The sequence below is a fragment of the Pseudophryne corroboree genome, chromosome 11, assembly GCF_028390025.1.
Source record: "Pseudophryne corroboree isolate aPseCor3 chromosome 11, aPseCor3.hap2, whole genome shotgun sequence".
Lineage (NCBI taxonomy): Eukaryota > Metazoa > Chordata > Amphibia > Anura > Myobatrachidae > Pseudophryne > Pseudophryne corroboree.
Window position 1 is genome coordinate 121,411,521 of NC_086454.1, and position 72,089 is coordinate 121,483,609.

The following is a 72,089-nucleotide window of genomic DNA, read 5'->3' on the forward strand; positions in this document are numbered from 1 at the left end:
GACACAGAGGTAGGTACAGCAGTGGCCTTCCGTACAGCTATATATAGTATACTGGTGGTCACTGTGTCAGCAAACTGCAAAACTAAAATGCACCACAGGTATAGAATGTAGATGGATAGTATACTTAATGACGACACAGAGGTAGGTACAGCAGTGGCCTACTGTACCGTAATGCTATATATTATATACTGGTGGTCACTGGTCAGCAAAACTCTGCACTGTACTCCTCCTATATAATATTATACTGGTGGTCCCCAGTCCCCACAATAAAGCAGCACACTGAGCACAGATATGGAGTGTTTTTCAGGCAGACAACGTATACTGGTGGTCACTGTCAGCAAAACTCTGCTCTGTACTCCTGCTATATAATACAGCTGCTCCCCAGTCCCCACAATTAAGCAGTGTGAGCACAGATATATGCAGCACACTGTGAGCACAGATATGGAGCGTTTTTTTCAGGCAGAGAACGGATAACTGGTGGTCACTGATCAGCAAAACTCTGCACTGTACTCCTCCTATATACAGCTACTCCCCAGCCCTCCCCACAATTAAGCAATAGTGCACAGCACAATCAAGTTCAACAATAACGGAGAGGACGCCAGCCATGCCCTCTCCCTAACATTTCCAATGCACGAGTGAAAATGATGGCGACGCGCGGCTGCTTATATAGAATCCGAATCTCGCGAGAATCCGACAGCGGGATGATGACGATCGGGCGCGCTCGGGTTACCCGAGCCATACGGGAGAATCCGAGTATGGCTCGGACCCGTGTAAAAAGGGTGAAGTTCGGGGGGGTTCGGTTTCCGAGAAACCGAACCCGCTCATCACTAATAGAAAGGGCACTATTTTGTGGTGTAATGTGAATAAAGAGCAAGATGGTGTGGTGTAATATGAATAAGGGGCATTACAGTGAGCAGTAACGTATATAAGGTAAATTGGTACTACTGTGTGATGTAACGTGAATAAGGGACACTATCGCATGATATAATGTGAATAAAGTTGCAGTACTGTGTGGCATAATTTGAATTGGGGGTACTATTGTGTGGCCATGCCGCTTGCCAGCAAAAACACGTCCCTTTTTGGGCTGTGCGTCGAATGTGCGCACTGTTCCTTTTTAAAATATAGGGTATAGGAACACCAAAATAAGGACTGCTATGGGTGCGGGGTGATGGTACTGGGAAAAGGGTGTAGGGACAGAGGCAGAACTAGCGGTGGTGCTAGGGGCACCAGCCAAAATCTTGCCTAGGGCATCATATTGGTTAGGACCAGCTCTGCATGAATTGTTTATCCTAAGAGAGTACCAGGCGAGACAGCCATGTTGGGCGCACTACATAGTTTACACTGTGCGATTAGCAAAACGTGGCAGTAAGGCATACAAGGGTACAAAGAAAAGCAACTAACAGAACACCTAGTTCTGCAGCTTACGTAGTAAGGAAAATGGTCTTGCTCTGTAATTGCTTTCAGAAAATGTTCTCCTTTATAAAAAATTTAAAGTGAGCTAAGTGGAAAATAGCAAAAAAGGATCCGGTTAGATTTTGAAATAATTGCCAAAAAATAATAATTATCTGACCAAAAAATAAGAAAAAAATAAAGTTATATTAATTCTCTAATACTCCGAAGATAGAAAGCACATATTGTGAATTGCATAAAATATTTATATGAAGCCCACAAGGATTACTGACACCTCAGGGGGTATGTGATAACTCTGGGCTGTGGTAAGGGTTCCAATGACACAGACTTTGTTTCTGTGCAAAATAGACAAATACAAGTGCTGTGAGACCACCTAAACAAATGTTAAGTACATTCTAAACAACTACAGTGGGGATAATATCGTACAGTTTTAATCTATTTTCACTTACAAACCAGTATCAATAAAGAAAAAGTGATGAAACAGTGCTGGATGTGATCTGCGGTACAGAATCTGACCTGCTTCCTAGGACTTGACCAACGACTGACCTGCAGAGTCCTGAGAGCCGCGGCACATGACTGGACCATAAAAGAAATCAGCGCTAAAGTCTCGAAACAGCAGAAGGATTATTGAAAAATGAGCTTCATATGCCCCCAGTCAGTTGTTATACCCCAGTACATACACCGCCAATCAGTTGTTATGCCCCATTAGATATGCCCCCAGTCAGTTATTATTCCCCATTAGATATGCCCCCAGTCACTTGTTATGCCCCCAGTCACTTGTTATGAACCATTAGATAAGCCCCCTGTCGCTTGATATGCCCCATTAGATATGCTCCCAGTCACTTGTTATGCCCCATTAGATATGCCCCCAGTCACTTGTTATGCCCCATTAGATATGCCCCCAGTCACTTGTTATGCCCCCATTAGATATGCTCCCAGTCACTTGTTATGCCCCATTAAATGTGCCCCCTCTACTAGCGCCGCTTACACACGCACATTAAAAAAACAACAACAAAACACAATACCAGCCCCGTTTGTACTTCCGTACCGCTCCTCGGAACTATGGGAGAGACATCATAACGTCTCATAGCGCACAGCCGCATACTGGGGGTCATTCCGAGTTGATCGCTAGCTGCCGTTGTTCGCAGAGCAGCGATCAGGCTAAAAATCTGCATTACTGCGCATGCGTATGGGCCGCAATGCGCACGCGTGACGTATGGGTACAAAGCCCATTGTGGTTGTGCACAGGTTGTAGCAAAGTTTTCAGTCGCACTGACAGCTGCAAGATGATTGACAGGAAGGGGGCGTTACTGGGTGACAACTGAGCGTTTTCAGGGAGTGTTTGCAAAAACGCAGGTGTGTCTGGGCGTTCGCTGGGCGGGTGTATGAAGTAGGCTGAAGTGATCACAAGCGCTGAGTAAGTTCAGAGCTACTCTGAAACTGCACAAACTTTTTTTGCAGAGCTCGGCTGCACATGTGTTCGCACTTCTGCTAAGCTAAGATACACTCCCCAGTGGGCGGCAGCATAGTGTTTGCACAGCTGCTAAAAACTGCTAGCGAGCGATCAACTCGTAATGACCCCCACTGTCAGAGCCGGAAGCTGGAGCTCTAGCGTGAGCTCTGGCTTTCGGCTGCCACTGAGGGCAAGGAGCCGGTGCCCGCTGGTAACACAATCTCAGCGGTCACCCAACATCTCCCTCGGTAAGGTGAGCCTTGCCGGGCTGGATCAATCGGCTTTGCGGGCCTTATTCGACCCGCAGGCCGGACATTCCCCACTCCTGCCCTGTAGGAACACAAATTGTCTAGTTTCAAAGAGCAGAAGCTTCTCTTTCTAGAAAAGTGTTTTACTAAGGTCATTCTAAGAGAACTGCTATTTCAAATAATTATACCACAAAAGAAAACTAACATGTATCTGTAACCTTAATATAGGGCCTAATTCTGATCTGAACACTGCTGTGCGCTTTCGCACAGCGGGCGATCAGATCTGAACTGCGCATGTCTATGCATCGCAATGCGCTGGCGCGTCAGACGGCTACAACGGGCTATTGCGGACGGCTACAACGGGCTTCGCCGATCAGCGACAGGATGTCACCACACAGTAGCACAATCTTATTCACATTACAACGCACATAGTGCCCCTGATTCATATTTTACCAAATGGTAATGCCCCTTATTCACATTATGTCACTCAGTGGTACCCCTTATACATGTTTTGCCACACAGTAGTACCATTTATACACAGTGCCTACAATAGTGCCCCTTTTATACAATTCCCATAATAATAGTGCCCCTTGCACATAATGCCCACAGAAGTGCTGCTTATACACATAATGCCCACAGAAGTGCTGCTTATAGACATAATGCCCACAGAAGTGCCACTTATACAAATAATGCACACAGTAGTGCCCTGTGTGCACATAATGCCCACAGTAGTAGTGCCCCAATGCAAATCTCTGCCTCTGTCACTTCAGCAACTCCATGCCCTGTGTCCCTCTAGCAGCTTCCCTGTGTCTGTGTCCCTCCAGCCTCCTCTTACCTTATCTTTAGCATGCAAAGAGCTTGCTCCTCTTCGAGGGGTGGGCCACAGGTGGAGGAGGACCATGGATCTGCCAGGAGCTGAGGAAGGGGGAGGTGGCAGTAGCTTATCAGTGACACTATTGCTACCTACATCATCTATTGACATGGGTGGTGGGGCAGGCTTTTCTGTTGGAATAACTGTGCAGGTCTGTGGAGGAGGTGGAACTAGTTCCACCTATCATCAGAGGTGATGGAACTCAGTTCCACCCCATCCCCCACTTTAACCCCTGTTTCTCTACCTTGGTCTCCCAGCAAAACAATTGCACTGCTTACAGCTGGTACAAAACACAGCTGCCAGGCTATTAACTAACCAACCCCGTTCCAGCCACATAACACCCATACTCCCTCCACTGGCTGTCTGTAAGATGGCAAATCATTTTCAAGTTTGGCTCACTACCTTTCAAAGCTCTACATGACAAGGGCCCAAGGTACCTGAAGCAGTTTCTGATTCCTTACCTCCCCACTTGATTACCAAGATCTGTAGATGAAGGACTATTAGCAATACCTAGATTCTCCCGGAATTCAGGTTTGGACTGGCCCACACGGGTACAGGGCAAACCCCCCAGTAGGCCCCGCTGCCTGGGGCCCCACCGTCTCTTCTTCTGTCCACACCCCCATACATAGTCCCCTTTAATGGATAATGGCATTCCCTGGTGGGCCAATAATGCCCCAGTCCGACACAATATATATATATATATATATATAGAGAGAGAGAGAGAGAGAGAGAGAAGAAATAGTACACGAGGACAGGCACTGAGACTGGAGGGGGGAGGTTTAGGGGACATTTGAGGACAAATTACTTCACAGAAAGGGTAGTGGACAAGTGGAATAGTCGCCCATCAGAGGTGGTAGAGGCTAAGACAGTAGAGCACTTTAAACATGCATGGGATAGACATAAGGATATCCTTACAATGACATAAGGATCAAATAAGGTTTGAGACAAGTATATTATAAGAAAAAAAAAGGGGGGGCAGATTAGACGGGCCAAGCGGTTCTTATCTGCCGTCAAATTCCAATATTGTGATACATTGATTGTTTAACAATGACTCTAATTTCCCTTAGGTCAGTCAAGTAAAAGATAACAGGGGCCTCAAATCAGAAATAACCAGTTTTGGTCGGTCTGGTGGGGTGTGTGAGGTCATGCTGATGTCATAATGGCAACTGCCTATATCAGCGCTGTGCTGTTGCTGTCTCTCACATATGCCTTCAGAGGCCTGGGACGGCATAGCACACTGGCAGAAGGTTAGTGACTGAACAAAGATTAGGGCAGCTTAGTTCGAATCGTCGGCAGACTTTTAGCATGACTATTACAATATATGACTTATGACCTTGGGGATGGCATAGTATTGGATTAAAACAAAATCTCACACCTACTAGGACAGCACCGTTACTTAACAACCACAAGCGCCTGAAAATGGGCCATTGGAGAAATTTGCAGCGCGCTGTCTAGATGGGCCTATAATGTCCCTAATTACAGGTAAATTCTTTATGTGCAGCCGCACCTATGACATCTCCTTGGAGTTGTTTGGTGAGCCTGTAATGTTGCAAATTAAATCCTTTACTCTCTCTCTGCCTGCCTAAATCCCAGTATGCCAGTATTGCAGGCTAATCCATTTTTATTAATGTGTAGAGGTGTAAGAGAATTATATTGTGCTTTAATCATTACGTTTGTTTTTATCCAATACTAAATACAGATGTAGCCACGCTGGTCATGGCTACATCTGAGGTAATCGTGCACCCTCAACGCGGCTATGCGCACCAGGGACGTGCAGTCAGGGAGGCAGGGGAGGTAGGAGGCAGTGCCTCCCCTGTCATTAATGATTAAAAAAATACAAAGATACTTATGACACATATTCTGTGTCATAAGTATCTCCTTTATATTAATCGAATCATTTTTACTCCTAGAATGGGTTTTTGAGGCACTGACAGTGGTGCCTCCCGTTGTTAATGGGAATGGGGGCGGGCAGGAGCGGGGGCGGGCCAAGCCTTGGGCAGTAAAAGCCCATTGAAATTATAATGGAAAGCGACACCTACTAAAGGGCCGCTTTCATACAGGGACGTGCTTTCAACCCATGAAATCACGCCTCTGTCAGTGATGCCAGATGTGATCCGTCACTGGATCTGCTGCCATCACTCACTGGCTGCAGGCGAATGCGGCGGGATGGGGCGGAGATACGGGCGGCGAGACGCAGCGTGATGCGGTGGCATGTGTCAGTGGCGGCAGGCATGGATCCAAGATCCCTGCCTGCCATTCTGCAGAGTTTGGCAGCGGAGCGATACCCATTTAAAAAATGGCGCCACAGCGTCATTTGTTTAAATGAAAGATGGCCGACACAAGCCAATCACGGCTCGCCGCGTCATCACCCCACCCCCTCAGGCTGACTTATATAAGTCAGCACGAGGCAGCGGCTGTCAGTCCGACGGAGGAGGAGGAGCAGTGAAGAGCTTCTGAAGATAGAAGATGCCGTGGAAGTCCTGGATGGGTGGCGGCTATGCAGAAGAGCTTAAAGGCCGCCCCCACCAGGTGAAGACGCCAGAAGCCCTGGGCAGGCGGCGGCTATGCAAAAGAGCTTAAAGGCCGCCGCCTCCCAGGTGAAGACCCTGAATAATGAAATTTATTTTAAAACTGTGTCTTGTATTTATTTTAATATTTTCTTTACAGGTGGACTACAGGTGCCAGAGGGCCTCTTAATGTCCGGGCATGCTGGCACTTGTGGTTCTCCAAGTGCCGGTATGCTGAGGCGGGCTTGCTGGGACCTGTGCCTAGCTGTGCCGAGCTGCAGCATTTGCCGCTCCCATCCATGTGTTTGGGGCACACACACTTCTTAGACGTCCAGACATACGCGGTTCGGTCGTGCCTAATAAGGCGCAATCGCGATATGATATAGCCACGATGAGAATGGCTACATTTGTACAGTTGTAATCCCTGTTAGAGTCAGAAATGAATGCTATGGTGGTTACGACTGTCCCCCTTTCACCCCCCTCACTCCCATTCATCTCTTGCTCTCTTTTTTCACTCTCTCACCATTGACGTGTAGGTGCATTCTTCTGCGGCCGGGTAAAAGGTCAAAATAGCAGATTTGAGGTGACAGAAGGGATGACTGGGTTAGGCAAGGTTAGTGGGTGGGTGAGTGGTCTGGGCAAATTCTGCATAGTCTCTTAATGCCTAGAGGGACGGGTAGTCCTTCAGCCATGGGTCCCCAGAGGTTTCCCCCACAAGGGGTTTTTTCCTTTCCTGAGTGCTGAAGGATGACTTCATGAGTCATGAGGCTTACGTCATCTTGTTCCTCTTATGCTGCTCTGTGGGGCTGGTCTCTTCAAAGTGCTGCTGGGATTTCTAAGTGAGTTGGAAACAGTATAAAGGTGAACTCTGATTAATCTCTGTCTATCCATACAGAGATATTAATTTTGTGAGAGAAAGTAATCTGATTCTGATTGATTGATTGATTGATTGATTGTATCTATACTGTTTCTTTTTGTTTTAATACATCTGTACTGGGTTTTTTTTTGTGTTGTTTTTCTTTTGGAGGGAAAAAAAAAAAAAAGTGTGAGGTGATAGCCTGAGGGGTTAGCTCAGGTGTGAGTAATCAGGAGTAATCAGGAGGGTGAGGGGCTGATTGAAACAGCTGGGTGAGCCTATATAAGCAGTGACCAGACTCTTTGAGCCTGCTCTGTGGGGCTGGTCTCTTCAAAGTGCTGCTGGGATTTCTAAGTGAGTTGGAAACAGTATAAAGGTGAACTCTGATTAATCTCTGTCTATCCATACAGAGATATTAATTTTGTGAGAGAAAGTAATCTGATTCTGATTGATTGATTGTATCTATACTGTTTCTTTTTGTTTTAATACATCTGTACTGGGTTGTTTTTTTGTGTTGTTTTTCTTTTGGAGGGAAAAAAAAAAATTGTGAGGTGATAGCCTGAGGGGTTAGCTCAGGTGTGAGTAATCAGGAGTAATCAGGAGGGTGAGGGGCTGATTGAAACAGCTGGGTGAGCCTATATAAGCAGTGACCAGACTCTTTGAGCCTGCTCTGTGGGGCTGGTCTCTTCAAAGTGCTGCTGGGATTTCTAAGTGAGTTGGAAACAGTATAAAGGTGAGTTAGAATACAGATAAAGGTGAGTTTTTTAATACACAATCAGGAACACACATTTACAGTACCATTAAACTTCTGGTGAGACTGCAAGGGGCTGACCTTGTGAGTGAGTGAGAGGGTCTCTTACTTGGAGTAGCAGAGGGGCTGTGATTGTGCGGGTGTGAGGGGCATTTTTTATTTTTTTTCTTAGCAGGAGCTGGAAGCCGAGTGAAAAGGAGGAGCAGTGAGCTGGTACAACTGCAACTGCTAAGTGGAGTATAGGTGCCGCAGGTGAGAGCACTACGGCTGCATAAAAGTGAAGGACCAAGAACCGCACAAAGATAGATAAGTATAAGCCAGCTTAATTATTGTATAAGTGATATTGCTTGTCTTCTATTTTTTATTTTTGCTGCTTTTTCTTTGAGTGTAACAGGGAGTTAGACCTTGCAAACAATATGGGAGGGGCTGTGATTGAGGACCTCACTCAGTGCATGTCGTGCAAGATGTATGCACACCTGGAGCTACCGGCCCAGTGTGAATACATCTGCACGAGGTGTGTGCGAACTGTTGCCCTGGAAGCCCAGGTAACTGATCTAGAGCAAACGGTTACGCGACTGAGGGAGATTCACAATCTCGAGCGTAGTTTAGACAGAACGGTGGAGGAGTTGCGGGAGGGGTCACTGGTAGAAGAGGATGATGATCAGGTAGCCAGTTGGGTCACAGTTAGAAGGAAGAATAAGAGGGGGAGGCACGACATCTCCGAACTATCAAACCCGAACAAATTTGCCCGATTGGACGAGGAATCGGAGGATGATAGCGAAGAAATGACGGTGCCGGAGGAGACTGCTCCCTCTAGCATCCAGAGGTGCGGTCCCTCTGGCGCGGTTGGGATAAAAGATAGAGAGGTACCTAGTCAAATGGTGGTGGTAGGGGATTCTATCATCAGGAAGGCAGATAGGGCAATCTGCTACCGGGACCGTGATCGCCGTACAGTCTGTTGTCTCCCGGGTGCTCGGGTACGGCACATCGCGGACCGGGTAGATAGATTGTTGGGAGGGGCTGGCAAAGACCCGGCGGTCTTGGTGCACGTTGGCACCAATGACAAAGTTAGCGGAAGGTGGGATGTCCTTAAGAAAGATTATAGGGACTTAGGAAAGAAACTGAAGGCAAGGACATCTAAGGTAATATTCTCTGAATTATTACCCGTGCCACGCGCTAGTCCAGGGAGGCAGAGGGAGATTAGGGAGGTAAATGTGTGGCTTAGGGATTGGTGCAGGAAAGAGGGGTTTGTGTTCCTGGAACACTGGGCGGACTTCTCAGTCAGACGCCATCTCTTTTGTCGTGACGGATTGCACCTGACTGAGGAGGGGGCAGCGGTGCTGGGGGGAAGGATGGTTAGAAGGTTGGAGGAGATTTTAAACTAGGAGCCTGGGGGGAGGGTTTAGCTAAAAACTACGGGTCATGCAGTGAGAATAGTGGGGATGGCGGTAGTAAACAAAATGGGGGAGAAGTTGGGGGGAGGGTAAGAGCAGGCAGTAAGGTTATTAACATGGGTACTAAAAGGGATTTTACCAAAGCACTAACCAATGACGATTACAGGTCATCCTTGCCACATAAGGTGAAAGATGTCCCTAATGCAAGGGAAAATACTTATCTTAGTTGTATGTATGTAAACGCCAGAAGCATTACTGGTAAAAAGGGTGAACTAGAAATACTTGCAGCAAGCAAACAGTATGATATTATAGGCATTACTGAAACTTGGTGGGATGAATCTCATGACTGGACAGTCAATCTAGAGGGCTATACACTGTTTAGGAGAGACAGACTAAATAAAAAGGGTGGAGGGGTGTGTCTGTACGTAAAGCCGTTTTTAAAACCTAATATATGGGAAGATACTCAGGAGGGTACTGTAGACACTGTTGAGACACTATGGGTAGACATTGCATGCGGGGAAAAAGGAACAAAAAAGTTAGTATTGGGTGTATGCTATAGGCCGCCTGGTATCAACGCATCTGATGATGAATTGTTACTAAAGCAAATTGAAAAAGCAGCAGGAGTAGGAGACATAGTAGTGATGGGAGATTTTAACTATCCAGAGATAAACTGGAAAAACGATTTATGTGATACTGCTAGGGGCAGTATGTTTTTAAACACACTAAATGATAACTACCTAGTCCAACTAATTGAGGAACCAACTAGGTACAATGCAATCTTAGACCTGGTATTAACAAACAATCAGGATTTGGTATCGGGTATTATAGTAGGGGAACCCATAGGAAACAGCGACCATAATATGGTCACATTCAATATCAGTTTCTACAAACAGCCCTATACTGGCTCAACTAGGACTTTAAATTTTAGCAAAGCAAATTTTGAAATGATGAGGGTATTTTTCAGGGATATTGAATGGGAAGGTTTGTTTTTAGGAAAAAATACTACGGAGAAATGGGAGGTACTAAAATTCCTGCTAGCTAAAAATACACTCAAATATATTCCTATGAGTAGCAAAAAAGGGAATAAAAATCATAAACCGATGTGGCTTAACAAAAAGATTAAGGAACTTATGGGCAAGAAAAGGCGAGCATTTAAAAAATACAAATCTGACGGGGAAGCAGAGTCATTTCAGCACTATAAGGAATGTAACAAAAATTGCAAAAAGGAAATAAGAGCGGCTAAAGTAGAAACTGAAAAACTAGTAGCAAAGGAAAGCAAAGCAAATCCCAAAAAATTCTTTAAATACATCAATAGCAAGAGATTAAAAAAGGAGAGTATAGGCCCTTTGAAGGACACGTTGGGAGTCTTAAGCAAAAATGATAATGACATAGCGAACACACTAAATGAGTTTTTTTCAACAGTATTCACTAGAGAGGACCCAATTCAGGGACTGACACACAATCTCAATAAGGACAATATCACACTGATAGGTACTTATTTAAGCGAGGAAGTAGTCTGTCACCGATTAAAACATTTAAAGATTAATAAATCACCAGGGCCCGATGGTATTCATTCAAGGGTTCTAATGGAGCTTCACTCTGAACTGGCAAAACCGCTATCTCTGATCTTTGAGGATTCAGTTATATCAGGTATGGTTCCCAAAGACTGGCGTATAGCGGAAGTAGTGCCTATATTCAAAAAGGGAAGTAAAGCTGAACCAGGTAATTATAGACCAGTTAGTCTTACATCTATAGTGGGGAAAGTATTGGAAGGTATTCTAAGAGATAGTATTCAGAAGTTCCTTGAAACCAATAAGGTCATTAAAAGGAATCAACATGGGTTTATGAAGGACAGATCCTGTCAAACCAACTTACTTGGCTTTTATGAAACAGTAAGCGCAAACCTAGATCAGGGTAAAGACGTGGATGTAATCTTTTTAGACTTTGCCAAAGCGTTTGATACTGTACCACACATGAGACTTATATACAAGCAACAAGAATCAGGGCTAGGAAGCACAATATGCACTTGGGTCAAAAACTGGTTAGATAATAGGAAGCAGCGCGTTGTGGTTAATGGATATTTTTCAACTTGGACTGAAGTGCTAAGTGGTGTGCCGCAAGGCTCAGTATTAGGACCGCTATTGTTCAATATTTTCATTAACGACCTAACAGAAGGTCTAGAGAGCATGGTGTCAATTTTTGCAGATGATACCAAATTGTGTAAGGCTATAAATACAGAGGAGGATGCCGAGTCTCTTCAGAACGACTTAGTTAAATTAGAAGCATGGGCAGCCAAATGGAGAATGCGCTTCAACACAGACAAGTGTAAGGTAATGCACTGTGGTAACAAGAACAAAAATTACACCTACCTACTAAATGGGGTAAAACTAGGGGATTCTGTACTGGAAAAGGACTTAGGTGTCCTCATAGATAGCAAGCTAAGCAGTAGTACCCAAAGTAGGACTGCAGCAAAGAAGGCTAATAAGATATTAGCATGCATAAAACGGGGTATTGATGCTAGGGACGAGAGTATTATACTCCCATTATATAAATCACTAGTGAGGCCACACCTTGAATACTGTGTACAGTTCTGGGCACCGTACTACAAAAAGGATATCCTGGAGCTTGAAAAGGTACAAAGGAGGGCGACCAAACTAATTAAGGGCATGGAGACGATGGAATACAAGGAAAGGCTTGAAAGACTAGGCATGTTTACATTGGAAAAGCGGAGACTAAGAGGGGATATGATCAACATCTACAAATATATAAGGGGACAATACTCAGAGCTTGCGCGGGACCTGTTTTTGGTTAGATCAACACAGAGGACTCGTGGACACTCGCTCAGGTTAGAGGAGAGGAGATTCCGCACAATACGGCGTAAAGGCTTTTTCACGGTAAGGACAATACGTGTTTGGAATTCCCTGCCCGAGGGAGTTGTAATGGCGGAATCTGTCAACACATTTAAGAATGGGTTAGATAAATTCCTATTGGATAAGGATATCCAGGGGTATGGTGCATAGTCATGCATTATAGTTACTATTTAGTCAAATCATCATGCAGAGGACACCACAAATAGGTTGAACTCGATGGACAATTGTCTTTTTTCAACCTCAGATACTATGTTACTATGTTACTATGTTATAGGACAAGTTTGTAAGATTACTGGACCAATCTTAGTCCAACATTCCCTATTTTATTATGCAGAGTAAATAATAATAATAATTACAAATAATAGTAATAATAAGAAGACAAAGAAGGAGAAGAGGAAGAAGAAGAAAAAACAGGCAGCATTTTACTTAAAATAAAAATAGATATTTATTTTTTAAATATATTTTGATTGAAGTTGTCTTTATTTTATTAATAAATCCTCTCAAAAGGTGAAGAAATTACACATATTTGGGACGACAAAAATATTAGGAGAGTTCAGAATCATGTATTCAGAGCCACCCCTAGGCATAGGCAAACTAGGCAAATGCCTAGGGGCACCAGCAGCTTCTGCTGATTAAAATGATATGTGGCATGCCTATATTCTGTGTGTAGCATTTCGTATGCAGATACAGCCACAGTTGCACACAGTATATAGGCATGCTGCATATCATTTTAATCAGCAGAAGCTGCTTGTGCATCCTAGCCACATAGCAATGCCAATAAGATGCATTTTCATTAAAAAAGGCACCCGACATTAGCAGAGCTGCCAGCTGACTCACGCCATGCATCTCCTGCTGCATGGCGCATTGAGGCAAGATGTATAATGACACATCTGTATCCAAGGAGAGGCAGAGGTCACAGTGTTAGCGGCTGTGTGAGTGTTGTGTGCGGGTGGGTTGGTTGTGCAATAATGTTTGGCATACGTGTAAGGGACATTATGTGTATAAGGGCATTAATAAAGGTTGGCATAATGTGTAAGGCGCATTATGTTTATAATGACATTAATAATGTGTGTCATATGTGTTAGGGGCTTTACTGTGTGGTATTATGTGTATAAAGGCATTACTAATGTGTGGCATTATGTGTATAAGGTGCTCTACTGTGTGGTGTTACATATAGAAAGGGCACTATTTTGTGGTGTAATGTGAATAAAGAGCAAGATGGTGTGGTGTAATATGAATAAGGGGCACTACTGTGAGGAGTAACGTATATAAGGTAAATTGGTACTACTGTGTGATGTAACGTGAATAAGGGACACTATCGCATGATATAATGTGAATAAAGTTGCAGTACTGTGTGGCATAATTTGAATTGGGGGTACTATTGTGTGGCCATGCCGCTTGCCAGCAAAAACACGTCCCTTTTTGGGCTGTGCGTCGAATGTGCGCACTGTTCCTTTTTAAAATATAGGGTATAGGAACACCAAAATAAGGACTGCTAAGGGTGCGGGATGATGGTACTGGGAAAAGGGTGCAGGGACAGAGGCAGAACTAGCAGTGGTGCTAGGGGCACCAGCCAAAATCTTGCCTAGGGCATCATAATGGTTAGGGCCGGCTCTGCATGAATTGTTTATCCTAAGAGAGTACCAGGCGAGACAGCCATGTTGGGCGCACTACATAGTTTACACTGTGCGATTAGCAAAACGTGGTAGTAAGGCATACAAGGGTACAAAGAAAAGCAACTAACAGAACACCTAGTTCTGCAGCTTACATAGTAAGGAAAATGGTCTTGCTCTGTAATTGCTTTCAGAAAATGTTCTCCTTTATAAAAAATTTAAAGTGAGATAAGTGGAAAATAGCAAAAAAGGTTCCGGTTAGATTTTGAAATAATTGACAAAAAATAATAATTATCTGACCAAAAAAAAAAGAAAAAAAAAAGTTATATTAATTCTCTAATACTCCGAAGATAGTAAGCACATATTGTGAATTGCATAAAATATTTATATGAAGCCCACAAGGATCACTGACACCTCAGGAGGTATGTGATAACTCTGGGCTGTGGTAAGGGTTCCAATGACACAGACTTTGTTTCTGTGCAAAATAGACAAATACAAGTGCTGTGAGACCACCTAAACAAATGTTAAGTACATTCTAAACAACTACAGTGGAGATAATATCGTACAGTTTTAATCTATTTTCCCTTACAACCCAGTATCAATAATGAAAAAGTGATGAAACAGTGCTGGATGTGATCTGCGGTACAGAATCTGACCTGCTTACTAGGACTTGACCAACGACTGACCTGCAGAGTCCTGAGAGCCGCGGCACATGAATGGACCATAAAAGAAATCAGCGCTAAAGTCTCGAAACAGCAGAAGGATTATTGAAAAATGAGCTTCATACAAACATCTATTCCCTCAGTGGTTGTCTCTAAGCACTTGTAGTGGTGTCCTGGGTTGGTGGTCTAGGTCCAATTCAAATTATTTATGGTCAGTATAATAGGCAAAACCAGTGCTAAGCACTTACTTGCTTACTGAAGCAGCCCCTATAGCAGGGGTGGGGAACCCTTTTTCTACCAAGGGCCATTTGGATATTTATATAATCCTTCGGGGCCATACAAAAATGATCAACTTCAAAATTAGCCTGCCCCCAGTAGTTATGCCCCCAGGAATTATGCCCCCAGTCAGTAGTTATGGACCCAGTAGATATGCCCCAGTAGTTATGCCCCCAGTAGATATACCCACAGTCAGTTGTTATGACCCAGTAGACATGCCTCCAGTACATATGCCCCCAGTCAGTTGTTATACCCCAGTACATACACCCCCAATCAGTTGTTATGCCCCATTAGATATGCCCCCAGTCAGTTATTATGCCCCATTAGATATGCCCCCAGTCACTTGTTATGCCCCCAGTCACTTGTTATGAACCATTAGATAAGCCCCCAGTCGCTTGATATGCCCCATTAGATATGCCCCCAGCCACTTGTTATGCCCCATTAGATATGCCCCCAGTCACTTGTTATGCCCCATTAGATATGCCCCCAGTCACTTGTTATGCCCCCATTAGATATGCTCCCAGTCACTTGTTATGCCCCCATTAGATATGCCCCCAGTCAGTTATTATGCCCCATTAGATATGCCCCCAGTCACTTGTTATGCCCCCAGTCAATTGTTATGAACCATTAGATATGCCCCCAGTCACTTGTTATGCCCCATTAGATATGCCCCCAGTCACTTGTTATGCCCCATTAGATATGTCCCCAGTCACTTGTTATGCCCCCATTAGATATGTCCCAGTCACTTGATATGCCCCCATTAGATATGCTGCCAGTCACTTGTTATGCCCCCAGTCACTTGTTATGAACCATTAGATATGCCCCCAGTCACTTGTTATGCCCCCAGTCACTTGTTATGAACCATTAGATATGCCCCCAGTCACTTGTTATGCCCCATTAGATATGCCCCCAGTCACTTGTTATGCCCCATTAGATATGTCCCAGTCACTTGTTATGCCCCATTAGATATGTCCCCAGTCACTTGTTATGCCCCACTAAATGTGCCCCCTCTACTAGCGCCGCTTACACACGCACATTAAAAAAACAACAACAAAACACAATACTCACCAGCCCCGTTTGTACTTCAGTACCGCTGCACACCGCCTGGCAGTCCGCTCCTCGGAACTATGGGAGAGACGTCATAACGTCTTATAGCGCACAGCCGCACACTGGGGGTGATTCCGAGTTGATCGCTAGCTGCCGTTGTTCGCAGAGCAGTGATCAGGCTAAAAATATGCATTACTGCGCATGGGTATGGGCCGCAATGCGCACGCGTGTCGTACGGGTACAAAGCCCGTTGTGGTTGTGCACAGGTTGTAGCAAAGTTTTCAGTCGCACTGACAGCTGCAAGATGATTGACAGGAAGGGGGCATTACTGGGTGACAACTGAGCGTTTTCAGGGAGTGTTTGCAAAAACGCAGGCGTGGCTGGGCGTTCGCTGTGCGGGTGTATGAAGTACGCTGAAGTGATCACAAGCGCTGAGTAAGTTCAGAGCTACTCTGAAACTGCACAAACTTTTTTTGCAGAGCTCGGCTACACATGTGTTCGCACTTCTGCTAAGCTAAGATACACTCCCCAGTGGGCGGCAGCATAGTGTTTGCACAGCTGCTAAAAACTGTTAGCGAGCGATCAACTCGTAATGACCCCCACTGTCAGAGCCGGAAGCTGGAGCTCTAGCGTGAGCTCCGGCTTTCGGCTGCCACTGAGGGCAAGGAGCCGGTGCCCGCTGGTAACACAATCTCAGTGGGCACCCAACATCTCCCTCGGTAAGGTGAGCCTGGCCGGGCTGGATCAATCGGCTTTGCGGACCTTATACGACCCGCAGGCCGGACGTTCCCCACCCCTGCCCTGTAGGAACACAAATTGTCTAGTTTCAAAGAGCAGAAGCTTCTCTTTCTATAAAAGTGTTTTACCAAGGTCATTCTAAGAGAACTGCTATTTCAAATAATTATACCACAAAAGAAAACTAACATGTATCTGTAACCTTAATATAGGGCCCAATTCTGATCTGAACACTGCTGTGCGCTTTCGCACAGCGGGCGATCAGATCTGAACTGCGCATGTCTATGCATCGCAATGCGCTGGCGTGTCGGACGGCTACAACGGGCTATTGCGGACGGCTACAACGGGCTTCGCCGATCAGCGACAGGATGTCACCACACAGTAGCACAATCATATTCACATTACAACGCACATAGTGCCCCTGATTCATATTTTACCACATAGTAATGCCCCTTATTCCCATTATGTCACTCAGTGGTACCCCTTATACATGTTATGCCACACAGTAGTACCATTTATACACAGTGCCTACAATACTGTCCCTTTTATACAATTCCCATAATAATAGTGCCCCTTGCACATAATGCCCACAGAAGTGCTGCTTATACACATAATGCCCACAGAAGTGCTGCTTATAGACATAATGCCCACAGAAGTGCCACTTATACACATAATGCACACAGTAGTGCCCTGTGTGCACATAATGCCTACAGTAGTAGTGCCCCAATGCAAATCTCTGCCTCTGTCACTTCAGCAACTCCATGCCCTGTGTCCCTCTAGCAGCTTCCCTGTGTCTCTGTGTCCCTCCAGCCTCCTCTTACCTTATCTTTGGCATGCAAAGAGCTTGCTCCTCTTCGAGGGGTGGGCCACAGGTGGAAAAGGACCATGGATCTGCCAGGAGCTGAGGAAGGGGGAGGTGGCAGTAGCTTATCAGTGACACTATTGCTACCTACATCATCTATTGACATGGGTGGTTGGGCAGGCTTTTCTGTTGGAATAACTGCAGGTCTGTGGAGGAGGTGGAACTAGTTCCACCTATCATCAGAGGTGATGGAACTCAGTTCCACCCCATCCCCCCCATCCCCCACTTTAACCCCTGTTTCTCTACCTTGGTCTCCCAGCAAAACAATTGCACTGCTTACAGCTGGTACAAAACACAGCTGCCAGGCTATTAACTAACCAGCCCCGTTCCAGCCACATAACACCCATACTCCCTCCACTGGCTGTCTGTAAGATGGCAAATAATTTTCAAGTTTGGCTTACTACCTTTCAAAGCCCTACATGTCCAGGGCCCAAGGCCCCGCTGCCGGGGGCCCCACCGCCTCTTCTTCTGTCCACACCCCCATACATAGGCCCCTATAATAGATAACGGCATTCCCTGGTGGGCCCATCATGCCCCAGTCCGACACTGTATATATAATTATAATATATATATATATATATAGAGAGAGAGAGAGAGAGAGAGAGAGAGAGAGAGAGAGAGAGAGAGAGAAAGAGAGAGAGAGAAGCAATAGTACACGAGGACAGGCACTGAGACTGGAGGGGGGAGGTTCAGGGGACATTTGAGGACAAATTACTTCACAGAAAGGGTAGTGGACAAGTGGAATAGCCTCCCATCAGAGGTGGTAGAGGCTAAGACAGTAGAGCACTTTAAACATGCATGGGATAGACATAAGGATATCCTTACAAAGATATAAGGATCAAATAAGGTTTGAGATAAATATATGGTAAGAAAAAAAAAAAAGGGGGCAGACTAGACGGGCCAAGTGGTTCCTATCTGCCGTCAAATTCCAATATTGTGATACATTGATTGTTTAACAATGACTCTAACTTCCCTTAGGTCAGTCAAGTAAAAGATAACAGGGGCCTCAAATCAGAAATAACCAGTTTTGGTCAGTCTGGTGGGGTGTGTGAGGTCATGCTGATGTCATAATGGCAACTGCCTATATCAGCGCTGTGCTGTTGCTGTCTCTCACATATGCCTTCAGAGGCCTGGGATGGCATAGCACACTGGCAGAAGGTTAGTGACTGGACAAAGATTAGGGCAGCTTAGTTCGAATCGTCGGCAGACTTTTAGCATGACTATTATAATATATGACTTATGACCTTGGGGATAGCATAGTATTGGATTAAAACAAAATCTCACACCTACTAGGACAACACCGTTACTTAACAACCACAAGCGCCTGCAAATGGGCCATTGGAGAAATTTGCAGCGCGCTGTCTAGATGGGCCTATAATGTTCCTAATTACAGGTAAATTCTTTATGTGCAGCCGCACCTATGACATCTCCTTGGAGTTGTTTGGTGAGCCTGTAATGTTGCAAATTAAATCCTTTACTCTCTCTCTGCCTGCCTAAATCCCAGTATGCCAGTATTGCAGGCTGATCCATTTTTATTAATGTGTAGAGGTGTAAGAGAATTATATTGTGCTTTAATCATTACGTTTGTTTTTATCCAATACTATATACAGATGTAGCCACGCTGGTCATGGCTACATCTGAGGTAATCGTGCACCCTCAACGCGGCTATGCGCACCAGGGACGTGCAGTCAGGGAGGCAGGGGAGGTAGGAGGCAGTGCCTCCACTGTCATTAATGATTAAACAAATACAAAGATACTTATGACACATATTCTGTGACAGTGGTGCCTCCCGTTGTTAATGGGAATGGGGGCGGGGAGGAGCGGGGGCGGGCCAAGCCTTGGGCCGTAAAAGCCCATTGAAAATATAATGGAAAGCAACACCTACTAAAGTGCCGCTTTCATACAGGGACGTGCTTTCAACCCATGAAAGCACGCCTCTGTCAGTGATGCCAGATGTGATTGGCCAGCAGATCCGTCACTGGATCTGCTGCCATCACTCACTGGCTGCAGGCGAATGTGGCGGGATGGGGCGGAGATGCGGGCGGCGGGACGCAGCGTAATGCTGTGGCGGGTGTCAGTGGTGGCAGGCATGGATCCAAGATCCCTGCCTGCCATTCTGCAGAGATTGGCAGCGGAGCGATACCCATTTAAAAAATGGCGCCACAGCATCATTTGTTTAAATTAAAGATGGCCGACATAAGCCAATCACGACTCGCCGCATCATCACCCTGCCCCCTCAGGCTGACTTATATAAGTCAGCGCGAGGCAGCGGCTGTTAGTCCGTCGGAGGAGGAGGAGCAGTGAAGAGCTTCTGAAGATAGAAGACGCCGTGGAAGTCCTGGATGGGTGGCGGCTATGCAGAAGAGCTTAAAGGCCGCCGCCCACCAGGTTAAGACGCCAGAAGCCCTGGGCAGGCGGCTATGCAAAAGAGCTTAAAGGCCGCCGTCTCCCAGGTGAAGACCCTGAATAATAAAATTTATTTTAAAACTGTGTCTTGTATTTATTTTAATATTTTCTTTACAGGTGGACTACAGGTGCCAGAGGGCCCCTTAATGTCCGGGCATGCTGGCACTTGTGGTTCTCCAAGTGCCGGTATGCTGAGGAGGGCTTGCTGGGACCTGTGCCTAGCTGTGCCGAGCTGCAGCATTTGCCGCTCCCTTCCATGTGTATGGGGCACACACACTTCTTAGACGTCCAGACATACGCGGTTCGGTCGTGCCTAATAAGGCGCAATCGCGATATGATGTAGCCACGATGAGAATGGCTACATTTGTACAGTTGTAATCCCTGTTAGAGTCAGAAATGAATGCTATGGTGGTTATGACTGTCCCCCTTTCACCCCCCTCACTCCCATTCATCTCTAGCTCTCTTTTTTCACTCTCTCACCATTGACGTGTAGGTGCATTCTTCTGCGGCCGGGTAAAAGGTCAAAATAGCAGATTTGAGGTGACAGAAGGGATGACTGGGTTAGGCAAGGTTAGTGGGTGGGCGAGTGGTCTGGGCAAACTCTGCATAGTCTCTTAATGCCTAGAGGGACGGGCAGTCCTTCAGCCATGGGTCCCCAGAGGTTTCCCCCACAAGGGGGTTTTTCCTCTCCTGAGTGCTGAAGGATGACGTCATGAGTCATGAGGCTTACGACATCTTTTTCCTCTTATAGGACAAGTTTGTAAGATTACTGGACCAATCTTAGTCCAACATTCCCTATTTTATTATGCAGAGTAAATAATAATAATAATAATTACAAATAATAGTAATAATAAGAAGACAAAGAAGAAGAAGAGGAAGAAGAAGAAGAAGAAAAAACAGGCAGCATTTTAGTTAAAATAAAAATAGATATTTATTTTTTAAATATATTTTGATTGAAGTTGTCTTTATTTTATTAATAAATCCTCTCAAAAGGTGAAGAAATTACACATATTTGGGACGACAAAAATATTAGGAGAGTTCAGAATCATGTATTCAGAGCCACCCCTAGGCATAGGCAAACTAGGCAAATGCCTAGGGCTTTTGGTATGCCTAGGGGCACCAGCAGCTTCTGCTGATTAAAATGATATGCGGCATGCCTATATTCTGTGTGTAGCATTTCATATGCAGATACAGCCACAGTTGCACACAGTATATAGGCATGCTGCATATCATTTTAATCAGCAGAAGCTGCTTGTGCATCCTAGCCACATAGCAATGCCAATAGGATGCATTTTCATTAAAAAAGGCACCCGACATTAGCAGAGCTGCCAGCTAACTCACACCAGGCATCTCCTGCTGCATGGCGCATTGAGGGAAGATGTATAAGGACACATCTGTATCCAAGGAGAGGCAGAGGTCACAGTTTTAGCGGCTGTGTGAAGGTGGGTTGGTTGTGCAATAATGTTTGGCATATGTGTAAGGGACATTATGTGTATAAGGGCATTAATAAAGGTTGGCATAATGTGTAAGGCGCATTATGTTTATAATGACATTAATAATGTGTGTCATATGTGTTAGGGGCTTTACTGTGTGGTATTATGTGTATAAAGGAATTACTAATGTGTGGCATTATGTGTATAAGGTGCTCTACTGTGTGGTGTTACATATAGAAAGGGCACTATTTTGTGGTGTAATGTGAATAAAGAGTAAGATGGTGTGGTGTAATATGAATAAGGGGCACTACTGTGAGGAGTAACGTATATAAGGTAAATTGGTACTACTGTGTGATGTAACGTGAATAAGGGACACTATCGCATAATATAATGTGAATAAAGTTGCAGAACTGTGTGGCATAATTTGAATTGGGGGTACTATTGTGTGGCCATGCCGCTTGCCAGCAAAAACACGTCCCTTTTTGGGCTGTGCGGCGAATGTGCGCACTGTTTCTTTTTAAAATATAGGGTATAGGAACACCAAAATAAGGACTGCTATTGGTGCGGGGTGATGGTACTGGGAAAAGGGTGCAGGGACAGAGGCAGAACTAGCGGTGGTGCTAGGGGCACCAGCCAAAATCTTGCCTAGGGCATCATATTGGTTAGAGCCGGCTCTGTATGAATTGTTTATCCTAAGAGAGTACCAGGCGAGACAGCCATGTTGGGCGCACTACATAGTTTACACTGTGCAATTAGCAAAACGTGGCAGTAAGGCATACAAGGGTACAAAGAAAAGCAACTAACAGAACACCTAGTTCTGCAGCTTACGTAGTAAGGAAAATGGTCTTGCTCTGTAATTGCTTTCAGAAAATGTTCTCCTTTATAAAAAATTTAAAGTGAGCTAAGTGGAAAATAGCAAAAAAGGTTCCGGTTAGATTTTGAAATAATTGACAATAAATAATTATTATCTGACCAAAAAATAAGAAAAAAATAAAGTTATATTAATTCTCTAATACTCCGAAGATAGTAAGCACATATTGCGAATTGCATTGTGATAACTCTGGGCTGTGGTAAGGGTTCCAATGACACAGACTTTGTTTCTGTGCAAAATAGACAAATACAAGTGCTGTGAGACCACCTAAACAAATGTTAAGTACATTCTAAACAACTACAGTGGAGATAATATCGTACAGTTTTAATCTATTTTCACTAACAAACCAGTATCAATAAAGAAAAAGTGATGAAACAGTGCTGGATGTGATCTGCGGTACAGAATCTGATCTGCTTCCTAGGACTTGACCAACGACTGACCTGCAGAGTCCTGAGAGCCGCGGCACATGACTGGACCAAAAAAGAAATCTGCGCTAAAGTCTCGAAACAGCAGAAGGATTATTGAAAAATGAGCTTCATACAAACATCTATTCCCTCAGTGGTTGTCTCTAAGCACTTGTAGGGGTGTCCTGGGTTGGTGGTCTAGGTCCAATTCAAATTATTTATGGTCAGTATATTAGGCAAAACCAGTGCTAAGCCTTACTGAAGCAGCCCCTATAGCAGGGGTGGGGAACCCTTTTTCTACCAAGGGCCATTTGGATATTTATAAAATCCTTCGGGGGCCATACAAAAATTATCAACTTAAAAATTAGCCTGCCCCCAGTAGTTATGCCCCCAGTCAGTAGTTATGGTCCCAGTAGATATGCCCCAGTAGTTAGTTATGCCCCCAGTAGATATACCCACAGTCAGTTGTTATGACCCAGTAGACATGCCTCCAGTACATATGCCCCCAGTCAGTTGTTATAACCCAGTACATACACCCCCTATCAGTTGTTATGCCCCATTAGATATGCCCCCAGTCAGTTATTATGCCCCATTAGATATGCCCCCAGTCACTTGTTATACCCCCAGTCACTTGTTATGAACCATTAGATAAGCCCCCAGTCGCTTGATATGCCCCATTAGATATGCCCCCAGTCACTTGTTATGCCTAATTAGATATGCCCCCAGTCACTTGTTATGCCCCATTAGATATGCCCCCAGTCACTTGTTATGCCCCCATTAGATATGCTCCCAGTCAGTTGTTATGCCCCATTAAATGTGCCCCCTCTAGTAGAGCCGCTTACACATACACATTAAAAAAACAACAACAAAACACAATACTCACCAGCAGTGCCGTAACTAGGTATTTTAGCGCTGTGTGCAAGAAACGGCATTGGCGCCCCCCCATGCAAGATAGGAGCAGTGCGCGCAAAAAATATATAGGGGCGTGGCTTCATGGGGAAGGGGCATGGCCACAAAATTATGCCGATTCATACTACGATGCATAGTAGTCTCCATTATTCAAATTACGCTGCCCAGTAGCGCCACTACACCAGGTAGAGCCCCTTTTTACACATTACGGCAGGCGGCGTGCCTTTTTACACATTACGGCAGACAGCGTCTCCTTTTTTACACATTACGGCAGACAGTGTCCCCCTTTTTACACATTACGGCAGACAGCATCCCCTTTTTACACATTACAGCAGACAGCGTCCCCCTCATTACACATTACAGCAGACAGCGTCCCCCGTTTTACACATTACGGCAGACAGTCCCCCTTATTACACATTACGGTAGACAGCGTCCCCTGTTTGTACACATTACGGCAGACAGCGTCCCCCTTTTTACACATTACGGCAGACACCGTCTCCTTTTTACACATTACGGCAGACAGCGTCCCCTTTTTACACATTATGGCAGATAGCGTCCCCCTTATTACACATTACAGCAGACAGCGTCCCTTTTTTACACATTACGGCAGACAGCGTCCCCCTTATTACACATTACAGCAGACAGCATCCCCCGTTTTACACATTACAGCAGACAGTCCCCCTTAATACACATTACAGCGGACAGCGTCCTCTTTTTGTACACATTATGGCAGACAGTGTCCCCCTTTTTACACATTACGGCAGCCAGTCACCCTTGTCAAAGTCAAAAATATTACATAGAGAGAACATACAAACTACACACATTTAAGTCGCTATACTTGCAAATATGCGCAGCGAGCACAGCAATATATGGTAACACACGCATTTGCTCAGACATGGCACGGAGATGGATTCGGCGCTTGTTTCATACAGTACATGGTTATGATAATGTCGGGCACCAGACATCATGGAGATTTAGAATTGGCTGATGAATTGATGTCATGAATGTGTATTATTTGAACAGAACCGGATGCGCCCGTCATGTTTGGTATTGAAGCAAGCAGATTGATGTGTGGGTTAGTTTGAGGCTTGTTGTGAAGTTGTGGGACATTGCAGCGGATAGATATGATTATATGTATAAAAGCTAAGATCATTTTGTTAGAACAATGAATGATCAAGCCAACCCTTTACTAAGATTTCAGGGCTGAACCTGATAAGCATATACAAAGCAAGAGAGACCCCTCCCCCAGGAACTAGGAAAACAGGCATGGCTAGAAAAGAAGTCAGTTTCAGTTTGCTTGGGGCCTCTGAGGACAGATATACTGTAGCTACTCACACAGCTACCTGGCACCCAGCAGCATGGCGGCTACATCCCCAGGACTGACCTCCAAACTAAAGGCTAAGTATTGAATTCACATGGCTAGATAAGGAAATATAGACAGATTGCTTTAAGGTCAATGGTGCTGGTTTAAATAGGATATTGTAACTTGTTTGTGTGATAGATCTGGGAATATGTGCTGGTAGCAATGGCAGGCTGATATGTGTGGTTACATTGTGATCTGGTCTTGTGATGAATATGCTCTGGTTATTGAGATACTGAAGTTGTTTGGAATGTGAAATTGAATAAGATGGTCCTAGTAGGTTGGATTGTAATTGTGAAAGGTGATTTAGATGGTTTGGAATTGTAAAATCAGAACATATGTATTGTTTTGAGGCTTGGACATTTTGGAATAAAATGGAGTCTTGTGTCTTCTGCTATGTGATTGTGGTGTAGCAGAGAGTGCCATGTGTTTGGACCTGCAAATCTAAAATGGCTGTTGCCGGGTATTTTCCCCTCCCCCTTTCAACCATGTGGTGCAGTCTTTGGAATCATGGGAGTTTTCCCAAAATGGAGTCTAGCTTCTGTCCCATGTGGTATTGTAGGGTTGTGTATATAGGGACAGCCAGTATGGGTAAGGTCAAGTATTTTCTCCACAAAGATTCTCAGCATTGACTAACTGCGCAGCGATTGTCTCTCACATGTGTAGTTTTATCTGCAATCATATTGTTCTTATTGTTATTGTGAGCCATATCTCTCTCTCTCTCTCTCTCTCTCTCTCTCTTCTCCTCTTTCTCCCTCATTTTCCCTTAAACGTAAATTGTATTGTATTGTATTTCCTGTGTAGTTATCTGGTTAGTTAGTCTATGTTATATTGGTAGTGTATAATTGTATTGTATTATTCTTTTGCAAGCATACCATCCATAATATATATATAAGGCGTTAGACCCTAAGCCCAGGTATCTGTGTATTTCTTATAGTGTTAAGTATTCTCAGAGCGTCGGTGACGCTCAAACAGCTTTTAAGTTAATAAGGTTACACTGTGTTGCATCTACACTCTACCACTACACAGAGGTTTACAGTATAAGTACATTCCTTAAGGTATAGTTATTCTAGTTTAATTCTGTAAGTATCTGCAATGCCTGTGTTCACACCCTGTGCACAGCGTCTGCGCATACCCTTGCGGTACCTTTTGCGCCAATTGCGTACTGTGTTCTTTAACCTTTAACGTGTTTTTAATAGGACAAATATTATAGACATTGTCAATTGGCGGCTCGTCGGTCCTTCACATATCTATACTAGGTAATTCCAGCAGACATTATCCATCAGCAAAGGGCGGGAGATCATATTCCTCGTAGTGCTGTCTGGATAAGCGTCTGTTTCGCTTAGTAAAGGGTGCTGAAGGAATCCGGAACTGGAAGGTAAGAACAGTACGTTATTGTCTTTGTAAATCTAGTTTTTATTTCTATTTGGTGCCAACTACACACGCAGATTGGATGGTTTGTCTGTTTAAATAGGTTTAAAATTATTTTTAATCGCTCTGCATAGCATGATAACTTTAGGAGTTTGAATGATGACTTTCTTTGTGACAAGAAGCAGCATGGTCTGTCCACCATTTTGTGTGACCCTCATGGAGGTGAAAGGGGGAGGAGCAGCGGCCATTTTGGGAAGGTCACATTTTTTTTTTCCTAAGCGGCTGATTTTCAGTTGACTCAGGAAATAATCAGCCATCCATTGTCAAAAAGAAATCATCATTTAATGAGTTTTTTTTTTAATGCATTTATTTAATCTATATCATAGTCAATCATAAGTAATAGTGATTGGTACTTATATGTAATATCTATATGCGTGTGCTTACATCAATATATGTTATTAGATTAATTTAGAATTGCATGTTCATTTGTGTAATCTTCACATCTCACTTTCCTGGTTGCCATTTTTATAATTGATAAACGTGCTAAGAGAGATTTGCCGCTATTTCATAGTTAAAGAGTAAAAGTAATACATTAAGGTGTAGACAAACACACACAGCTTTGCCTGAGATACAAGGAGAAGTCAGTGTGGTGCTCGGTAGATGATCGGGGATCATCTACATTGATAAACGTGTACATTGTGTTACGGTGGATATTTGCTTTGCGTGCACGTGTCTCTAACAAAGGGCTGAGACTCGCGTACGTAACTCAAAGGCCGACGCACGCAGCGTATATTACGCAACGGAGCGTCCGGGTACGCCCACGTAACTCAAATCACACGATAGTGTTATTGCAACAGGCGGAAAGGTGGCAACGTGGTAAGTAGCGCAAGTCTATTTTAGTGTCCGAAATTTAGATTAACAGATCCTTCTCCAAATTCACAACACATCTGGTCTAAAGAAAATTTCTGCGCAGAAATAGAAATAGAAACAAAAGTGTACATGTGATGAGTGAGTGTTTTTAAGTTTATACAATTTTTGAGGTTGAACCACAAGAAGTCGAGTTCTCGCAGGAGTACATACATGTAAGTGACGTGCATGGTGGCTAGGGAGGCATCTCTGGTTAAACATAAAATTTGAGCAGTAGAGTATAGTAGACCAGGAGGTCACACTGTAGCACAGACCAGGAGGTCCAGGTACAGCAGACAAAGAAGTCCGCTATAAATAAGAGAAAAAGGCACAACCCACGGGGTTGGTGCAGAACCCATATAGGCCAATAAAGCTCTGGCTGAAGGAATTCGCAGCCGAAATTTTCGATTCCACTGGTCGCTCTGCACATAAGATTAGTTGCTTATGTGCTGAACGATTGTACCGCACGAAATTGTGTGCATTAGTAATCTGACCAGTACCATTTGTGTACGAAACCGGTCATAAACACTATTTGTACATTCTGACGTGATTTGTGTAATTTTTTATTTTCTGAAGGGAAGTTCGCTGGTCACTCAGGAATTGTCCAATAACCAATAGTTACTGGAAAGAGTAAGTGTTCTGCGGATATCCCTCGCATGTTCCAGTAAATAGAGGTTCATAGGGGCCCTGGGTCGAGTACGCCAGCGCTAAGGCAGTGTGTAGGTCGTATTGGTCGATGTGGGCGAGTGAGTGGGGTACTCGGTAAACCGCCACCGTCAGCCTTTCGTGAACATTTTGGTTTTTGTAAGGGTTCGCTGAAGACCCTGATTAAAGGTCAGAGGTGGTGAAAGCAACACCTGCAAGTTATGGGGGCCAATTGTTCAGGAAGGGGGCGATCAACCTCGGTTCAGGTTGATTCAGTGAACCGACCAGTCGGGTCGGCAAGGTACGTAATGTGTGAAAAATATGGTTTACACACAGAGGTTTTATGTGATGAATGGGAGAGAATGACTGTACATGACGGGGAGAAGTTCCCAAAAATAGGCAGCTTTAGCCCAGAAGTGTTACAAAATCTAAGGAGGAGGATAGGTCTCATTAAATCAGCAAAGAGACGAATCAAACATTTTGATTATTTGCAGTTATGGCAACAGGAAAGTGAATTGCAAAGAGAGTTAACTGACATATCTGACTCTTATCTTGGGAGGAGAGACATGGCAATGGAGAGAATTATGGTTGCAGAGAAATGGCACAATGTTGTACGATAAAAATGCACTTAGTAACTGTATTAAGAACGAAAGTAACAAATGTAATAATGTTTATAAAAATGAAAGTGTAAAAATCACAAATGTTAACCTGTGCAAGTCGCACCCCATGTTAAACTTCCCTCAGGATTATCAGCAAGAAAGTGAGCCCAGAACGATGTCGGCATCTCTTCCAGCAGCCAGCCTACAAGACATCCAGGTGGACGCGACCAAATTGGTAAAGGCAATAATCAAACCCCCTAACAGAGGGTCAGGTGAGGTCGTGTCCACAGGTACGTACAATGTTTTATATCACGCACAAACAAATGTACCCCATATTGTAAGACCAAAACAAGGTGATGTAATTGAGTTTAGTCCTGTCAGGGTGATCACAGTCCCCAATGGGAAGACTGACGATCAGGGAACCATTCCCGTCAAGGACAGTGCAATGCGCCATCCCTGGTCCCGGACAGAATTGAGATCAATCATGTCTGATTACCCAGATCCTAGGAAAGATCTAAGTGTATGATCAAAGATTCACAGAAGGTATATGAACCCCCTAGACAACAACATAATCATGGTATCCAAGGAGTCAGAGAAGTACAGGGAAAGCGGTTGATGGTGATGAGCATCCAAGCGTTTGAGGAGGCATCAAATCAACCAAGACCCCATTTCACTGACACTTGGAGGAAGCCCAGGGTTTGTGATCTTTGCAAAAGAGAAGGGCATTATGCCAGTAACTGCAACAGCCCACATAAAGTCAGACCCCCTAGACATGAATATGAGCATGAATATGACACACCAAATTATAATCAGGGATCATATAGGAAGAATTTTGGGCCACACCCATAATATGTAGTCAAGAAAGGTGATCACTAGGACGGATGGTAAGCCTGAGGTAACAGTTAATAAATTGGGAGGTCATTCCCTGAAGACACAGGAATGACCGGGTGAAACGTTGTAAATGTATCTGTGAAATGTTTCTTTTCTCTCCCCATCTCTGACGATTATTGATAGGACTCAAACATTGCATATCTACTTGGTCTTTGCAGAAGTCTACCAAACCCCAGCATGACCTATCCGCATCAATGTATTCTGGCCAGATACAGAGGGTGGAGTATGGAGGTGCTGGTGGGAGGGACTGCGCAAGGAAACCATTGGACATGTAGATATGACAGCCTGATGATCTGACAATGTTTTAAAATGTTTGAAAAATGTTTTTTTTCCCTGTTGTTGTTCTCTGTTGATTTATGTGATATATACATATATGAATTGTTCTCTCTCTCTTTTTTTTTTTTTTTTTTTTTTTTTCTCTCTTCTTTCTCATGTTTTCATGTTTTAAAGATGGTATGTCACACATCAGTTAGACAAATGGTAATGCAAGATTTTTGCTCCTTACAGAGAGATCGCTGGTTTGGAAGGAATATTGCATCACCGGAATGTTCGGTTGGAAGACTGAGAGACAGCACCTTTGAGATGACAGCAGAACGAGAAGAACAACAAGACTAGAGAACTAATTATCGTAACAAGTTTCTCTCCCCCTCAAACTGTTTTCCTGTACCCCCATTACAAATTTCTCCTTTTCTCCTCCTGTAAGATGGACTCGCCTCAAGAGACTGTGATCCGTGTTTTCATGTTGACCCTGATGTTGACCAGAGCAGTCTGTTTCGGTGAGAGTACCAGTGAGGTCGAGAAAGGATCCAGAAAGGTTCCGATGACTGAGACGGAGGTGTAAATTTCCAATAGCAACACAACCACCAAGCAAAGGCGAGTACCGGAAACGATCTAGCAGCCATGTTATTTGTAAACATTGTTAGCTGAAAAGAGAACTGTATCTGTAGACTCTGTGACAGTGTAGTAGAGGATGGGTGCATCAAGGAATGTCAGTCCAGTTTTAACATTAACATGAACCGGCATCCATTGAGTGACTATCACTCCTTAGTGGGTAATGTGTTAAATCAGACAGATTGTTGGGTATGCTCTCAAGTACCTCAAGGCCATAGCAAATCAGGATTAGTACCATTCCCTTTAACGATAGGGGAGGTACTTGAGCTAAAGGGTGGGAGACCGGTGGACAGGAGGTTTAATATCTCCAGTCCTCCTAGTTTGAAGCTCCACCAATATCATGTGGATAGGTCCCTAATATGGTTTAACATTTCCAATCCCCGAAAGCCGGGAAATTGGGAAGTGTCATGGAGTAACCAAACCATGACCTTTTCATATAGAGCAGATAGAATGCCCACAGATACAGAACTTATACGCCACATAGCCAGTAGAGGAAAATCTTTCCGGTATATGTATACCCTAGGAAGTAGGATTACGAGAGTTGGAGAGGTATCACCAGGATACTGTGCACATATCGTACAAACTGATACGTGTACTAAACAGATGGGAGAATTAGGGTTAGGAGATTTCACATGGAAGATGTGTAATATGGTAATGTCCTACTCCGTCCCATATGTTCTCCCCGATGATGCATATTTCATATGCGGGAGGAAGGCGTATAAAGTGGCTTGCCCCAAACTCTGAAGGATTGTGTTATATTGGAAAAGTACTACCTGAGGTAATGAGTCTAAGGAGTGAGGAAATTGTAATTCCAATAGATTTGATTTATGACCCAACGGTAGAAACAATGATGTGATGAAAATGCGATTATACGGTCCGTTTCTTTCACCTGTTTCTCCGTTTTCTCCAAAGTAAAAAGACCCACTTGGACGAGGAATTTGATGATCCTGTATACAGACAACAGATGGATTAAAGAAGAAGTTTTGACAACCTTATACACAGATTTTTGATGAACAATGCCATAGACCCCCAGTTTCCCTAGAAATTTTAAAATTACGCTAGCCCAACACTTTTGTAAGCCTATGGACATTGACAAAGCTTTTGGCTCGCACCTTATGGGCAAAAGCACAAAGAAGACTGCAACCAACAGACACCGAACAAGACTTCAACCGACAAATGTACATTAACCTGACATAGAATACCACTGCATTTACCATAAGTGTTCTTTATCTTCATTTCTACGACCCTCAGGTAATGACACACATAGTCGATAGGGAATACAGGCACAGATATCAGCAATCACATACCTCCCCCATTCATGTATCATCAACTAAAATGTGCTCCCCCATTTTGTTGCAACCACAGCCGAAAAGAGCTCGGTAAAGTTTGACAGCCCATCCACAGACCCTTAATACGGGATAAGAAGGAATTCAAATGTATACTTCGCAATACCTCGAAGCTTGATTTAAAACACGTACGGCACGATGATACATGACCCCCCAAACATGGATTCATACACACATGCTTCTGCTATCTCACTAGGTCATATCTTTTCCCACCTTCTTCTCTCCTCCCTTACCCAATCATAGAAATGTATTTACATATGACATATATTTTTCTCTTTTGAAAATGTTTTAGGAAGTGGCAGTTATTGGTGACTGCCAAAGGGTGGACTGTCAAAGTCAAAAATATTACATAGAGAGAACATACAAACTACACACATTTAAGTCGCTATACTTGCAAATATGCGCAGCGAGCACAGCAATATATGGTAACACACGCATTTGCTCAGACATGGCACGGAGATGGATTCGGCGCTTGTTTCATACAGTACATGGTTATGATAATGTCGGGCACCAGACATCATGGAGATTTAGAATTGGCTGATGAATTGATGTCATGAATGTGTATTATTTGAACAGAACCAGATGCGCCCGTCATGTTTGGTATTGAAGCAAGCAGATTGATGTGTGGGTTAGTTTGAGGCTTGTTGTGAAGTTGTGGGACATTGCAGCGGATAGATATGATTATATGTATAAAAGCTAAGATCATTTTGTTAGAACAATGAATGATCAAGCCAACCCTTTACTAAGATTTCAGGGCTGAACCTGATAAGCATATACAAAGCAAGAGAGACCCCTCCCCCAGGAACTAGGAAAACAGGCATGGCTAGAAAAGAAGTCAGTTTCAGTTTGCTTGGGGCCTCTGAGGACAGATATACTGTAGCTACTCACACAGCTACCTGGCACCCAGCAGCATGGCGGCTACATCCCCAGGACTGACCTCCAAACTAAAGGCTAAGTATTGAATTCACATGGCTAGATAAGGAAATATAGACAGATTGCTTTAAGGTCAATGGTGCTGGTTTAAATAGGATATTGTAACTTCTTTGTGTGATAGATCTGGGAATATGTGCTGGTAGCAATGGCAGGCTGATATGTGTGGTTACATTGTGATCTGGTCTTGTGATGAATATGCTCTGGTTATTGAGATACTGAAGTTGTTTGGAATGTGAAATTGAATAAGATGGTCCTAGGAAGTAGGATTGTAATTGTGAAAGGTGATTTAGATGGTTTGGAATTGTAAAATCAGAACATATGCATTGTTTTGAGGCTTGGACATTTTGGAATAAAATGGAGTCTTGTGTCTTCTGCTATGTGATTGTGGTGTAGCAGAGAGTGCCATGTGTTTGGACCTGCAAATCTAAAATGGCTGCTGCCGGGTATTTTCCCCTCCCCCTTTCAACCATGTGGTGCAGTCTTTGGAATCATGGGAGTTTTCCCAAAATGGAGTCTAGCTTCTGTCCCATGCGGTATTGTAGGGTTGTGTATATAGGGACAGCCAGTATGGGTAAGGTCAAGTATTTTCTCCACAAAGATTCTCAGCATTGACTAACTGCGCAGCGATTGTCTCTCACATGTGTAGTTTTATCTGCAATCATATTGTTCTTATTGTTATTGTGAGCCATATATCTCTCTCTCTCTCTCTCTTCTCCTCTTTCTCCCTCATTTTCCCTTAAACGTAAATTGTATTGTATTGTATTTCCTGTGTAGTTATCTGGTTAGTTAGTCTATGTTATATTGGTAGTGTATAATTGTATTGTATTATTCTTTTGCAAGCATACCATCCATAATATATATATAAGGCGTTAGACCCTAAGCCCAGGTATCTGTGTATTTCTTATAGTGTTAAGTATTCTCAGAGCGTCGGTGACGCTCAAACAGCTTTTAAGTTAATAAGGTTACACTGTGTTGCATCTACACTCTACCACTACACAGAGGTTTACAGTATAAGTACATTCCTTAAGGTATAGTTATTCTAGTTTAATTCTGTAAGTATCTGCAATGCCTGTGTTCACACCCTGTGCACAGCGTCTGCGCATACCCTTGCGGTACCTTTTGCGCCAATTGCGTACTGTGTTCTTTAACCTTTAACGTGTTTTTAATAGGACAAATATTATAGACATTGTCACCCTTTTTACACATTGCGGCAGACAGACACGAGAGAGAGAGAGAGAGAGAGAGAGAGAGAGATACTTACCATCTCTCCCGCTGGCAGTCAGGCTCCTTGTGCTGGCAGAGATTCCGGGCAGCCGCAGGTGAGAAGGAGGAGGAGGGAGGGGGACTTGAGCCGCAGCAGCGCTATGTCATTGGTAGCGGCGCCGCTGCAGCACTCCCCTCTCCTTCCACATTGGCTGCCCGCTGCTGAGAATGCTGGGATGAGGGAACCGCATCCCAGCATTCACAGCAGCGCTGGGGAGGCAATACAGAAGGAGAGGGGAGTGCTGCAGCGGCGCCGCTACCAATGACATAGCGCTGCTGCGGGTCAAGTCCCCCTCCCTCCTCCTCCTTCTCTGCCTCCGACACTGCTCTCCCTCCAGCGCGGCGCACTGCACCCAGCAGAGGCGGCATGTAATGAGTCAATTTGACTCATTACATGCCGCTGGCCGTGCGCCCTCAGTGTAACTGCGCTGTGTGCCAGCCCCGTTTATACTTCAGTACCGCTGCACACTGCCTGGCAGTCCGCTGCTCAGAACTATGGGAGAGATGTCATAACGTCTCATAGCGCACAGCCGCACACTGGGGGTCATTCCGAGTTGATCGCTAGCTGCCGTTGTTCGCAGAGCAGCGATCAGGCTAAAAATCTGCATTACTGCGCATGCGTATGGGCCGCAATGCGCACGCGCGTCGTACGGGTACAAAGCCCGTTGGGGTTATGCACAGGTTGTAGCACAGTTTTCAGTCGCACTGATGGCTGCAAGATGATTGACAGGAAGGGGGCGTTACTTGGTGACAACTGAGCGTTTTCAGGGAGTGTTTGCAAAAACGCAGACGTGTCTGAAAAAATGCAGGCTTGGCTGGGCGTTCGCTGGGCGGGTGTATGAAGTATGCTGAAGTGATCGCAAGCGCTGAGTAAGTTCAGAGCTACTCTGAAACTGCACAAACTTTTTTTGCACAGCTCGGCTGCACATGCGTTCACACTTCTGCTAAGCTAAAATACACTCCCCAGTGGGCGGCAGCATAGCGTTTGCACAGCTGCTAAAAACTGTTAGCGAGCGATCAACTCGTAATGACCCCCACTGTCAGAGCTGGAAGCTGGAGCTCTAGCGTGAGCTGCGGCTTTCTGCTACCACTGAGGGCAAGGAGCCGGTGCCCGCTGGTTACACAATATCAGCGGGCGCCCAACATCTTCCTCGGTAAGGTGAGCCTGGCCGGGCTGGATCAATCGGCTTTGCGGGCCTTATACGACCCGCAGGCCAGACGTTCCCCACCCCTGCCCTGTAGGAACACAAATTGTCTAGTTTCAAAGAGCAGAAGCTTCTCTTTCTATAAAAGTGTTTTACCAAGGTCATTCTAAGAGAACTGCTATTTCAAATAATTATACCACAAAAGAAAACTAACATGTATCTGTAACCTTAATATAGGGCCTAATTCTGATCTGAACACTGCTGTGCGTTTTTGCACAGCGGGCGATCAGATCTGAACTGCGCATGTCTATGCATCGCAATGCGCTGGTGCATCAGACGGCTACAACGGGCTATTGCGGACGGCTACGATCTTATTCACATTACAACGCACATAGTGCCCCTGATTCATATTTTACCACATAGTAATGCCCCTTATTCACATTATGTCACTCAGTGGTACGCCTTATACATGTTATGCCACACAGTAGTACCATTTATACACAGTGCCTACAATAGTGCCCCTTTTATACAATTCCCATAATAATAGTGCCCCTTGCACATAATGCGCACAGAAGTGCTGCTTATACACATAATGCCCACAGAAGTGCTGCTTATAGACATAATGCCCACAGAAGTGCCACTTATACACATAATACACACAGTAGTGCCCTGTATGCACATAATGCCCACAGTAGTAGTGCCCCAATGCAAATCTCTGCCTCTGTCACTTCAGCAACTCCATGCCCTGTGTCCCTCCAGCAGCTTCCCTGTGTCTCTGTGTCCCTCCAGCCTCCTCTTACCTTATCTTTAGCATGCAAAGAGCTTGCTCCTCTTCGAGGGATGGGCCACAGGTGGCGGAGGACCATGGATCTGCCAGGAGCTGAGGAAGGGGGAGGTGGCAGTAGCTTATCAGTGACACTGTTGCTACCTACATCATCTATTGACATGGGTGGTGGGGCAGGCTTTTCTGTTGAAATAACTGTGCAGGTCTGTGGAGGAGGTGGAACTAGTTCCACCTATCATCAGAGGTGATGGAACTCAGTTCCACCCCATCCCCCCCGTCCCCCACTTTAACCCCTGTTTCTCTACCTTGGTCTCCCAGCAAAACAATTGCACCGCTTACAGCTGGTACAAAACACAGCTGCCAGGCTATTAACTAACCAGCCCCGTTCCAGCCACATAACACCCATACTCCCTCCACTGGCTGTCTGTAAGATGGCAAATCATTTTCAAGTTTGGCTTACTACCTTTCAAAGCCCTACATGACCAGGGCCCAAGGTACCTGAAGCAGCTTCTGATTCCTTACCTCCCCACTTGATTACCAAGATCTGTAGATGAAGGACTATTAGCAATACCTAGATTCTCCCAGAATTCAGGTTTGGACTGGCCCACAGGGGTACAGGGCAAACCCCCAGTAGGCCCCGCTGCCTGGGGCCCCACCGCCTCTTCTTCTGTCCACACCCCCATACATAGGCCCCTATAATGGATAACATCATTCCCTGGTGGGCACATCATGCCCCAGTCCGACACTGTATATATATATATATAGAGAGAGAGAGAGAGAGAGAAGCAATAGTACACGAGGACAGGCACTGAGACTGGAGGGGGGAGGTTCAGGGGACATTTGAGGACAAATTACTTCACAGAAAGGGTAGTGGACAAGTGGAATAGCCTCCCATCAGAGGTGGTAGAGGCTAAGACAGTAGAGCACTTTAAACATGCATGGGATAGACATAAGGATATCCTTACAAAGATATAAGGATCAAATAAGGTTTGAGATAAATATATGGTAAGAAAAAAAAAAGGGGGCAGACTAGACGGGCCAAGTGGTTCCTATCTGCCGTCAAATTCCAATATTGTGATACATTGATTGTTTAACAATGACTCTAACTTCCCTTAGGTCAGTCAAGTAAAAGATAACAGGGGCCTCAAATCAGAAATAACCAGTTTTGGTCGGTCTGGTGGGGTGTGTGAGGTCATGCTGATGTCATAATGGCAACTGCCTATATCAGCGCTGTGCTGTTGCTGTCTCTCACATATGCCTTCAGAGGCCTGGGACGGCATAGCACACTGGCAGAAGGTTAGTGACTGGACAAAGATTAGGGCAGCTTAGTTCGAATCGTCGGCAGACTTTTAGCATGACTTTTGTAATATATGACTTGTGACTTTGAGGATAGCATAGTATTGGATTAAAACAAAATCTCACACCTACTGGGACAACACCGTTACGTAACAACCACAAGCGCCTGCAAATGGGCCATTGGAGAAATTTGCAGCGCGCTGTCTAGAGGTAAATACAGGTAAATTCTTTATGTGCAGCCGCACCTATGACATCTCCTTGGAGTTGTTTGGTGAGTCTGTAATGTTGCAAATTAAATCCTTTACTCTCTCTCTGCCTGCCTAAATCCCAGTATGCCAGTATTGCAGGCTGATCCATTTTTATTAATGTGTAGAGGTGTAAGAGAATTATATTGTGCTTTAATCATTACGTTTGTTTTTATCCAATACTATATACAGATGTAGCCACGCTGGTCATGGCTACATCTGAGGTAATTGTGCACCCTCAATGCGGCTATGCGCACCAGGGACAAGCAGTCAGGGAGGCAGGGGAGGTAGGAGGCAGTGCCTCCCCTGTCATTAATGATTAAAAAAAATACAAAAATACTTATGACACATATTCTGTGTCATAAGTATCTCCTTTATATTAATCGAATCATTTTTACTCCTAGAATGGGTTTGGGAGGCACTGACAGTGGTGCCTCCCGTTGTTAATGGGAATGGGGCGGGCAGGAGCGGGGGCGGGCCAAGCCTTGGGCAATAAAAGCCCATTGAAAATATAATGGAAAGCGACACCTACTAAAGTGCCGCTTTCAAACAGGGACGTGCTTTCAAGCCATGAAAGCACGCCTCTGTCAGTGATGCCAGATGTGATTGGCCAGCGGATCCGTCACTGGATCTGCTGCCATCACTCACTGGCTGCAGGCGAATGCGGTGGGATGGGGCGGAGATGCGGGCGGCGGGACGCAGCGTGATGCGGTGGCGGGTGTCAGTGGCGGCAGGCATGGATCCAAGATCCCTGCCTGCCATTCTGCAGAGTTTGGTAGCGGAGCGATACCCATTTAAAAAATGGCGCCACAGCGTCATTTGTTTAAATTAAAGATGGCCGACACTAGCCAATCACGGCTCGCCGCGTCATCACCCCACCCCCTCAGGCTGACTTATATAAGTCAGCGCGAGGCAGCGGCTGTCAGTCCGACGGAGGAGGAGGAGCAGTAAAGAGCTCCTGAAGATAGAAGACGCCGTGGAAGTCCTGTATGGGCGGCGGCTATGCAGAAGAGCTTAAAGGCCACCGCCTACCAGGTGAAGACGCCAGAAGCCCTGGGCAGGCGGCGGCTATGCAAAAGAGCTTAAAGGCCGCCGCCTCCCAGGTGAAGACCCTGAATAATAAAATTTATTTTAAAACTGTGTCTTGTATTTATTTTAATATTTTCTTTACAGGTGGACTACAGATGCCAGAGGGCCCCTTACTGTCCGGGCATGCTGGCACTTGTGGTTCTGCAAGTGCCAGCATGCTGAGGAGGGCTTGCTGGGACCTGTGCCTAGCTGTGCCGAGCTGCAGCATTTGCCGCTCCCATCCATGTGTATGGGGCACATACACTTCTTAGACGTCCAGACGTACGCGGTGCGGTCGTGCCTAATAAGGCGCACTCGCGATATGATGTAGCCACGACGAGAATGGCTACATTTGTACAGTTGTAATCCCTGTTAGAGTCAGAAATGAATGCTATGGTGGTTATGACTGTCCCCCTTTCACCCCCCCTCACTTTCATTCATCTCTTGCTTTCTCGTGCGTTCTTCTGCGGACGGGTAAAAGGTCAAAATAGCAGATTTGAGGTGACAGAAGGGATGACTAGGTTAGGCAAGGTTAGTGGGTGGGAGAGTGGTCTGGGCAAACTCTGCATAGTCTCTTAATGCCTAGAGGGACGGGCAGTCCTTCAGCCATGGGTCCCCAGAGGTTTCCCCCACAAGGGGGTTTTTCCTCTCCTGAGTGCTGAAGGATGACTTCATGAGTCATGAGGCTTACGTCATCTTGTTCCTCTTATAGGACAAGTTTGTAAGATTACTGGACCAATCTTAGTCCAACATTCCCTATTTTATTATGCAGAGTAAATAATAATAATAATTACAAATAATAGTAATAATAAGAAGACGAAGAAGAGGAAGAAGAAGAAAAAACAGGCAGCATTTTACTTAAAATAAATATAGATATTTATTTTTTAAATATATTTTGATTGAAGTTGTCTTTATTTTATTAATAAATCCTCTCAAAAGGTGAAGAAATTACACATATTTGGGACGACAAAAATATTAGGAGAGTTCAGAATCATGTATTCAGAGCCACCCCTAGGCATAGGCAAATAAGGCAAACGCCTAGGGCTTTAGGTATGCCTAGGGGCACCAGCAGCTTCTGCTGATTAAAATGATATGCGGCATGCCTATATTCTGTGTGTAGCATTTCGTATGCAGATGCAGCCACAGTTGCACACAGTATATAGGCATGCTGCATATCATTTTAATCAGCAGAAGCTGCTTGTGCATCCTAGCCACATAGCAATGCCAATAGGATGCATTTTCATTAAGAAAGGCACCCGACATTTGCAGAGCTGCCAGCTGACTCACGCCAGGCATCTCCTGCTGCATGGCGCATTGAGGCAAGATGTATAAGGACACATCTGTATCCAAGGAGAGGCAGATTTCACAGTTTTAGCGGCTGTGTGAGTGTTGTGTGCGGGTGGGTTGGTTATGCAATAATGTTTGGCATATGTGTAAGGGACATTATGTGTATAAGGGCATTAATAAAGGTTGGCATAATGTGTAAGGCGCATTATGTTTATAATGACATTAATAATGTGTGTCATATGTGTTAGGGGCTTTACTGTGTGGTATTATGTGTATAAAGGCATTACTAATGTGTGGCATTATGTGTATAAGGTGCTCTACTGGGTGGTGTTATGTATAGAAAGGGCACTATTTTGTGGTGTAATGTGAATAAAGAGCAAAATGGTGTGGTGTAATATGAATAAGGGGCACTACTGTGAGGAGTAACGTATATAAGGTAAATTGGTACTACTGTGTGATGTAACGTGAATAAGTGACACTATCGCATGATATAATGTGAATAAAGCTGCAGTACTGTCACATAATTTGAATTGGGGGTACTATTGTGTGGCCATGCCGCTTGCCAGCAAAAACACATCCCTTTTTGGGCTGTGCGTCGAATGTGTGCACTGTTCCTTTTTAAAATATAGGGTATAGGAACACCAAAATAAGGACTGCTATGGGTGCGGGGTGATGGTACTGGGAAAAGGGTGCAGGGACAGAGGCAGAACTAGCGCTGGTGCTAGGGGCACCAGCCAAAATCTTGCCTAGGGCATCATATTGGTTAGGGCCAGCTCTGCATGAATTGTTTATCCTAAGAGAGTACCAGGCGAGACAGCCATGTTGGGCACATTACATAGTTTACAGTTTGCGATTAGCAAAACGTGGTAGTAAGGCATACAAGGGTACAAAGAAAAGCAACTAACAGAACACCTAGTTCTGCAGCTTACATAGTAAGGAAAATGGTCTTGCTCTGTAATTGGTTTCAGAAAATGTTCTCCTTTATAAAAAATTTAAAGTGAGCTAAGTGGAAAATAGCAAAAAAAGGTGCCGGTTAGATTTTGAAATAATTGACAAAAAATAATAATTATCTGACCAAAAAATAAGAAAAAAATAAAGTTATATTAATTCTCTAATACTCCGAAGATAGTAAGCACATATTGTGAATTGCATAAAATATTTATATGAAGCCCACAAGGATTACTGACACCTCAGGAGGTATGTGATAACTCTGGGCTGTGGTAAGGGTTCCAATGACACAGACTTTGTTTCTGTGCAAAATAGACAAATACAAGTGCTGTGAGACCACCTAAACAAATGTTAAGTACATTCTAAACAACTACAGTGGGGATAATATCGTACAGTTTTAATCTATTTTCACTTACAAACCAGTATCAATAAAGAAAAAGTGATGAAACAGTGCTGGATGTGATCTGCGGTACAGAATCTGACCTGCTTCCTAGGACTTGACCAACGACTGACCTGCAGAGTCTCGAGAGCCGAGGCACATGAATGGACCATAAAAGAAATCAGCGCTAAAGTCTCGAAACAGCAGAAGGATTATTGAAAAATGAGCTTCATACAAACATCTATTCCCTCAGTGGTTGTCTCTAAGCACTTGTAGTGGTGTCCTGGGTTGGTGGTCTAGGTCCAATTCAAATTATTTATGGTCAGTATAATAGGCAAAACCAGTGCTAAGCCTTACTGAAGCAGCCCCTATAGCAGGGGTGGGGAACCCTTTTTCTACCAAGGGTCATTTGGATATTTATAAAATCCTTCGAGGGCCATACAAAAATTATCAACTTAAAAATTAGCCTGCCCCCCAGTAGTTATGTCCCCAGGAATTATGCCCCCAGTCAGTAGTTATGGTCCCAGTAGATATGCCCCAGTAGTTATGCCCCCAGTAGATATACCCACAGTCAGTTGTTATGACCCAGTAGACATGCCTCCAGTACATATGCCCCCAGTCAGTTGTTATACCCCAGTACATACACCCCCAATCAGTTGTTATGCCCCATTAGATATGCACCCAGTCAGTTATTATGCCCCATTAGATAATGCCCCCAGTCACTTGTTATGCCCCCAGTCACTTGTTATGAACCATTAGATAAGCCCCCAGTCGCTTGATATGCGCCATTAGATATGCCCCCAGTCACTTGTTATGCCCCATTAGATATGCCCCCAGTCACTTGTTATGTCCCATTAGATATGCCCCCAGTCACTTGTTATGCCCCATTAGATATGCCCCCAGTCACTTGTTATGCCCCATTAGATATGCCCCCAGTCACTTGTTATGCCCCATTAGATATGCTCCCAGTCACTTGTTATGCCCCATTAATGTGCCCCCTCTAGTAGCGCCGCTTACACACGCACATTAAAAAAACAACAACAAAACACAATACTCACCAGCCCCGTTTATACTTCCGTACCGCTGCACACCGCCTGGCAGTCCGCTCCTCGGAACTATGGGAGAGACGTCATAACGTCTCATAGCGCACAGCCGCACACTGGGGGTCATTCCGAGTTGATCGCTAGCTGCCGTTGTTTGCAGAGCAGCGATCAGGCTAAAAATATGCATTACTGCGCATGCGTATGGGCCGCAATGCGCACACGCGTTGTACGGGTACAAAGCCCGTTATGGTTGTGCACAGGTTGTAGCACAGTTTTCAGTCGCACTGATGGCTGCAAGATGATTGACAGGAAGGGGGCGCTACTGGGTGACAACTGAGCGTTTTCAGGGAGTGTTTGCAAAAACGCAGGTGTGTCTGAAAATACGCAGGCGTGGCTGGGCGTTCGCTGGGCGGGTATATGAAGTAGGCTGAAGTGTTCGCAAGCACTGAGTAAGTTTAGAGCTACTCTGAAACTGCACAAACTTTTTTTGCAGAGCTCGTCTGCACATGCGTTCGCACTTCTGCTAAGCTAAAATACACTCCCCAGTGGGCGGCAGCATAGCGTTTGCACAGCTGCTAAAAACTGCTAGCGAGCGATCAACTCGTAATGACCCCCACTGTTAGAGCCGGAAGCTGGAGCTCTAGCGTGAGCTCCGGCTTTCGGCTGCCACTGAGGGCAAGGAGCCGGTGCCCGCTGGTAACACAATCTCAGCTGGCGCCCAACATCTCCCTCGGTAAGGTGAGCCTGGCCGGGCTGGATCAATCGGCTTTGCAGGCCTTATACGACCCGCAGGCCGGACGTTCCCCACCCCTGCCCTGTAGGAACACAAATTGTCTAGTTTCAAAGAGCAGAAGCTTCTCTTTCTATAAAAGTGTTTTATCAAGGTCATTCTAAGAGAACTGCTATTTCAAATAATTATACCTCAAAAGAAAACTAACATGTATCTGTAACCTTAATATAGGGCCCAATTCTGATCTGAACACTGCTGTGCGCTTTCGCACAGCGGACGATCAGATCTGAACTGAGCATGTCTATGCATCGCAATGCGCTGGCGCGTCGGACGGCTACAACGGGCTATTGCGGACGGCTACAACGGGCTTCGCCGATCAGCGACGGGATGTCACCACACAGTAGCACAATCTTATTCACATTACAACGCACATAGTGACCCTGATTTATATTTTACCACATAGTAATGCCCCTTATTCACATTATGTCACTCAGTGGTACCCCTTATACATGTTATGCCACACAGTAGTACCATTTATAAACAGTGCCTACAGTAGTGCCCCTTTTATACAATTCCCATAATAATAGTGCCCCTTGCACATAATGCCCACAGAAGTGCTGCTTATACACATAATGCCCACAGAAGTGCTGCTTATAGACATAATGCCCACAGAAGTGCCCTGTATGCACATAATGCCCACAGTAGTAGTGCCCAATGCAAATCTCTGCCTCTGTCACTTCAGCAACTCCATGCCCTGTGTCCCTCTAGCAGCTTCCCTGTGTCTCTGTGTCCCTCCAGCCTCCTCTTACCTTATCTTTAGCATGCAAAGAGCTTGCTCCTCTTCGAGGGGTGGGCCACAGGTGGAGGAGGACCATGGAGCTGCCAGGAGCTGAGGAAGGGGGAGGTGGCAGTAGCTTATCAGTGACACTATTGCTACCTACATCATCTATTGACATGGGTGGTGGGGCAGGCTTTTCTGTTGGAATAACTGTGCAGGTCTGTGGAGGAGGTGGAACTAGTTCCACCTATCATCAGAGGTGATGGAACTCAGTTCCACCCCATCCCCCTGTCCCCCACTTTAACCCCTGTTTCTCTACCTTGGTCTCCCAGCAAAACAATTGCACCGCTTACAGCTGGTACAAAACACAGCTGCCAGGCTATTTACTAACCAACCCCGTTCCAGCCACATAACACCCATACTCCCTCCAATGGCTGTCTGTAAGATGGCAAATCATTTTCAAGTTTGGCTTACTACCTTTCAAAGCCCTACATGACCAGGGCCCAAGGTACCTGAAGCAGCTTCTGATTCCTTACCTCCCCACTTGATTACCAAGATCTGTAGATGAAGGACTATTAGCAATACCTAGATTCTCCCAGAATTCAGGTTTGGACTGGCCCACAGGGGTACAGGGCAAACCCCCAGTAGGCCCTGCTGCCTGGGGCCCCACCGCCTCTTCTTCTGTCCACACCCCCATACATAGGCCTCTATAATGGATAACGGCATTCCCTGGTGGGCCCATCATGCCCCAGTCCGACACTGTATATATATATATATATATATAGAGAGAGAGAGAGAGAGAGAGAGAGAGAGAAGCAATAGTACACAAGGACAGGCACTGAGACTGGAGGGGGGAGGTTCAGGGGACATTTGAGGACAAATTATTTCACAGAAAGGGTAGTGGACAAGTGGAATAGCCTTCCATCAGAGGTGGTAGAGGCTAAGACAGTAGAGCACTTTAAACATGCATGGGATAGACATAAGGATATCCTTACAAAGACATAAGGATCAAATAAGGTTTGAGATAAATATATGGTAAGAAAAAAAAAAGGGGCAGACTAGACGGGCCAAGTGGTTCTTATCTGCCGTCAAATTCCAATATTGTGATACATTGATTGTTTAACAATGACTCTAACTTCCCTTAGGTTGGTCAAGTAAAAGATAACAGGGGCCTCAAATCAGAAATAACCAGTTTTGGTCGGTCTGGTGGGGTGTGTGAGGTCATGCTGATGTCATAAAGGCAACTGCCTATATCAGCGCTGTGCTGTTGCTGTCTCTCACATATGCCTTCAGAGGCCTGGGACGGCATAGCACACTGGCAGAAGGTTAGTGACTGGACAAAGATTAGGGCAGCTTAGTTCGAATCGTCGGCAGACTTTTAGCATGACTTTTGTAATATATGACTTATGACCTTGGGGATAGCATAGTATTGGATTAAAACAAAATCTCACACCTACTGGGACAACACCGTTACTTAACAACCACAAGCACCTGCAAATGGGCCATTGGAGAAATTTGCAGCGCGCTGTCTAGAGGTAAATACAGGTAAATTCTTTATGTGCAGCCGCACCTATGACATCTCCTTGGAGTTGTTTGGTGAGTCTGTAATGTTGCAAATTAAATCCTTTACTCTCTCTCTGCCTGCCTAAATCCCAGTATGCCAGTATTGCAGGCTGATCCATTTTTATTAATGTGTAGAGGTGTAAGAGAATTATATTGTGCTTTAATCATTACGTTTGTTTTTATCCAATACTATATACAGATGTAGCCACGCTGGTCATGGCTACATCTGAGGTAATTGTGCACCCTCAATGCGGCTATGCGCACCAGGGACAAGCAGTCAGGGAGGCAGGGGAGGTAGGAGGCAGTGCCTCCCCTGTCATTAATGATTAAAAAAAATACAAAAATACTTATGACACATATTCTGTGTCATAAGTATCTCCTTTATATTAATCGAATCATTTTTACTCCTAGAATGGGTTTGGGAGGCACTGACAGTGGTGCCTCCCGTTGTTAATGGGAATGGGGGCGGGCAGGAGCGGGGGCGGGCCAAGCCTTGGGCAGTAAAAGCCCATTGAAAATATAATGGAAAGCGACACCTACTAAAGTGCCGCTTTCATACAGGGACGTGCTTTCAAGCCATGAAAGCACGCCTCTGTCAGTGATGCCAGATGTGATTGGCCAGCGGATCCGTCACTGGATCTGCTGCCATCACTCACTGGCTGCAGGCGAATGTGGCGGGATGGGGCGGAGATGCGGGTGGCGGGACGCAGCGTGATGCGGTGGCGGGTGTCAGTGGCGGCAGGCATGGATCCAAGATCCCTGCCTGCCATTCTGCAGAGTTTGGTAGCGGAGCGATACCCATTTAAAAAATGGCGCCACAGCGTCATTTGTTTAAATTAAAGATGGCCGACACTAGCCAATCACGGCTCGCCGCGTCATCACCCCACCCCCTCAGGCTGACTTATATAAGTCAGCGCGAGGTAGCGGCTGTCAGTCCGACGGAGGAGGAGGAGCAGTAAAGAGCTCCTGAAGATAGAAGACGCCGTGGAAGTCCTGGATGGGCGGCGGCTATGCAGAAGAGCTTAAAGGCCACCGCCTACCAGGTGAAGACGCCAGAAGCCCTGGGCAGGCGGCGGCTATGCAAAAGAGCTTAAAGGCCGCCGCCTCCCAGGTGAAGACCCTGAATAATAAAATTTATTTTAAAACTGTGTCTTGTATTTATTTTAATATTTTCTTTACAGGTGGACTACAGATGCCAGAGGGCCCCCTACTGTCCGGGCATGCTGGCACTTGTGGTTCTCCAAGTGCCGGCATGCTGAGGAGGGCTTGCTGGGTCCTGTGCCTAGCTGTGCCGAGCTGCAGCATTTGCCGCTCCCATCCATGTGTATGGGGCACATACACTTCTTAGACGTCCAGACGTACGCGGTGCGGTCGTGCCTAATAAGGCGCAATCGCGATATGATGTAGCCACGACGAGAATGGCTACATTTGTACAGTTGTAATCCCTGTTAGAGTCAGAAATGAATGCTATGGTGGTTATGACTGTCCCCCTTTCACCCCCCTCACTCCCATTCATCTCTTGCTCTCTTTTTTCACTCTCTCACCATTGACGTGTAGGTGCGTTCTTCTGCGAACGGGTAAAAGGTCAAAATAGCAGATTTGAGGTGACAGAAGGGATGACTGGGTTAGGCAAGGTTAGTGGGTGGGAGAGCGGTCTGGGCAAACTCTGCATAGTCTCTTAATGCCTAGAGGGACAGGCAGTCCTTCAGCCATGGGTCCCCAGAGGTTTCCCCCACAAGGGGGTTTTTCCTCTCCTGAGTGCTGAAGGATGACTTCATGAGTCATGAGGCTTACGTCATCTTGTTCCTCTTATAGGACAAGTTTGTAAGATTACTGGACCAATCTTAGTCCAACATTCCCTATTTTATTATGCAGAGTAAATAATAATAATAATTACAAATAATAGTAATAATAAGAAGACAAAGAAGAAGAAGAGGAAGAAGAAGAAAAAACAGGCAGCATTTTACTTAAAATAAAAATAGATATTTATTTTTTAAATATATTTTGATTGAAGTTGTCTTTATTTTATTAATAAATCCTCTCAAAAGGTGAAGAAATTACACATATTTGGGACGACAAAAATATTAGGAGAGTTCAGAATCATGTATTCAGAGCCACCCCTAGGCATAGGCAACCTAGGCAAATGCCTAGGGCTTTTGGTATGCCTAGGGGCACCAGCAGCTTCTGCTGATTAAAATGATATGCGGCATGCCTATATTCTGTGTGTAGCATTTCGTATGCAGATACAGCCACAGTTGCACACAGTATATAGGCATGCTGCATATCATTTTAATCAGCAGAAGCTGCTTGTGCATCCTAGCCACATAGCAATGCCAATAGGATGCATTTTCATTAAAAAAGGCACCCGACATTTGCAGAGCTGCCAGCTGACTCACGCCAGGCATCTCCTGCTGCATGGCGCATTGAGGCAAGATGTATAAGGACACATCTGTATCGAAGGAGAGGCAGAGGTCACAGTTTTAGCGGCTGTGTGAGTGTTGTGTGCGGGTGGGTTGGTTGTGCAATAATGTTTGGCATATGTGTAAGGGACATTATGTGTATAAGGGCATTAATAAAGGTTGACATAATGTGTAAGGCGCATTATGTTTATAATTACATTAATAATGTGTGTCATATGTGTTAGGGGCTTTACTGTGTGGTATTATCTGTATAAAGGCATTACCAATGTGTGGCATTATGTGTATAAGGTGCTCTACTGGGTGGTGCTACGTATAGAAAGGGCACTATTTTGTAGTGTAATGTGAATAAAGAGCAAAATGGTGTGGTGTAATATGAATAAGGGGCACTACTGTGAGGAGTAACGTATATAAGGTAAATTGGTACTACTGTGTGATGTAACGTGAATAAGGGACACTATCGCATGATATAATGTGAATAAAGCTGCAGTACTGTGTGGCATAATTTGAATTGGGGGTACTATTGTGTGGCCATGCCGCTTGCCAGCAAAAACACATCCCTTTTTGGGCTGTGCGTCGAATGTGTGCACTGTTCCTTTTTAAAATATAGGGTATAGGAACACCAAAATAAGGACTGCTATGGTTGCGGGGTGATGGTACTAGGAAAAGGGTGCAGGGACAGAGGCAGAACTAGCGCTGGTGCTAGGGGCACCAGCCAAAATCTTGCCTAGGGCATCATATTGGTTAGGGCCGGCTCTGCATGAATTGTTTATCCTAAGAGAGTACCAGGGGAGACAGCCATGTTGGGCGCACTACATAGTTTACACTGTGCGATTAGCAAAACGTGGTAGTAAGGCATACAAGGGTACAAAGAAAAGCAACTAACAGAACACCTAGTTCTGCAGCTTACATAGTAAGGAAAATGGTCTTGCTCTGTAATTGGTTTCAGAAAATGTTCTCCTTTATAAAAAATGTAAAGTGAGCTAAGTGGAAAATAGCAAAAAAAGGTTCCGGTTAGATTTTTAAATAATTGACAAAAAATAATAATTATCTGACCAAAAAATAAGAAAAAAATAAAGTTATATTAATTCTCTAATACTCCGAAGATAGTAAGCACATATTGTGAATTGCATAAAATATTTATATGAAGCCCACAAGGATTACTGACACCTCAGGAGGTATGTGATAACTCTGGGCTGTGGTAAGGGTTCCAATGACACAGACTTTGTTTCTGTGCAAAATAGACAAATACAAGTGCTGTAAGACCACCTAAACAAATGTTAAGTACATTCTAAACAACTACAGTGGGGATAATATCGTACAGTTTTAATCTATTTTCACTTACAAACCAGTATCAATAAAGAAAAAGTGATGAAACAGTGCTGGATGTGATCTGCGGTACAGAATCTGACCTGCTTCCTAGGACTTGACCAACGACTGACCTGCAGAGTCCTGAGAGCCGCGGCACATGACTGGACCAAAAAAGAAATCAGCGCTAAAGTCTCGAAACAGCAGAAGGATTATTTAAAAATGAGCTTCATACAAACATCTATTCCCTCAGTGGTTGTCTCTAAGCACTTGTAGTGGTGTCCTGGGTTGGTGGTCTAGGTCCAATTCAAATTATTTATGGTCAGTATAATAGGCAAAACCAGTGCTAAGCCTTACTGAAGCAGCCCCTATAGCAGGGGTGGGGAACCCTTTTTCTACCAAGGGTCATTTGGATATTTATAAAATCCTTCGAGGGCCATACAAAAATTATCAACTTAAAAATTAGCCTGCCCCCCAGTAGTTATGTCCCCAGGAATTATGCCCCCAGTCAGTAGTTATGGTCCCAGTAGATATGCCCCAGTAGTTATGCCCCCAGTAGATATATCCACAGTCAGTTGTTATGACCCAGTAGACATGCCTCCAGTACATATGCCCCCAGTCAGTTGTTATACCCCAATACATACACCCCCAATCAGTTTTTATGCCCAATTAGATATGCCCCCAGTCAGTTATTATGCTCCATTAGATATGCCCCCAGTCACTTGTTATGCCCCCAGTCACTTGTTATGAACCATTAGATAAACCCCCAGTCGCTTGATATGCGCCATTAGATATGCCCCCAGTCACTTGTTATGCCCCATTAGATATGCCCCCAGTCACTTGTTATGCCCCATTAGATATGCCCCCAGTCACTTGTTATGCCCCATTAGATATGCCCCCAGTCACTTGTTATGCCCTATTAGATATGCCCCCAGTCACTTGTTATGCCCCATTAGATATGCTCCCAGTCACTTGTTATGCCCCATTATGCCTCTAGTAGCGCCGCTTACACACGCACATTAAAAAAACAACAACAAAACACAATACTCACCAGCCCCGTTTATACTTCCGTACCGCTGCACACCGCCTGGCAGTCCGCTCCTCGGAACTATGGGAGAGACGTCATAACGTCTCATAGCGCACAGCCGCACACTGGGGGTCATTCCGAGTTGATCGCTAGCTGGCGTTGTTCGCAGAGCAGCGATCAGGCTAAAAATATGCATTACTGCGCATGCGTATGGGCCGCAATGCGCACGCGCGTTGTACGGGTACAAAGCCCGTTGTGGTTGTGCACAGGTTGTAGCACAGTTTTCAGTCGCACTGATGGCTGCAAGATGATTGACAGGAAGGGGGCGTTACTGGGTGACAACTGAGCGTTTTCAGGGAGTGTTTGCAAAAACGCAGGTGTGTCTGAAAAAACACAGGCGTGGCTGGGCGTTCGCTGGGCAGGTATATGAAGTAGGCTGAAATGATCGCAAGCGCTGAGTAAGTTTAGAGCTACTCTGAAACTGCACAAACTTTTTTTGCAGAGCTCGTTTGCACATGCGTTCGCACTTCTGCTAAGCTAAAATACACTCCCCAGTGGGCGGCAGCATAGCGTTTGCACAGCTGCTAAAAACTGCTGGCGAGCGATCAACTCGTAATGACCCCCACTGTTAGAGCCGGAAGCTGGAGCTCTAGCGTGAGCTCCGGCTTTCGGGTGCCACTGAGGGCAAGGAGCCGGTGCCCGCTGGTAACACAATCTCAGCTGGCGCCCAACATCTCCCTCGGTAAGGTGAGCCTGGCCAAGCTGGTTCAATCGGCTTTGCAGGCCTTATACGACCCGCAGGCCGGACGTTCCCCACCCCTGCCCTGTAGGAACACAAATTGTCTAGTTTCAAAGAGCAGAAGCTTCTCTTTCTATAAAAGTGTTTTATCAAGGTCATTCTAAGAGAACTGCTATTTCAAATAATTATACCACAAAAGAAAACTAACATGTATCTGTAACCTTAATATAGGGCCTAATTCTGATCTGAACACTGCTGTGCGCTTTCGCACAGCGGACGATCAGATCTGAACTGAGCATGTCTATGCATCGCAATGCGCTGGCGCGTCGGACGGCTACAACGGGCTATTGCGGACGGCTACAACGGGCTTCGCCGATCAGCGACGGGATGTCACCACACAGTAGCACAATCTTATTCACATTACAACGCACATAGTGCCCCTGATTCATATTTTACCACATAGTAATGCCCCTTATTCACATTATGTCACTCAGTGGTACCCCTTATACATGTTATGCCACACAGTAGTACCATTTATACACAGTGCCTACAGTAGTGCCCCTTTTATACAATTCCCATAATAATAGTGCCCCTTGCACATAATGCCCACAGAAGTGCTGCTTATAGTTATAATGCCCACAGAAGTGCCACTTATACATATAATGCACACAGTAGTGCCCTGTGTGCACATAATGCCCACAGTAGTAGTGCCCCAATGCAAATCTCTGCCTCTGTCACTTCAGCAACTCCATGCCCTGTGTCCCTCCAGCAGCTTCCCTGTGTCTCTGTGTCCCTCCAGCCTCCTCTTACCTTATCTTTAGCATGCAAAGAGCTTGCTCCTCTTCGAGGGGTGGGCCACAGGTGGAGGAGGACCATGGAGCTGCCAGGAGCTGAGGAAGGGGGAGGTGGCAGTAGCTTATCAGTGACACTATTGCTACCTACATCATCTATTGACATGGGTGGTGGGGCAGGATTTTCTGTTGGAATAACTGTGCAGGTCTGTGGAGGAGGTGGAACTAGTTCCACCTATCATCAGAGGTGATGGAACTCAGTTCCACCCCATCGCCCCCGTCCTCCACTTTAACCCCTGCTTCTCTACCTTGGTCTTCCAGCAAAACAATTGCACCGCTTACAGCTGGTACAAAACACAGCTGCCAGGCTATTAACTAACCAGCCCCGTTCCAGCCACATAACACCCATACTCCCTCCACTGGCTGTCTGTAAGATGGCAAATCATTTTCAAGTTTGGCTTACTACCTTTCAAAGCCCTACATGACCAGGGCCCAAGGTACCTGAAGCAGCTTCTGATTCCTTACCTCCCCACTTGATTACCAAGATCTGTAGATGAAGGACTATTAGCAATACCTAGATTCTCCCAGAATTCAGGTTTGGACTGGCCCACAGGGGTACAGGGCAAACCCCCAGTAGGCCCCGCTGCCTGGGGCCCCACCGCCTCTTCTTCTGTCCACACCCCCATACATAGGCCCCTATAATGGATAACGGCATTCCCTGGTGGGCCCATCATGCCCCAGTCCGACACTGTATATATATATATATATAGAGAGAGAGAGAGAGAGAGAGAGAGAGAGAGAGAGAGAAGCAATAGTACACGAGGACAGACACTGAGACTGGAGTGGGGAGGTTCAGGGGACATTTGAGGACAAATTACTTCACAGAAAGGGTAGTGGATAAGTGGAATAGCCTCCCATCAGAGGTGGTAGAGGCTAAGACAGTAGAGCACTTTAAACATGCATGGGATAGACATAAGGATATCCTTACAAAGATATAAGGATCAAATAAGGTTTGAGATAAATATATGGTAAGAAAAAAAAAGGGGGCAGACTAGAAGGGCCAAGTGGTTCTTATCTGCCGTCAAATTCCAATATTGTGATACATTGATTGTTTAACAATAACTCTAACTTCCCTTAGGTCAGTCAAGTAAAAGATAACAGGGGCCTCAAATCAGAAATAACCAGTTTTGGTCGGTCTGGTGGGTTGTGTGAGGTCATGCTGATGTCATAATGGCAACTGCCTATATCAGCGCTGTGCTGTTGCTGTCTCTCACATATGCCTTCAGAGGCCTGGGACGGCATAGCACACTGGCAGAAGGTTAGTGACTGGACAAAGATTAGGGCAGCTTAGTTCGAATCGTCTGCAGACTTTTAGTATGACTATTATAATATATGACTTATGACCTTGGGGATAGCATAGTGTGATGCCCTGCTAAGTATATATGGGGTATAAAAGTATAAATAAATGTAGGCAAAAGTTCAGGTATATATATAAATGTCCTCACCGGGGAATATTATTATGAATTGATGCTAACTCTCATGGAGAGAAGTTTTATTGGGTAATAACCCCCTCATGGAGGGGAGTTGGCACTGTCGACCTGTATGCCGACTGGAGAGACTGTTGTACTGTCCCTTAGTTGAAGGGGTGCTAGCACGAGGCCAGTGTTATGGTAGCCAGCGCGTGCGGTATGTGTCTGGCGGGACTGATCCGGGTACCTTGAAAAAAAGGATATATATAGATGTGCCAAAGAACGGTTGGTGTCGTCGGTGGAAAAGATTAAGAAGAGAAAGGACCTGCGCTCCGGTGACGGGGAGTGAAGGAAAAGACTTACTGAATTCAGCGGCACTCGGCTGCGGGGATGGAACCTCCGGTGGCCATCTGGTGAGACGAGGCTTCGGCAAAGACACGGGCAGTGAGCGGCAGCGGGACCCGGCATCGACATCTCCCGCGGGACGGAGCGGAGAAGGCATCCCTGCAGAGAAGCTCAGCGCGGCTGTGAGTGATAGCATCACTGAGGCCGCCGGAGTGTGTGGCCAGACGAGGCTGACCGGAGCGTCGCATCAGGCGGCCGTGGGCGGCAACCTTGGTCAGGCCTTAGCAGCAAGACGTCCCGCTGGGCGGACCTGAGGCGGCGCTACCTCACAGGACACGGTCAGAAGGGGCGGCCAGGATCGGTGAGTGGCAGCGGGAGGCGGGCTTGAAAGCCTCCATCAGCTGGCGTACAATTTAAACTAAGCCCACTCAGGAAGGATATAGCGGCCGGGGTGGCTACGGGACTGGAACGCTTTGTAAGGTACCTGTCATGTAACTCTAGCAACAGCGTCCCTGTCAGAGACACGGCCCCAATATATTGAGCAGATAACAGATACAGTGTTACATAACCACCTCCAGACATTGTTACTGTCAGTCAGTTCCTGACAACCTCAGTGAACATTTAATGAACTGACGCTTATGAAGCCTAGTGCCAGTGTGATTAACCCTAAACAGTGCAGGCAGGATCATTGACAGGCGATAGGGATGGAACTTGTTATGTGTGCTTAATGGAATGCCACTGGCTGCTTAAATAATACTGCAAGCTTCCCTGTATGCTTTTATCCTACGCATCACACTGCTGTCTACAAAGCCTCTACTAACTGCTTCATTGTCAGCTAGACAGCTACTAATTGCATGCTCTCCCTTTTCCGATATCGGAAGGTTCTTAGGAATAGCACAGGATTATCAATACGTCATGTTATTGACACTGGAAGACGTTATCCCTCTTCACAAGTTATTATAGAAAGATAGGAATTTGGGATCAAATTCAAGTGCTACCGTTGATGACTTACAGGGGTTAACTGCTGAGACAGGAACAGAAGGATATAGCTTAGTTGCATAATTGAGAGTGACTTTTATCTCGCCAGTACCAGAACAACATCTCCATCTTACGTGCACCAACGAGGTAGTAAGAGTACTCGGACTAAGTTATCAAAGTGTTAGGGGAACCCCTTCCCTTAAGGTACCAGTAACCAATAGTAGATATATACTGTTAGGAATATTGTTATATGTTGTACTGTTCTGAGAACCATATGCAGTATGTCGTTATACTAACCTTTCAATTTAAGTTGTTCTATTCCTTGCTGTCAGAGAAGAAGAACGAATCCGAGTTATTCCAGTAAAATAAAACTCCTTTATTTTAAGTCCTTATACATGTTTATTGAAGTTTATACTGTAATTAAATTATTAGGTGATACCCCGTCAGGGAACCTTTGAAGAGCACGTGGTAGGTAATTCTCACATAGTAGCGGATCAACAGTGAGTGTCATGACCATCTAACTCTTCTCCCTGTGAAGATTAAAAGTCAAGAAAGGAAAACCCATAACTGACTTACCTGGGTGTGAACTCTACTGGTGATCACATAAATTGGCGTCCCACGAACAGGATCGCGAACAGGAAAAACCATGTCGGACAATGAACAAGCGACAACAAGCACAGCAAGTGCAACGGACAACAAACCAGCGACAACCGACATCAGCACAACGAGCGAGGCAAGCGGCACCAGCACATCAAGCGCGGCAAGCGTACCAGCACCCATGGCCAATGTAAGTCCTATTACCCTCCCCTACTATTTCGGGGCCCCGTGGTTGCCCACTTATTCAGGAAAGGGTCCAAACACGTTGACGGAATTCAAGAAGAAGCTACAGGCTATGTTTAGACTTTATACGTTAACCAACCTGCAGCAAGTAGAAATCTTGATTGGTCAACTGAAAGGGTCAGCCTTACGGGAGGTACTATCGTGGCCCTTGGAAGAGCAGAAAACTGTAGATCAAGTGTTCCAGCGTTTGGCAACCACGTTCGACATTAGTACCCTTTCGGAGTTGAAATCACGTTTTTATTCGCGCAAACAGCTGTCTGGGGAGTCGTTACGAGACTTTTCGTTGAGTTTGCAGGAAGCACTACGAGATGTTCAAGAAATGGACACTACAGAAATAAAAGAAACATACAAAAAAGGAAAAAGAACAGCGCTGGCACTTTTACACTCAAAAATATTTAATTGATTTAATATCACATATTAAAATACATCCTTCATATCCATATCCTGTAAAAACAATTATAATATATGTTAATTAAGCTATATATCCCACCGGATAATTCCGCTCTATATACCGAACCAGAGAAAACTGTTCCTCACTGATTTTATATAATTATATACAGCTGAATTTAAAGCTAGATATTATTTCTTTATGTGCTTTTGACAATAAATCATGACCGCATAGATGTTATCAATCGATACAATTGTCCAGCTGATAGATATATTTCCTCAGTTATTATGATGAGCAATTATCCGGTCAGTTAATTCACACAGATTGCAGTTCTTTTAGCAAACGCATACAGCCAATAAATTATACCTTCCCGGTAAACTTCCTCACACCATTAAATTTTCAACCAGTGTGAGCTATAATTATTCTGTTTTGTAATTATAGTTTCTTGTGAAGATGATAGACTGTGCACAGATGTACAGCTTTGCACATATCACATAGATACCTCTCCCGGCTGTCGCTTCCATAAACAGCCTTATCCGGAGTCCACTGCCTGGTGGATAGCAGGTATAATCTCAGGTGTTTATCCGTAGGTATTAGTGTCTCTGGCCGGCCAGTAATATATGAAGGTGTCTCACCAAAGGCTCTTTAGCAGTGCATCCGACAAACGCGTTTCCCCGCTTAGATATACAGCTCGTTGGGAAATAAAAGAAGTCGATGAGGTTTTGGTGAATCAATTCATTGACGGTGTACATTGTGAAAGTGTCAGGACGCAACTTAAACTTTTGAGGATGCAGAAAAATACTGCCTCTTTTCTGGATTTCAAAGAAGCGGCTATAAAGGTGATTGGTCCCACATCACCCAAGGAAGGTGTCTTTCTCAGAAATGCCGGGGTATCAAGAACGGTCAGATGAGATCGGCGTCTCTGGACACTCACCCATTGAGGCAGTAAACCTAAAGAAGACTACACTGCAGAGTATGCAAACTCCTAGTTCCGATCCGGTCCTCACATTGAAAGGCCAAATAGAAGACCTTACAGTTGGGATGGCTGCAGTGAACAGATAACTACAAAGACTCGCCAAACAGACCCCACCAACTCGGACTGAATTTAACTGGGGACGAGGTCGACGAGGGACAAGAAATGACTGGTGGGAGCCATCGCAAGGAAGGGGTCGTAGGCCCACAGACAAATTCGACTCACAAGGACGTCCCATTTGTCGGAAGTGTAATCGGAGTGGACATGTGGAGAGGGTATGCCGGCAAGAAGAGCCTTTAAACGCCGAGGCCCCGAGGCCAGAGACCAACCCTCGGGGGGAATATGCGGAATAGGTCTTACTCCAGAAGAATGGTCCCCACGATATATAGGGCAGCTCCCCGTTGTCAACATCTGGATTGACGGGGTACAAGTACCCGCTACTTTAGATACAGGTTCCCAGGTTACCACCATTCAGCAGAATACTTTCCATCAGTATTGGGGAGGTTGGGAATATTACCACCACCACCGGCTTGGCAACGACTTGTTGCTAGCAATGGGCTAAGTATCTCCTGTCAGGGATACTGTGAATTGGACTTTCAAATCGGACAGGCCCGATTATCAAGACAGGGCTGTCTCATCACTGATATACAGGACCCCACTGTACCTCCCATCATAGTGGGAATGAATGTGTTACAACAATGTCCGGACGAATTGATCGCGGCTCTACGAGTAGAACTAATCCACACGCCATCCGCTTGTCAACGGGCTTTGCATAGGACCATTAGAACACTTCAAGGTCATCAACGATTTATTAATGTTAGCGGAGAAGTGAGCAAAGTGAAAACCACGGACCGGAGGCCCATTATTATACAACCTAATTCAGAAACTATAATTTGGGGAAAAGCTAAGTGTGGACCTCAAGGACAGAATTACGATGCTATTGTTGAGCCGTGCCCCATTTCCAGTAGGAATGAGATAGTGGTCGCACGAACTTTAGTAACTGTAGAAGGCGGAAGAGTGCCTGTAAGGATTCTCAATCCACACGATCATCTTGTTAAAATATACCGTTATCAAGTTGTCGCTAAGTTATTATGGGCAACCTTTCAGGATGTGGTGGACATTACGTCCTTGAATACCCAAACCGATCAGCTATCCAACGAGATGGAGGGAGGTGAAGAACACAGCTGGTGGCAAGAGATCCACATTGGAGACAAAGACACCCCGGACGAGTTGAAATTAGGAGTTCTGCGGGTAGTACAGGAAAATGCTGCCACCTTCAGCAAGAATCCAGCTGACTTTGGGAAGGTTGATCAGATTCAACATTATATCCCTATGGGAAGTGCACCACCTATTAAAGAACGATTCCAACCGCTTGCTCCAACGTTGTATCAACCAGTTCGTCAAATGCTGGAAGAGATGGAGGCATCTGGTGTAATTAGTGAAAGTCACAGTCCTTGGGCTGCACCAATAGTCTTAGTCAGGAAAAAAGATGGCAACTTACGTTTCTGTGTTGACTATAGGAAATTGAACCAGGTAACACACAAAGATGCCTATCCGCTACCAAGAATTGAGGAGTCGTTGGTGGCTCTGAAATCTGCCATTTATTTCTCAACTCTGGACCTAACAAGCGGGTATTGGCAGATTCAAATGGCCCCTGGCGATAGAGAAAAAACAGCCTTCACCACTCCCATGGGGCTATACGAGTTTGAGGTGTCTAAGAATCAACATGGCAGAAACGTTCAAGTAGAATGGACTCAGACTCAACAAGTTGCCTTCGATAAATTAAAAAGCTTGCTGACCAAGGTGCCCATACTAGCATACCCGGACTATAGTCAGCCTTTCCATTTGTACACAGATGCCAGTAATCAGGGCCTCGGGGCTGTGTTATCTCAACATCAAAACAGAAAAGAACGTGTCATTGCTTATGCTAGCCGAAGCTTGAAGAAAGCTGAAAGGAATGATGCCAATTACAGTGCCTTCAAATTGGAATTCTTAGCTTTAGTGTGGGCAGTTACGGAGAAATTCAAAAGCTATTTGGCTGCTACTCCATTTGTAGCTTTCACTGACAACAATCCTTTATCCCATCTACCGACAGCTCATCTAGGAGCACTGGATCTACCGACAGCTCATCTAGGAGCACTGGAGCAGCGATGGGCTTCTCGGTTGGCCAATTATCAATTTACGATCAAGTAACGGAGTGGTCAAAGTAATACGAATGCTGACGCGCTATCACGGTTGCAGAGAAAGTCAGACAGTGGACCTGATGAAGAAGGATGGAAGGAGGTGGAGATGCCAGCCTTCCGGGCTATGTTAATACGCCAGCAGGCATTATCCACCAGGGCTAAAGTTGCATCCGAAACGGAACTACGAGTTTTACGAGAAGATGAGCCGGAGGAAGACTGGAGACAGATACAGAAAAAGAGCCCTGTTCTAAGGCGATTAAAATCTCTTTTACTCACCGGGATGATCTTGACCAAAGAGGAACGACAGGTTGCTGATCCTGAACTCCTTAAACTCTGGAGACAAAGAGAACGTCTCCAGATACGGAAGGGTCTCATCATCCGTCGCGGAGTTAATCCTCAAACACATTGTCCTGTTACACAGATTGTGATACCTTCAGAAGACAAACATTCTCTCTTATACGCGTATCATGACCAATCGGGACATTTCAGTACTCAGAAACTGGAGACACACTTGAGGAAGCGGTTCTTCTGGACCAATATGAGAAAGGACATTGAGGATTGGTGCACCAACTGTTAAAGCTGCACCATTCGAAAGCAGGCCTCCTTCAACCAGAAAGCACTTCTTCACCCCATTATTAGTCATCATCCACTGGAAATACTTACCATTGACCATGTGAAATTGGAAACCAGACGAACTGGATATCAGTATGCCATCACAATGATAGATCACTACACCAAGTTTGCGGTGGCTCTGCCGGTGCGAGATCTGTCGGCAAAGACTACTGCGGAACTGTTATGGAGAGCATTTGTACGGCCTTATGGTTATCCAGAAAACATCTTGACAGATCAAGGCCCTGCTTTTGAATCCAGATTATTTAGAGAACTCTGTGACCTGTATGGGTGCAAAAAGTTAAGAACCACTGCATACCACCCACAATGCAATGGGTTGTGCGAAAGAATGAACCAAACCTTAATCCAAATGTTAAGAGCTATTCTGGCCCCAGAACGGCAAGAATGGCCTACACTGCTCCCAGAGATTACATATTTGTACAACAATGCAGAACATAGTTCCACCGGGTATACTCCTTACTACTTGTTGTTTGGGCGAGAAGGTAAATTTCCTGTGGATCTAAGATTGGACCTGCCCACGGAAGTCGCTCAGGAGATAATCCCGCAGAGTGACTGGGTGAGAGAACACAAGCGGAGACTGAAGGCAGCACAGAACATAGTGGAACAAAGGATGGAGAAAGTATGACAGCACCAAGCCGAATATTACAATGTGACAGCCTTCGCAGAGTCGCTAAAAGTGGGTGATATGGTGTGGGGAAAAAAATTTCAGCGTACCAGTAAACTGGACAGTCAATGGGAATCAACGCCCTACCTAATCGTTGAAATTCCACGTTCCAATACAACGACATATAGGATCTCTAAGGATGAGGGCAAGTCTTCCTTGGTAGTGCATAGGAATCAGTTAAAAAAATGTCCGAACTCAACTTTACTGGATCACGATGACCAGGAAGAAAAGGGATTGATCTCACCTTCTGATCCAGATTTTAGTAACGCTATGGACGTGTTTCAATGGTGTTGGCCAGTATTGTACAATGTAGGAATTCAATGTAGGCCCGCTAGTGGGGAGACTACTCCTACGTCAGAAAAAGTACAACCCGACATAATGAGAAGAGAAAGTTATGACTGATTCTTACACAATGTTGTCAGATGCTCTAGAAGAGTATAGTCATGATGTGGTTAATCCTCCAGTTGAATTGAGGAGATCAGGGAGGAGTACAAAGGGAGTGTTACCACTCAGATACAGATGTTAAAAGTTACTACATGTGTAACTGAGGTTACACCAAATGTAACTTAGTTAATTGATAGACTTTAGTTGAAACCTGTTATTAAAGAGGTAAATAAATGCGTGAGGACACGCACAATTCAAGCAGGGAGGTATGTGATGCCCTGCTAAGCATATATGGGGTATAAAAGTATAAATAAATGTAGGCAAAAGTTCAGGTATATATATAAATGTCCTCACCGAGGAATATTATTATGAATTGATGCTAACTCTCATGGAGAGAAGTTTTATTGGGTAATAACCCCCTCATGGAGGGGAGTTGGCACTGTCGACCTGTATGCCGACTGGAGAGACTGTTGTACTGTCCCTTAGTTGAAGGGGTGCTAGCACGAGGCCAGTGTTATGGTAGCCAGCGCGTGCGGTATGTGTCTGGCGGGACTGATCCGGGTACCTTGAAAAAAAGGATATATATAGATGTGCCAAAGAACGGTTGGTGTCGTCGGTGGAAAAGATTAAGAAGAGAAAGGACCTGCGCTCCGGTGACGGGGAGTGAAGAAAAAGACTTACTGAATTCAGCGGCACTCGGCTGCGGGGATGGAACCTCCGGTGGCCATCTGGTGAGACGAGGCTTCGGCAAAGACACGGGCAGTGAGCAGCAGCGGGACCCGGCATCGACATCTCCCGCGGGACGGAGCGGAGAAGGCATCCCTGCAGAGAAGCTCAGCGCGGCTGTGAGTGACAGCATCACTGAGGCCGCCGGAGTGTGTGGCCAGACGAGGCGGGCCGGAGCGTCGCATCAAGCGGCCGTGGGCGGCAACCTTGGTCCGGCCTTAGCAGCAAGACGTCCCGCTGGGCGGACATGAGGCGGCGCCACCTCACAGGACACGGTCAGAAGGGGCGGCCAGGATCGGTGAGTGGCAGCGGGAGGCGGGCTTGAAAGCCTCCATCAGCTGGCGTACAATTTAAACTAAGCCCACTCAGGAAGGATATAGCGGCCGGGGTGGCTACGGGACTGGAACGCTTTGTAAGGTACCTGTCATGTAACTCTAGCAACAGCGTCCCTGTCAGAGACACAGCCCCAATATATTGAGCAGATAACAGATACAGTGTTACAAAACCACCTCCAGACATTGTTACTGTCAGTCAGGTCCTGACAACCTCAGTGAACATTTAATGAACTGACGCTTATGAAGCCTAGTGCCAGTGCGATTAACCCTAAACAGTGCAGGCAGGATCATTGACAGGCGATAGGGATGGAACTTGTTATGTGTGCTTAATGGAATGCCACTGGCTGCTTAAATAATACTGCAAGCTTCCCTGTATGCTTTTATCCTACGCATCACACTGCTGTCTACAAAGCCTCTACTAACTGCTTCATTGTCAGCTAGACAGCTACTAATTGCATGCTCTCCCTTTTTCGATATCGGAAGGTTCTTAGGAACAGCACAGGATTATCAATACGTCATGTTATTGACACTGGAAGACGTTATCCCTCTTCACAAGTTATTATAGAAAGATAGGAATTTGGGATCAAATTCAAGTGCTACCGTTGATGACTTACAGGGGTTAACTGCTGAGACAGGAACAGAAGGATATAGCTTAGTTGCATAATTGAGAGTGACTTTTATCTCGCCAGTACCAGAACAACATCTCCATCTAACGTGCACCAACGAGGTAGTAAGAGTACTCGGACTAAGTTATCAAAGTGTTAGGGGAACCCCTTCCCTTAAGGTACCAGTAACCAATAGTAGATATATACTGTTAGGAATATTGTTATATGTTGTACTGTTCTGAGAACCATATGCAGTATGTCGTTATACTAACCTTTCAATTTAGGTTGTTCTATTCCTTGCTGTCGGAGAAGACGAACGAATCCGAGTTATTCCAGTAAAATAAAACTCCTTTATTTTAAGTCCTTATACATGTTTATTGAAGTTTGTACTGTAATTAAATTATTAGGTGATACCCCGTCAGGGAACCTTTGAAGAGCACATGGTAGGTAATTCTCACATAGTAGCGGATCAACAGTGAGTGTCGTGACCATCTAACTCTTCTCTCTGTGAAGATTAAAAATCAAGAAAGGAAAACCCATAACTGACTTACCTGGGTGTGAACTCTACTGATGATCACAATAGTATTGGATTAAAACAAAATCTCAAACCTACTGGGACAGCACCGTTACTTAACAACCACAAGTGCCTGCAAATGGGCCATTGGAGAAATTTGCAGCGCGCTGTCTAGAGGTAAATACAGGTAAATTCTTTATGTGCAGCCGCACCTATGACATCTCCTTGGAGTTGTTTGGTGAGCCTGTAATGTTGCAAATTAAATGCTTTACTCTCTCTCTGCCTGCCTAAATCCCAGTATGCCAGTATTGCAGGCTGATCTATTTTTATTAATGTGTAGAGGTGTAAGAGAATTCTATTGTGCTTTAATCATTACGTTTGTTTTTATCCAATACTATATACAGATGTAGCCACGCTGGTCATGGCTACATCTGAGGTAATCGTGCACCCTCAATGCGGTTATGCGCACCAGGGACAAGCAGTCAGGGAGGCAGGGGAGGTAGGAGGCAGTGCCTCCCCTGTCATTAATGATTAAAAAAAATACAAAAATACTTATGACACATATTCTGTGTCATAACTAAGTATCTCCTTTATATTAATCGAATAATTTTTACTCCTAGAATGGGTTTGGGAGGCACTGACAGTGGTGCCTCCCGTTGGTAATGGGAATGTGGGCAGGCAGGAGCGGGGGCGGGCCAAGCCTTGGGCAGTAAAAGCCCATTGAAAATATAATGGAAAGCAACACCTCCTAAAGTGCCGCTTTCATACAGGGACGTGCTTTCAACCCATGAAAGCACGCCTCTGTCAGTGATGCCAGATGTGATTGGCCAGCGGATCCGTCACTGGATCTGCTGCCATCACTCACTGGCTGCAGGCGAATGTGGCGGGATGGGGCGGAGATGCGGGCGGCGGGACGCAGCGTGATGCGGTGGTGGGTGTCAGTGGTGGCAGGCATGGATCCAAGATCCCTGCCTGCCATTCTGCAGAGTTTGGCAGCGGAGCGATACCCATTTAAAAAATGGCGCCACAGCGTCATTTGTTTAAATTAAAAATGTCCGACACTAGCCAATCACGGCTCGCCGCGTCATCACCCCACCCCCTCAGGCTGACTTATATAAGTCAGCGCGAGGCAGCGGCTGTCAGTCCGACGGAGGAGCAGTGAAGAGCTCCTGAAGATAGAAGACGCCGTGGAAGTCCTGGATGGGCGGCGGCTATGCAGAAGAGCGTAAAGGCCGCCGCCCACCAGGTGAAGACGCCAGAAGCCCTGGGCAGGCGGCGGCTATGCAAAAGAGCTTAAAGGCCGCCGCCTCCCAGGTGAAGACCCTGAATAATAAAATGTATTTTAAAACTGTGTCTTGTATTTATTTTAATATTTTCTTTACAGGTGGACTACAGGTGCCAAAGGGACCTTTACTGTCTGGGCATGCTGGCACTTGTGGTTCTCCAAGTGCCGGCATGCTGAGGAGGGCTTGCTGGGACCTGTGCCTAGCTGTGCCGAGCTGCAGCATTTGCCGCTCCCATCCATGTGTATGGGGCACACACACTTCTTAGACGTCCAGATGTACGTGGTGCGGTCGTGCCTAATAAGGCGCAATCGCGATATGATGTAGCCACGATGAGAATGGCTACATTTGTACAGTTGTAATCCCTGTTAGAGTCAGAAATGAATGCTATGGTGGTTATGACTGTCCCCCTTTCACCCCCCTCACTCCCATTCATCTCTTGCTCTCTTTTTTCACTCTCTCACCATTGACGTGTAGGTGCGTTCTTCTGCGGACGGGTAAAAGGTCAAAATAGCAGATTTGAGGTGACAGAAGGGATGACTGGGTTAGGCAAGGTTAGTGGGTGGGAGAGTGGTCTGGACAAACTCTGCATAGTCTCTTAATGCCTAGAGGGACGGGCAGTCCTTCAGCCATGGGTCCCCAGAGGTTTCCCCCACAAGGGTTTTTTCCCTCTCCTGAGTGCTGAAGGATGACTTCATGAGTCATGAGGCTTACGTCATCTTGTTCCTCTTATAGGACAAGTTTGTAAGATTACTGGACCAATCTTAGTCCAACATTCCCTATTTTATTATGCAGAGTAAATAATAATAATAATTACAAATAATAGTAATAAGAAGAAGACAAAGAAGAAAAAGAAGAGGAAGAAGAAGAAAAAACAGGCAGCATTTTACTTAAAATAAAAATAGATATTTATTTTTTAAATATATTTTGATTGAAGTTGTCTTTATTTTATTAATAAATCCTCTCAAAAGGTGAAGAAATTACACATATTTGGGACGACAAAAATATTAGGAGAGTTCAGAATCATGTATTCAGAGCCACCCCTAGGCATAGGCAAACTAGGCAAATGCCTAGGGCTTTTGGTATGCCTAGGGGCACCAGCAGCTTCTGCTGATTAAAATGATATGCGGCATGCCTATATTCTGTGTGTAGCATTTCGTATGCAGATATAGCCACAGTTGCACACAGTATATAGGCATGCTGCATATCATTTTAATCAGCAGAAGCTGCTTGTGCATCCTAGCCACATAGCAATGCCAATAAGATGCATTTTCATTAAAAAAGGCACCCGACATTAGCAGAGCTGCCAGCTGACTCACGCCAGGTATCTCCTGCTGCATGGCGCATTGAGGCAAGATGTATAAGGACACATCTGTATCCAAGGAGAGGCAGAGGTCACAGTTTTAGCGGCTGTGTAAGTGTTGTGTGCGGGTGGGTTGGTTGTGCAATAAAAGTTTGGCATATGTGTAAGGGACATTATGTGTATAAGGGCATTAATAAAGGTTGTAAGGCGCATTATGTTTATAATGACATTAATAATGTGTGTCATATGTGTGTCATATGTGTTAGGGGCTTTACTGTGTGGTATTATTTGTTTATTATTTATTTATTAACAGTTTCTTATATAGCGCAGCATATTCCGTTGCGCTTTACAATTAGAACAACAGTAATAGAACAAAACTGGGTAAAAACAGACTGACATAGAGGTAGGAAGGCCCTGCTCGCAAGCTTACAATCTATAGGGAAATAGGCATAGATACACAAGGATAGATGCTACCTATTGCATAATGGTCCACCAGATTGCTAGGTTCTTAATGGGTTGTATGATGATACCCCACAAAGTTATCCACTAAGTATTATGTGTATAAAGGCATTACTAATGTGTGGCATTATGTGTATAAGGTGCTCTACTGTGTGGTCTTACATATAGAAAGTAGTGATGTGCACCGGACATTTTTCGGGTTTTGTGTTTTGGTTTTGGATTCGGTTCCTCGGCCGTGTTTTGGATTCGGACGTGTTTTGGCAAAACCTCACCGAAAATTTTTTGGCGGATTCTGGTGTGTTTTGGATTCGGGTGTTTTTTACAAAAAACCCTAAAAAACAGCTTAAATCATAGAATTTGGGGGTCATTTTGATCCCATAGTTTTATTTACCTCAATAACCATAATTTCCACTCATTTCCAGTCTATTCTGAACACCTCACACCTCACAATATTATTTTTAGTCCTAAAATTTGCACCGAGGTCGCTGGATGGTTAAGCTAAGCGACACAAGTGGCCGACACAAACACCTGGCCCATCTAGGAGTGGCACTGCAGTGTCAGGCAGGATGGCACTTCAAAAAAATAGTCCCCAAACAGCACATGATGCAAAGAAAAAAAGAGGCGCACCAAGGTCGCTGTGTGACTAAGCTAAGCGACACAAGTGGCCGACACAAACACCTGGCCCACCTAGGAGTGGCACTGCAGTGTCAGGCAGGATGGCACTTCAAAAAAATAGTCCCCAAACAGCACATGATGCAAAGAAAAAAAGAGGCGCACCAAGGTCGCTGTGTGACTAAGCTAAGCGACACAAGTGGCCGACACAAACACCTGGCCCATCTAGGAGTGGCACTGCAGTGTCAGGCAGGATGGCACTTCAAAAAAATTGTCCCCAAACAGCACATGATGCAAAGAAAAAAAGAGGCGCACCACAGGTATAGAATGTAGATGGATAGTATACTTAATGACGACACAGAATGGGTTAGATAAATTCCTATTGGATAAGGATATCCAGGGGTATGGTGCATAGTCATGCATTATAGTTACTATAAATAGGGATAAAATGCAATGGCTGACAGCAGCATCAGTCAGAAATTTTAGTCAAATCATCATGCATAGGACACCACAAATAGGTTGAACTCGATGGACAATTGTCTTTTTTCAACCTCAGATACTATGTTACTATGTTACTATGTTACAGAGGTAAGTACAGAAGTGGCCTTCCGTACTGCTATATTTAGTATACTGGTGGTCACTGTGTCAGCAAACTGCAAAACTAAAATGCACCACAGGTATAGAATGTAGATGGATAGTATACTTAATGAATGACGACACAGAGGTAAGTACAGCAGTGGCCGTCCGTACTGCTATATATAGTATACTGGTGGTCACTGTGTCAGCAAACTGCAAAACTAAAATGCAACACAGGTATAGAATGTAGATGGATAGTATACTTAATGAATGACGACACAGAGGTAGGTACAGCAGTGGCCTTCCGTACTGCTATAGTATACTGGTGGTCACTGTGTCAGCAAACTGCAAAACTAAAATGCACCACAGGTATAGAATGTAGATGGATAGTATACTTAATGAATGACGACACAGAGGTAAGTACAGCAGTGGCCGTCCGTACTGCTATATATAGTATACTGGTGGTCACTGTGTCAGCAAACTGCAAAACTAAAATGCACCACAGGTATAGAATGTAGATGGATAGTATACTTAATGAATGACGACACAGAGGTAGGTACAGCAGTGGCCTTCCGTACTGCTATAGTATACTGGTGGTCACTGTGTCAGCAAACTGCAAAACTAAAATGCACCACAGGTATAGAATGTAGATGGATAGTATACTTAATGAATGACGACACAGAGGTAGGTACAGCAGTGGCCTTCCGTACTGCTATATATAGTATACTGGTGGTCACTGTGTCAGCAAACTGCAAAACTAAAATGCACCACAGGTATAGAATGTAGATGGATAGTATACTTAATGAATGACGACACAGAGGTAGGTACAGCAGTGGCCTTCCGTACCGTACTGCTATATATAGTATACTGGTGGTCACTGTGTCAGCAAACTGCAAAACTAAAATGCACCACAGGTATAGAATGTAGATGGATAGTATACTTAATGAATGACGACACAGAGGTAGGTACAGCAGTGGCCTTCCGTACCGTACTGCTATATATAGTATACTGGTGGTCACTGTGTCAGCAAACTGCAAAACTAAAATGCACCACAGGTATAGAATGTAGATGGATAGTATACTTAATGAATGACGACACAGAGGTAGGTACAGCAGTGGCCTTCCGTACTGCTATAGTATACTGGTGGTCACTGTGTCAGCAAACTGCAAAACTAAAATGCACCACAGGTATAGAATGTAGATGGATAGTATACTTAATGAATGACGACACAGAGGTAGGTACAGCAGTGGCCTTCCGTACTGCTATATATAGTATACTGGTGGTCACTGTGTCAGCAAACTGCAAAACTAAAATGCACCACAGGTATAGAATGTAGATGGATAGTATACTTAATGACGACACAGGGGTAGGTACAGCAGTGGCCTACTGTACCGTAATGCTATATATTATATACTGGTGGTCACTGGTCAGCAAAACTCTGCACTGTACTCCTCCTATATAATATTATACTGGTGGTCCCCCAGTCCCCACAATAAAGCAGCGCACTGAGCACAGATATGGAGTGTTTTTCAGGCAGACAACGTATACTGGTGGTCACTGTCAGCAAAACTCTGCACTGTACTCCTGCTATATAATACAGCTGCTCCCCAGTCCCCACAATTAAGCAGTGTGAGCACAGATATATGCAGCACACTGTGAGCACAGATATGGAGCGTTTTTTTCAGGCAGAGAACGGATAACTGGTGGTCACTGATCAGCAAAACTCTGCACTGTACTCCTCCTATATACAGCTGCTCCCCAGCCCTCCCCACAATTAAGCAATAGTGCACAGCACAATCAAGTTCAACAATAACGGAGAGGACGCCAGCCATGTCCTCTCCCTAACATTTCCAATGCACGAGTGAAAATGGTGGCGACGCGCGGCTGCTTATATAGAATCCGAATCTCGCGAGAATCCGACAGCGGGATGATGACGTTCGGGCGCGCTCGGGTTACCCGAGCCATACGGGAGAATCAGAGTATGGCTCGGACCCGTGTAAAAAGGGTGAAGTTCGGGGGGGTTCGGTTTCCGAGAAACCGAAACCGCTCATCACTAATAGAAAGGGCACTATTTTGTGGTGTAATGTGAATAAAGAGCAAGATGGTGTGGTGTAATATGAATAAGGGGCACTACTGTGAGGAGTAACGTATATAAGGTAAATTGGTACTACTGTGTGATGTAACGTGAATAAGGGACACTAATGCATGATATAATGTGAATAAAGTTGCAGTACTGTGTGGCATAATTTGAATTGGGGGTACTATTGTGTGGCCATGCCGCTTGCCAGCAAAAACACGTCCCTTTTTGGGCTGTGCGTCGAATGTGCGCACTGTTCCTTTTTAAAATATAGGGTATAGGAACACCAAAATAAGGACTGCTATGGGTGCGGGGTGATGGTACTGGGAAAAGGGTGCAGGGACAGAGGCAGAACTAGCGGTGGTGCTAGGGGCACCAGCCAAAATCTTGCCTAGGGCATCATATTGGTTAGGGCCAGCTCTGCATGAATTGTTTATCCTAAGAGAGTACCAGGCGAGACAGCCATGTTGGGCGCACTACATAGTTTACACTGTGCGATTAGCAAAACGTGGCAGTAAGGCATACAAGGGTACAAAGAAAAGCAACTAACAGAACACCTAGTTCTGCAGCTTACGTAGTAAGGAAAATGGTCTTGCTCTGTAATTGCTTTCAGAAAATGTTCTCCTTTATAAAAAAAATTAAAGTGAGCTAAGTGGAAAATAGCAAAAAAGGTTCCGGTTAGATTTTGAAATAATTGACAAAAAATAATAATAATCTGACCAAAAAATAAGAAAAAAATAAAGTTATATTACTTCTCTAATACTCCGAAGATAGAAAGCACATATTGTGAATTGCATAAAATATTTATATGAAGCCCACAAGGATTACTGACACCTCATGGGGTATGTGATAACTCTGGGCTGTGGTAAGGGTTCCAATGACACAGACTTTGTTTCTGTGCAAAATAGACAAATACAAGTGCTGTGAGACCACCTAAACAAATGTTAAGTACATTCTAAACAACTACATTCTAAACAACTAAAAGAAATCAGCGATAAAGTCTCGAAACAGCAGAAGGATTATTGAAAAATGAGCTTCATATGCCCCCAGTCAGTTGTTATACCCCAGTACATACACCGCCAATCAGTTGTTATGCCCCATTAGATATGCCCCCAGTCAGTTATTATGCCCCATTAGATATGCCCCCAGTCACTTGTTATGCCCCCAGTCACTTGTTATGAACCATTAGATATGCCCCCAGTCACTTGTTATGCCCCCATTAGATATGCTCCCAGTCACTTGTTATGCCCCATTAAATGTGCCCCCTCTACTAGCGCCGCTTACACACGCACATTAAAAAAACAACAACAAAATACAATACCAGCCCCGTTTGTACTTCCGTACCGCTCCTCGGAACTATGGGAGAGACGTCATAACGTCTTATAGCGCACAGCCGCATACTGGGGGTCATTCCGAGTTGATCGCTAGCTGCCGTTGTTCGCAGAGCAGCGATCAGGCTTAAAATCTGCATTACTGCGCATGCGTATGGGCCGCAATGCGCACGCGTGACGTATGGGTACAAAGCCCGTTGTGGTTGTGCACAGGTTGTAGCAAAGTTTTCAGTCGCACTGACAGCTGCAAGATGATTGACAGGAAGGGGGCGTTACTGGGTGACAACTGAGTGTTTTCAGGGAGTGTTTGCAAAAACGCAGGTGTGTCTGGGCGTTCGCTGGGCGGGTGTATGAAGTAGGCTGAAGTGATCACAAGCGCTGAGTAAGTTCAGAGCTACTCTGAAACTGCACAAACTTTTTTTGCAGAGCTCGGCTGCACATGTGTTCGCACTTCTGCTAAGCTAAGATACACTCCCCAGTGGGCGGCAGCATAGTGTTTGCACAGCTGCTAAAAACTGCTAGCGAGCGATCAACTCGTAATGACCCCCACTGTCAGAGCCGGAAGCTGGAGATCTAGCGTGAGCTCCGGCTTTCGGCTGCCACTGAGGGCAAGTAGCCGGTGCCCGCTGGTAACACAATCTCAGCGGTCACCCAACATCTCCCCCGGTAAGGTGAGCCTTGCCGGGCTGGATCAATCGGCTTTGCGGGCCTTATTCGACCCGCAGGCCGGACATTCCCCACTCCTGCCCTGTAGGAACACAAATTGTCTAGTTTCAAAGAGCAGAAACTTCTCTTTCTAGAAAAGTGTTTTACTAAGGTCATTCTAAGAGAACTGCTATTTCAAATAATTATACCACAAAAGAAAACTAACATGTATCTGTAACCTTAATATAGGGCCTAATTCTGATCTGAACACTGCTGTGCGCTTTCGCACAGCGGGCGATCAGATCTGAACTGCGCATGTCTATGCATCGCAATGCGCTGGCGCGTCAGACGGCTACAACGGGCTATTGCGGATGGCTACAACGGGCTTCGCCGATCAGCGACAGGATGTCACCACACAGTAGCACAATCTTATTCACATTACAACGCACATAGTGCCCCTGATTCATATTTTACCACATAGTAATGCCCCTTATTCACATTATGTCACTCAGTGGTACCCCTTATACATGTTATGCCACACAGTAGTACTATTTATACACAGTGCCTACAATAGTGCCCCTTTTATACAATTCCCATAATAATAGTGCCCCTTGCACATAATGCCCACAGAAGTGCTGCTTATACACATACTGCCCACAGAAGTGCTGCTTATAGACATAATGCCCACAGAAGTGCCACTTATACAAATAATGCACACAGTAGTGCCCTGTGTGCACATAATGCCCACAGTAGTAGTGCCCCAATGCAAATCTCTGCCTCTGTCACTTCAGCAACTCCATGCCCTGTGTCCCTCTAGCAGCTTCCCTGTGTCTCTGTGTCCCTCCAGCCTCCTCTTACCTTATCTTTAGCATGCAAAGAGCTTGCTCCTCTTCGAGGGGTGGGCCACAGGTGGAGGAAGACCATGGAGCTGCCAGGAGCTGAGGAAGGGGGAGGTGGCAGTAGCTTATCAGTGGCACTATTGCTACCTACATCATCTATTGACATGGGTGGTGGGGCAGGCTTTTCTGTTGGAATAACTGTGCAGGTCTGTGGAGGAGGTGGAACTAGTTCCACCTATCATCAGAGGTGATGGAACTCAGTTCCACCCCATCCCCCCCGTCCCCCACTTTAACCCCTGCTTCTCTACCTTGGTCTTCCAGCAAAACAATTGCACCGCTTACAGCTGGTACAAAACACAGCTGCCAGGCTATTAACTAACCAACCCCGTTCCAGCCACATAACACCCATACTCCCTCCACTGGCTGTCTGTAAGATGGCAAATCATTTTCAAGTTTGGCTTACTACCTTTCAAAGTCCTACATGACAAGGGCCCAAGGTACCTGAAGCAGTTTCTGATTCCTTATCTCCCCACTTGATTACCAAGATCTGTAGATGAAGGACTATTAGCAATACCTAGATTCTCCCGGAATTCAGGTTT